General features: G+C 41.0%; 1 protein-coding gene across 1 annotated transcript; it reads right to left on the bottom strand.

Annotated features, from left to right (window-relative positions):
* Window positions 1–19,372: 19,372 nt before the first annotated feature.
* Window positions 19,373–62,002, bottom strand: gramd4b (GRAM domain containing 4b). The gene is made up of 19 exons (XM_030765974.1): window positions 61,820–62,002; window positions 54,854–55,061; window positions 51,966–52,086; window positions 40,133–40,253; window positions 38,875–38,933; window positions 37,615–37,750; window positions 25,211–25,236; window positions 24,816–24,907; window positions 24,421–24,512; window positions 23,826–23,874; window positions 23,626–23,697; window positions 23,443–23,486; window positions 23,137–23,246; window positions 22,740–22,894; window positions 20,541–20,688; window positions 20,160–20,253; window positions 19,914–20,004; window positions 19,741–19,809; window positions 19,373–19,553 (listed from the first exon to the last, which is right to left on the bottom strand). Exons 1-19 carry the CDS (start codon window positions 61,846–61,848, stop codon window positions 19,440–19,442), a joined length of 1,830 nt encoding a protein of 609 aa, XP_030621834.1. The 5' UTR covers window positions 61,849–62,002; the 3' UTR covers window positions 19,373–19,439.
* Window positions 62,003–62,261: the final 259 nt, after the last annotated feature.

Raw genomic sequence — 62,261 nt, 5'->3', positions numbered from 1 at the left:
CCTAGGCCTCAGGTCACTGAAAGACTGATGTGTTAAAAGGATAAGATTTTCACTAATTTGCGGTGTCAGTCATTGTGTGCACTTGCTAGTGAAATTAGTCTTGATTAATTTCTTAGACATTGATTCAGTCAAATTGCTACTAATCTACTCTGATAGACTTTTCCTGTTTACCCCGATTATTTCCTCTCCCATCAAACACAGGACAGTCTGAGTTTAACCAAGGGGATAGTGGACCTATAGAAAACAAGACTGATGTCACATGCAGAGTTTGTGAATCATGCTTATCTATGCTGTAGCTCATGTAACCTGACTCAATACAAATCCCATATACTGTATAATGAACAGAACACATATCGGATGACAAATGATTAAAAGAGTGAATCACCTCTATTATGATTAACAGAAACAAAAATACAGACCAAATTTCCATTTCATAAACTCTTTTCGATTTCCAGATGGAGGGTGTCATAAATTTTAATTTCCTCTAAGTTGAGTCAAGTCCCGTAGCGTTAGGTGTCAGTAGATTCAGATCCAGTAGAGTCAGGTGCAGTAGAGTCAGAACCAGTTGTGTCAGGTCACAGTAGTGTCAGGTCCAGTAGTGTCAGGACCAATAGAGTCAAGTCCAGTAGAGTCAGGTGTCGGTAGAGTCAAGACCAGTGGAGTCAGGTGTCAGTAGAGTCAAGTCCAGTAGAGTCAGGTCCAGTAGAATCAGGTCTATTCTCAAAATGAAGTCTTGCCTTAACTGTATGAGTGTTGTTTATGAGCAATGTTTTGCTCATAAACAACATTTTAAAAAGGGTAAACACTTCTCGAAAACTAAATTTGACCCAGAAATAGGGCAAATAGTCTTGGTTGAGTGCAGATATGGATAGTCATAGCCTACATGTGCCTATAAAAATGCACTCATACGCACACATATACACATAAAACAAAGATGACATCGTTGTTAGTCAACTGTAGTGTTTCTAGGTTGATGTAGTTTTTAAGGATAGGCATGAGGCTGTCAATGATCTGAGATCAACAGTGAACATAGAGAGAATAACTTTTTCACCTCTGTGGTCTTGTTCTAACCCTAACAGTGAAGTCTTTCCAAAAGACAACAATTAGCAATAGTAACCACTGATCAGTTCCAAGACTGATTAAAAGGTAACCGTTACAACTGAGGATAAGAGTTTTGTTTGGGCTGTGTAGGACCTGCTAGAGGCCAGGTCAAGTTCAGCTGGTGTCTTTTTCTGGTATGTTTTCTGAATGTGTGTGTGCACATTCAACTTTCCTTTACATTTTCTCTCTGTTGTCCTCTGCATTCTTGCAGTACTAGCTGTGTTAAGACCCAAATTTGCAAACCAGGGCTTGTTGAGTTAACCTTGCCTCTGACAGATCTTAAGAAAACAAACTGTTGAGCTGACAGCCACGCCAGCGTTAGCTCACTGTCACCTCTCACATCTCCTCAAAACTACTGCATGGCACCCACGTGATGCCCTGGACATACATCTTTTGCCCTGGGCTCCAGCCCCAGTGTAAATTTCCAAGTCCTGTGTCAGTGTCAGGACACTGATCGACCTCTGCTCATTTGTTAGCATACTGCATTCACGAAAAGACCCCATGGGTCACAGAGAGAGTCATTCTGGTCTTGTATCCCAGGAAACAGCAATAACAAATAAGAGTGACCATACAGTTCATTTCTGTGTGATTAATGAGTTAAAACAAAAAGAGTCCCAAGCATGTAAGTTGAATTCTCATTTTACAGAAGTGGATTGGTGTAAAGAATTTCCTGTTCATTTATTTCAGTCTTCAGTGTTTTCATTGGTCAGTAGTCATGTATAGCTATTATGAATTCCCAATTCTCTCCTCAAAATATTCCCCCGTCCAGTTACCCCAGTCCGACCCTCATTGTCTCACATAAAAACACTGCGAGCTGAAAGTTTCCTATTAGAGGCAATTCTTTGGTTTTATTGTTTTAGTCCTAATGCTCTAAGTATTAACTCAGAGCCAAATTGTTATTAAGACCAATTAGAATGGAGGCAGCAGTATAAGAGGAGGTGCAGGGGAGTGCTGGGCAGAGGTGTCTGGCCAGCAAGAGATTGCTTGGGATTCCCAGGAGAGTAGACTGCTGAGGTGGGGAATGTCCTGTCTTAACGAAGCACTGTGCGAGAGGGGAGCAGTCCAGCATGGAGACAGCCCAGCATGGAGACAGACCAGCATGTCACTCACACCCAGAACAGAAGCGTGGAGGTCCAGAATGTTCTACTGCTATCACACATTCCCGCTCATGAATTTGACATATCAAATGAACCTTTCTAAGCGATGCATGTCTTTATAGAATTAGCCCTGCGCTAGTCCTGTTAAGTTCACATATCTAAAGCAAACAGTCTGCTTCTGTGGCACTGTGAGGAGTCGAAAATTCTCTGGCGGTCCTTTCAGCTTACTGCCCATGAACAGTTGTGTGCGTGTTACAATACATGAATCTCTCTCTCTCTCTCTCTCTCTTTAAATATAGCATAGATAAGCTATCCTCTTTCCTTTCCCTTTTAGTTTATGAGCTCACAGCACAGATGTGTGGATAACTGACTGTCTCCTCTTTATTCTCACTGTCCTCAATGTACTCACAGTAAGAGTGTGTATGTGAGTGTGTGTATGTGAGTGTGTAAGTGCATGTTTGCGTGCTGGTGAAAGAGTTGAGGTGAAGTCATTTTTTGAATTTCATCTGTGAGGGTTTATGTGGATGAGAATGCGTGGTTGATGAAGGAATGCAGATCTCTTCCTGTGTGTGAGTGTTTGTGAGTTCACTAAATAATGAATGATTTTCAGCAGGTGTAAGTCCTAGCAGTCAACAGCTCGGGCTGATGGCTTCCAGAGCATCCAGGCCTATGTGCCAACCATGGTGTTGTATATAAAATCAGTCAGGGGTGACTTAGCCAGACGATTACATAGAGAGTGATGAAAGCTTAGGTGGAGGGAGTGGACACAAGACTGCTGAGAGAGACAGCTATCCTCTCACATCAACAACCATTAGCACCAATTACCGCACTTTTGATGGACACAAGGTATGCATTTTCACATATGAAACAGATATCTTTATATATTGTGTAAGGACAAGAAAAGATCATTTGTGAAATTAAGATTAAAACTAGTCCACTGCTAATTCACTACAAGCCTCAACACTTAATTTGATAAGCTGGCCCTGAATGCAAGAGATTTGCTATGCAATAGTCCCATGGGACTAATCTATTGGCACCTGTCAGAGGCTTTTGCTTGCTGCCCAGAGGGAGATCCGGCTGCAGGACTCTCCACCTAAAGGTGTCTGAGATCAAGGCACTCTCCAGTGAAAGAGGATACCATGGCCAGGCACCTCCCTGGTTTCTGGGGTTTGATTGCCCCCAGTTTTAGCAGACTGTCATTTAAGTTTGATGACCATGTTTTTGCTGATAGGTAACTAAGCATGGAGCAAGAGGCATGAAACTTGACCTTGGGGATCCGGAAGACTCCGGCCCTCAGAATATCTGCGACATACATGCTGGCTCTGCTGCTTTCCGGATTATGATTACACCTCTTGATTAAGCCTTGCCCATTTTTAGCAGGCCGCGCAGCCTGGCTCCGATAGCAGTACATGTCTGTCCAATGTGTAGCTCAAGTATGCAGAGAACACCCTGTCCAACATGGAGACACTCACTGTTGATCTGAGAGAGCATCAAAGGCTTTCCTCTGGTGTGGTCATTTTAATGGATCTCTTTACAGCCATGACTGATACACCACAAGTAGATGGTACTTCAATTATTTTTGGTTTCACATTTTTAGAGAAATAAATAACATCTACAGTTTTTGTGTAACAGTTTGTATAACTGTAGGACTAAAGTCTCAGTGTATGCGAAAGTAGATCTTGAATACCCATTTGCCCTTAACTATATGAATGTTGACCTTTTGGTCACCCCCTCCTTGGTGTTTTCTCAGTCAGCTCTGAGATCTCTGTTTACATGGAATATCCTGGCTCACAGAGCTACAGCTGCTGTGTTATAACAGTCAATGATCAAGTAAACACGAAATAGTGATTATTCCTGTGCTGTAAGTTTCTCATTTCCTGTTTATGGAGACTTTGGCAGGACTCTGCATTATAGCAGTCTAATTACAGTATTACTGCTTGATCTACCACAGTTTCATACTGAATTAGAGTAGCAAACTCTAATGTTTATGTAGAATAACACACTCTAATACTCCTGACATAGTGAAATATATTGTGATACTGGTACAGAATTATACTGTTAGTACTGACACAATTCACTCTAAAAGTGACAGAGTCACACATTCTAATGCTGACAAAGAGTAACACACTCTAACACTGACATAACACACTACAATACTGACAAAGAGTAACATACTTTAATACCAGTGTTAGGTAAAAAAGTATTCAGTTATAAGTTACCAATTACTTCTGTAAATTGTAATGGGATTACTTTACTCGTTACTCCTTTTGAAAAGTAATTACACTACTCTTTGAGTTACTCTCAAACTAGAAATCCCCCAATTTATCACATAAAAATACAAGGACAAACATCTTAGTCCTTGCATTACTTTATTTTCAATGCAATAGTTTTGCGGCGTGCTTAAGAACACCCCTTAGCTGCTGTAAAAATAACTGTAAAGTCTGGCTCATTCATGAGTTCACATTTTTGACCAGTGGCAAAAAAACAGAAACACAAGTTTATCCATCTAACGATAACTGCTGTGGCGTTGTTAGGCCTGGGCGTCCGGGGCTACAGCTCTGAATGTTTATGAATAGCCCTGGATCTCTCTCCTCTCTCTCTCTCTCTCTTCTCTCTTTATTTACAACAATAAAAATAATAAAAAATAGCCCCGGATCTATTCATTTGTCATTCCAATCATACATTAACCCTCAAAAATATGATATCGTTGATCAGAAACGCAAGTACGTTTTGGGTTCTCTGTGTGTCATTAAGCAGCAGATCTAGTTCACACTACTTGGCACGCGCACAGCTTGTGTGCGCATGAGTGAGAGAAAGAGAGAAAGAACATGCACCAGTTACAGGGCTTGTTGGCATTTGGTGGTAACTAAGCTGAGGCTATGGATATACGAAGTTTTTTCAAAACTAAAAGGGATGAAGGCAACGAGGCACAGTCAAGGTTACAGGAGGTGGAGGAAGACTCATCTCCTGTTTCTGAGTCAGGACGTGAGAGTACCACTGCCTCATCTATAAACTCAGGTTGGTGAAAAAGAGGGCTATTTGGCTAAAGTCTAGCCAGACGTCCCAGTTTGTCCGGGACTGTGTCAGTTTCAAGCTGGGTGTCCCAAGTCCCGACAAATATGTGTAAAAACTAAAATGCACCAGTTTTCAACATTCACTACCAAATTGTATCCGATTTCATCACCACAATAATAATAATTATTATGTACTTGTTTTCTGCGCTTACATACACGTTTATCATGTTCTGTCCCACTTACTATTACCTAACCCAATCAAAAAAACAAAAAACAATGCGGCACGCATCTGAATTCATTTGTCTGTTTGTTTGTCAATCAATCAATGTGTTGTTGTCAAGGCTGTTGCTATGACGCGTGTGGCTTTTTCTGACAGAATCTGTCAGTATGCTAACGGTTAGCATCTTGTCGAAGAGAAAGTCGGTCTTTTTTAAAGACCTCCAGAAGTCTTACCTGTTTTACTAGTGTTATTGTGCATCTTTCAAATAAAATTGTACATCTTTTCTCCCAAATTGTTAAGATGATTTTACCATTTGGAATGAAAATTTTGTATTACAAATGCAAAATAGAAGAGTCTTGACTTGTGGTCTCAGACTTTTGGACCCTGCTGTATGTAAACTAGGGAAAAACATAGAGCACATGAGACAGTTGATAGAGTTGCTATGAGTTGTGTTGTGGGTAGATGAAAGTAAAGGGCTAAAACTTGTCATTTACTGCTGCTTGACAGATGAGCCAGGGAGGAGAGATGAGGGAAAGACAGGAGAGTGCTCTAATGAGACAGATTTAGGAAGCCCAGACACAGGTCCAAAGCAAATAAAAGATAACCAATTTCCTTCCAAACATTTTGGACTTCAGAAGAGGTCCTTTCAGAGGAGCAGGTATGAGAGTTTTAACTGGCTAGAATATTCAGTCAGCCAAGATTCTGCCTTCTGCTTCTGCTGCAGACTGTTCAGCAAGCAGCAATGTAGGCACAACAAAGATGGTCTGGCCTCTACTGGCTACATCAACTGGAGGAGGGCTCTGGATTCATTTAGGGACCATGAGAAGACTTCATTGCACAAGGCTTCCATGGTGGCATGGATGAGCTATAAAGCAAGCAAGGTCCATGGTGACGTACCTGAGCAGCTACAAACTGCTAGTTTAGCTGAGATCAGGGAAAGAAGGGAGTATCTCTGCCGCATTGTATCGGTTACTGCCTTTCTGGCCAAACAGGGCATTTCTTTTCGTGGCCACAGTGAAACAGATGACAGCCCCAACCAAGGGAACTTCCTTGAGTGTATGCAGCTGCTGCAAAAGTTTGACCCCTTCCTGCAGAGATACAAATCTCCTGCCAATACTACGTACCTCTCGCCTTCTTCTCAAAATGAATTAATCGGATGTTGCTCCACAGAGGTCACAGCGCAGATAATTGAAGAAGTAAAGGAATCAAAGATGTATGCAGTAATGGCAGATGAAGCCAAGGATGGGCACACAGAGCAACTCGCTGTATGTGTGCGTTATGTTCTACCAGAAGGTAACATCAAGGAAAGATTCCTTTGCTTGAAGAAACTGGATGGTTATGACGCAGAAGCGATCACAAATGCAGTTGAGCCGGCTCTTGTGTCCAAAGACATTGCTGACCTGAAAGTTGTGGCCCAAACATATGATGGTGCAGCAGTGATGAGTGGATCTGTTCGAGGGGTGTAAGCTCGTTTCTGGGAAAAACATCCAGAGGCTGTCTATGTGTACTGCTATGCACATGACCTAAACCTGGTCCTCTGCCACACCTGCAAGGCCATTCCTGAAGCTAGTGATTTTTTTGATTGACAACCTCTACTCATTTTTCAGTGTGTCTGTAGTCAACCACGACCAGTTTGCTGCTGTTCAGAAAGAGCTCCACATTGAGCAGGGAGAGCTTGTACAAATATCAAACACCCGATGGTCATGTCAGTTGCGCTCGGTTAATGCACTCCTGAAGAATTTTCCTGCTGTCATGAAATCCCTTCAGACAATCAAAACACCAACAGCACTAGGTCTGCATTCAAAATTATCAAAATTTCCTGTGGTCTCCCTGTTGGTTGTGTTCAAAAAGTTGCTTGGCATCACTGAAGGGTTTCACAAGGTTCTTCAGAAAGAAACTGTCGACTTGGCACAGGCAGTGCATTACGAAAGTGCTGTCCATGACACCTTGGTGAGCCAGCGAACTGCACAGGTGGCTGAAGACATCTATGCCATGACAAAGAAAACATGTGAGGAGAACAACATCCAGGAGCCCTCTCTTGGTCCGAGAAGGAAACAGAAGAGGATGGAACACTTTGTTGTGGAGGTGTCCTGTGGGTCCAGCTCAGACCTGCTCAATGATTCAGAGCATCTCAAGCAGAAGCGTTTCTACCCCTGCATTGATCGAATGATCAATGAGCTGGAGAATCGTTTTTCCAGCGTTGGGAGAGAGATGATGATTGGCATCCAAGCATGTCACCTGGCCTTTGAAACCTTCCTGTGCATGCAGTCACTAGAGAAACTAGCCTCGCATTACAACATCCAACTACTCCCAGAAGAGGTCTTACTGGCGAAAAGCTTTTTGAGCAGGAAGGGACCAGAAGCCATCCCAGACATTGTGAGTGTGTTCAAGCTCCTTGAGCCCATGATGTTCCCATCATTGAAAGCAATCTTACAGGTGGCCCTTACCATCCCAGTCAGTAGCTGCAGCTGTGAAAGATCATTTAGTGCTCTTCGCCGATTACATACTTGGCTCAGGCACACCATGGGCCAAGAGAGGCTCAATGATCTGGCAGTGCTGTCAAATGAGAGAGAGTTGGTTGGAGGCCTTGATGATGACAAAGTGAGTGATGGATTCGCCCAACTGAAATCAAGACGCCACACCCTGATGCTTCCTCCCCAGAAAAAATAGAATGTATTTGCACACACTTTTGCACGTTGGAATAGTTTTTTAAAGTAAAAGCAATTAAAATGGTTAACTTGTTTACAGTAAATGCATTGTCTGCTGGTTTATTTCATTACTTTTCAGTACACCACGTTCAGTATGCCACTTAGTACTTTGGCTTTCATGAATATTTATTTTAGTCAACACCGTCCACGTTATGCCAAAAAAGGGGAGAGAAGTTAACCATTGCAGCAGTAACCTAATGTACAGTCTAGTTGATTTGTGCAGGCAGATATATTTCTATGTTGGGGGCGGGTCTCTGCCTTTCTTTGGCTGATCCATATAAGCTCCGGACAAGAATAAGCAGAAACATGTTCTTGCTCGTGAGCAAGGGAGCTCATAGCTAGCCCAATCCACATTATTTTAGGATTAATGTTTGACTCCTGGTTATGATGTCACTTTGTACCACCAACCAATCTTATGTTAGATCGCAAGGTACGTGATGTGATAATATTCAAGAAGCACAAAGCTTACAATGGCTGTGCAATGTATTTTGTTGATTTGGGAAATCACATGTCAGCAACTGCACTTGGATACCTGGCATAACAAACAGTCAAGAGTTATTATAACCTATGTCTGCATATATTCTGTAACATTTGTTTATCTATACAAACCTACCTAACCATCCCATCACTTTGTTTGCTAAACTCAACAAGTTGCGATGTAGCATACGTTGTGATATCCTGGCAACGCCACTGCCTTTAGGCTTTCTCTCTGTCTCTGTCTCAAACTGTGGGAAAATGGTACATTTATAGCTTTTTTCCACTAAGACGGTGCTGGTGCCCATGCCCGTGCCGGTGCAGAGCCAGTGCTGCCTTGGTGCCTTTTGAGAACCGGCCTGCATTTCCACTGGGTTGGGAACCGAACGCTACATAGCAAAAGTTTGGGTAATTTCCATGGGGAAAAAATAATGTCAGACAGAACGCATCTGCTTGCTTTTTATAAATTTACTTTTACGCTAGGCTTCCACACAGAGAAGCACCTCACGAACTTTGTCCTATAATTTTCGCTCTGGTGGCAAAATTCATGAAAATAGTAAGTCTGTCACCAAGCTCAAAAGTTAAAACGAGTGTTTAAATGAAGGTCTGCAGTGGTTTATTTGCACCAGCCAGAGCCGAGAGAGAGTGTCTTTTCTACCACTCTGGGTCTGACTACGTTCATGTAACATATAAACAACAGCCCGTATTGATGTAGACACGAATTGTTGCTCATACATCTTTTAATCATATACATATTTTCATGCTACAAATATCCTTTAGCCTACCGCTACTTGGTCAGACGTTTCTTGTTACTCCTGCCTCTCTAGAGAACATCACGTACCAAACACATCAAACGCTGAACTGATTGGTTCTTGCGTGGTTTTTATTTGCATAGCCTCTGACATCAGCGGTTCCAACTTCTGGGACCAGCAATTCTGTGGTGCCGTGCCGGTGCCAGCTTTTCGGCTCCGGCACCAGTATTTTGTCAGTGGAAAAGCGCGGCCCTGGTGCTCGATTAGGCACCGGTACCGGCACTGCGGCAGTGGAAAAAGGGGTATTAGCTGCCAGAATTAAGAAAATTTTCCCTGGGGGAGGACCCCCCTACAGCAATATAAGTCAATATCATGCCAAACATTTACATTAATGTTTTACAAATGATTAAATTCAACAAAAGAGCAAACTTATACTGAACACCATCAGTCTCTTATAATGACTCTTAAAGTATAACTTTGAATATTAAAGTGCAAATTAACACCAGACCACTCTTGCAAGTTAACTACTTTTTAAGATTAAAAACTGTAGAAGGGTAAAAACATGCCAGGCAGACACTGGTATAATGTAAGCGACACAGCTACAACTAATAAAATTGATAATGGGTGTGTTAGATTTACAGTAGGTATGTGACTGGTCAAGCATTGACAATGGTCAATAGTATTGGTGGCGCCAAGGCGGTGAGTGGCCCCCAAATCAATTTCTGCTTAGGGCCCCATAAATGCTTGGGCTGGCCCTGGGGCTAAACCCCCAATGTTTCAAGATCCTAGCAACGCCTCTGGATAACTGTAGTGTAGCTACATTGATCGAAATGTTGTCATTTAGCTTCAACGGTTAACTACCGGTAGTTTCTGAGGTAGCTAGTATTATGTTTTGGTATCATCAGCCAACAGCTGCGTTATCTGTATTTTGTGATTAAAAGTAACATTAAAGCTCTCAATATTATTGTTCTGGTTGGCTACACCGTATTTTCAGGTTTTCTCAAATATAGCAGACCTTGTTAGCTAGCTAACTAACCACTTGTTGGTCTTGTCTCATTTAACGGGAGCTACTGTCAAGTACCCAGTCTCTCCTTAGTGACAGTGGGTAGTCATTTTATAGTTACACAATTAAGATGAACAGGTGTGTGTTGTGTCATAGCTGCTTCTCTAATCATGTATTTTAACATCACTGGAACACTGTGGCTGTGTCCAAAATGGCATGCTAGTGTACTGCATACTGGCCCAGTATACACTGTTTACTGCACACCACTCCCCACCCTTGTATACAGTGCGGTATGCAAATATGAGAACTTTTGTGTAGTGTACTGCACGATTGCTATCGGTTGGGCTATTGGTTCTGTTAAAAACAAACAACACCTCAATCTAGCCCTTTTACTGCAAACGATTTTGTTGAAATTCTCTTGCAAAAAATAGACTTAATTTGTTGTAATATTCAAATTAATTTATCAAATCAGACTGCCTACACGCTCTCCGTTACTGCGCCTAAGATTAGTCAGGATGTGCACCCTTTAACTCAATTTAACCCTATCTCTCTAGACGCGCTGTCCAAATTGGTGCACTCTGCTAAACCAGCTTCTTGCCTCCTTGATCCCCTACCTGCTAAACTTTACATAGAGCTTTTCTCGGTTCTCGGCCCAACAATCTTAAACACTCTAAATATGCCACATAAGTCTGGTGTTTTACCCTCCGCTTTTAAAACAGCCATGATCAGGCCTTTAGTTAAAAAACCGAACCTTGACCCTGAAGCTTTAAATAATTATAGGCCGATCTCTAATCTCCCGTCTCTTTCAAAAATACTTGCAAACTGGAAAACCAAATTGGCATTCGTGGCCTGGCGCTCTCTTGGTTTAAAATCTTATCTCTCTGAGAGAAAGCAACATGTCCACTATAATAATGTGACCTCTGAATACCGTGAGCTTAACTATGGTGTTCCTCAGGGATCAGTCCTTGGCCCTCTTCTATTCTCTATTTTCTTGCTCCCTTTATTCGTAGTTACAACATTAACTTCCATTGCTATGCTGACGATACTCAGATTTTCTTACCTATCCAGCACAATGACAGCTCTGAATTGGCTAACCTTGAGGCATGTCTCTGTGCTATTAAGGGTCTTCAAATTTCCTGATGCTTAATGCAGGCAAGACTGAAATGCTGGTCATTGGTCCCCCTACGCATAAGCATCTTTTTAGTGATCTTACCCTAAATTTTGACAGCTGCATCATCTCTCAAAACTCTTCAGCTAAAAACCTTGTGTATGATTTTTGACTCTAGTCTCTCGCTAGTCACTCATATCAAGAACACAACCAAAACTGCCTTATATCACCTCTGTAACATTGCAAAATTAGGCCCTTTCTAAGTATGGCTGATGCAGAAACCATTGTTCACGCATTCGTCACATCTCGCCTCGATTACTGCAATGTTCTTTACTCTGGTCTGCCTGCCTCTAGTACCTATAGTCTTCAGCTGGTCCAGAATGCTGCTGCTAGAATTCTGACCAGAACGAGGAAGTTTGATCACATTACCCCTGTCCTGGCTTCCCTTCATTGGCTCCCAATTCATGCAAGGGCAGATTTTAAGGTCCTCTTATTAACATGTAAAATTTTACATGGGCTTGCGCCTTCCTACCTGTCTAACTTAATTACACCCTATAACCCACCTTGCACCCTGCGCTCTCAAGATTCTGGACTATTAGTCATTCCAAGAGTTAAAAAGAAATCCGCTGGCGACCGAGCCTTTTCCTACCGCCCTCCCTTCCTCTGGAATGGTTTACCTACAGATGTTAGGGAGGCAAACTCTCTTCATACCTTTTAATCGAGACTAAAGACTTATCTATGTTCTCGAACTTATGCATAATACAATTTTGATTTGACTTTGTTATAGACATGTAAAGCCCTTTGAGACTATAAATAGTGATATTGGGCTCTAAATACACGTATTATTATTTTTATTACTATTATTATAACACATGACTGCAACGGAAATATATCAAAAGTAGCCCTTTAAGAAAGCATAAGAAGATTTATTACACCAAAATATGCAACTGATACATTTATATTCGGAACTGCAGCTGGAATTGAAGTTGAAGCCGCTTCTGTCGCTGTCCGCCGTGTTTTTTGAAATTTTTGGCAGTTGGAAATCATCAAGTTGCGTTATGGGATGCAGTACCCGACGAAGTGAACTCTGGTTGTATTTTTGCCAGAGTACTACAACATCCAGGGAACTGTTGTGTACTGCATACTACTTACTACTTCTACGTCAAGATCAGTATAGGAGTAGTATAGTATGCCATTTCAAATACAGCCTGTATTGACCAATTAGCACCCTGGAGCGGAACTATCTGTTTTATAAGCTAAATTTATATATTCAGCATGAAAAACATGATCTGTGTCCGAAATGGCATACTACATACTACTCGTATACTGATCTTGATGTAAAAGTAGTAAGTAGCATGCAGTACATGAAAAATGATAATTTTGCAGTACAGGACAGTTACCCGGATGTTGTACTACTCTGGCAAAAATTTGCAGTATACAACCAGAGCTCACTTCGTTGGGTACTGCATCCCATGATGCAACACGGTGATTTCCCACGATCAAATTTAAAAAAAACCCCACGGCGGACAGCGACAGAAGCGGCTTCAACTCCAGCTGCAGTTCCAAATATAAATGTATCAGTTGCATATTTTGGTGTAATAAGTCTTCATATGCTTTTTTATAGGGCTACTTTTGATAGATATTTGTTGTAGTTGTGTGTTGTTTGTTTTTAACAGAACAAATAGCCCAACCAATAGCAAATGTGTAGTACACTACACGAAAGTTCTCACAATTGCATACTATACTGTATACAAGGGTGGGGAGTAGTGTGCAGTACACAGTGCATACTGGGCCAGTATGAAGTACACTAGTATGCCATTTCGGACATAGCCATTCCATTGAAAAGGCATGTGTAACGCAGGAAGGGACATTTTAATAATCCTGTAACTGTAAATGTGATTACTAGAATTTGAACTTTAATGCTTTACTTCGTTATAGAGGAAAGTTATATAATTAGCCTACAGTAACACGTTCCTTTGTAACTTGTTACCTCCAACACTGTTTGATACTAACAAAGAGTAACACATTATTATGCTGACATAGAGTAACACACTGTTATACTGACGTGGGGTAATACACTCTAACACTGACAAAACACAATACAATACTGATGTGGAGTAATACACTATAATACTGACACAGAGTAACACAGTCTTACAAACCATCATGAAATACCACTTTTGGCCAAACTGGAACCATCCTCAGATATAACTGAGTGAAAGAATTTGACTGAACTGTTGGGTCCAAAAATGGAGAGAGTAATTGAAATAAACTTGAACTTTTAAGCACACACATCAATTACTGATTATCTGATAAAGGCAATGAGAGGATAAACATTTAAGTACTACTCAAATGTGGCCTCATTATTTCTGATCATGATGTTTTTTATATTCATTTATCCAGTTCTTCCTTATCTACTCATATTTTACATTCATAAAAACTGTGGCCAGACACTCTGAGCTCTAGCTTTAGTTGAGTTGGAGTGGTTGACTTTGTGCACAGATGTTGGACCCTCAGTTGACTCTGTTGCACTGCTGTAATTGTATACAGGTCGTGGAGTCTGGCTATGGACTGCTGGGAACCACAGGCACACTATTAATAACCTAGGCAGAGTCCACGCCAGACCATGGATATACCAGCATGGGAGAGAAAACACAGCCTGTTCCCTCTGGCTCTCTCACTTCCTACCACACATCCTGACCAGACTAATGTTCTCACACTGAAACTTACTTTAACCAGCAGCCAACTGTTACATATGTTTATTCTTATTTTTGTTTGTTTGTTTCTTCCTTTTCCTCTTTAATGTAAAGATGGAATGACAGAAGGAACTTATGTAGACCTTACTCAGAGCTGTCAATCAGACGACACTGAAAAGGAACTTAACCCCTTGTAGATATTTATGTTCCACAGCTCTGAGTGTTTTCTGCTTTGAGAGGGAAAAAATAATAAAATAAATAAATAAAGGCTGACCTTACTGCACACAGGTTCTCATGGTGGGAACAGCAGTTTATATTTCACACTCTGCTGCCCTCTAGCGCTCATGCAATGGGAAGAAAAAGGACAATTTTCTGTCTGTTTCAAAGAAAAGCCTGTGCATGAAAAATGCAAACCCACAAGTCTTAACCACATCTCAACGTCAGAAAAATTTCCAGAAAGATAACATGGAGGAGGCATGTCAGTTTCTGCATCAGAAACACAGCTGAGGACTGTGAAACCTGTCAGCTCCCACAAGTCCTGATTCTTGTTGTATCATCTTGATGATAGAAGCAGGACTTGGCATGCGCAGAGCGAGTCCATGGACCCATCCTGCCTGTTGTCAGTGGTATAGGCTGGTGGTGGCTGAGGAATGATGGGCTGGGTGTATGTTTGGTCATTTGTTAATGCTACAGAATATCTGAACGCTGTTGGCGACCAGGTGCATCTTTTCATTAGCACACCTTTTGTAAGAGACAGACTTCCCCTGGGATAATGCACCAGATCACAAGGCACAGACTGTCTCTGAATGGTTCCAAGGACATGAAGGTGAGTTCACTTTACCTGAGTATCCTGGACAACCTCCAGATGTCAGAGCAGTGGAACATGCAGTGATGGAACAGACCATTATCACAAAGTGAATGCATTGCTAACTGCTCAATCTGCAGAGCTATGAAATCCCATCAGCTCAGCATGGACCTACATCCCTGTGCTATGTCTCAGACAGCTTGTTCTGCAGGCAAATAGGGGATGTTATGGGTATGCCGTGGTCCAAAGGGTAGAGAAAGGCAGCCGTGGTCCAAAGGGTAGAGAACCGGGCTTGGGACTGGAGGGTTGCCGGTTCGATTCCCAGGCCCAACATCTATGGCTGTGTGCCCTTGAGCAAGGCTGTGTGCCCTTAACCCCAGTGCTCCCCGGGCGCTCACCAAGGAAGCGTCTGGTGTGTGTGTTCACTACTGGTGTATTGGATGGGTTAAATGCAGAGGACAAATTCACTGCATGTGTGTGCAATCACTGAAACTTAAACTGGCCATTGAGTCTGTGACAAAAGTTCTGTCCTATAAACAAGTATACCTCCACATACTGAGCCTGAGTCAGTAACATTAGCGTCATTTACATTAATACATTTAGCAGATGCTTTCATCCAAAGCAGCTTCCAAGACAGGCAGAATACAAACCAAACATACAGCCATTCAGGTGCTGTCTGTTGTATATGTGCTATGGCTAAGTTCAGTATTAGATCAGAGTGTTAAAGGAAAATATGCGAGTGGACTGCGAGTGCGTCAGAAGCCTGCATTACATAAACTATCAGCAAAAAGCATCACAAATAAGTGCTGGTTATTACCAGTCATAGAGGCATCAGACAGCCGCTGAGGCTGCTGAGAGTTGATTGGTCAGTTTGGCAGGACAGTTGTTAGCCTCACTTTATCTGTAAACACTAAATTTAGCAATGAGCAGGACAAAACTCATATGTAACTTTAAATTCGTTTACTTAAATTAAAAAAAATGTGACAGCATCATCATTATAAAATGTACATGGATTTTACAATACAGGATGTGTAATTGAGCTTTGTTTCAGCACAGCGTACTACTGAGTATAGACTGCTCTGAGAACCTAAACTTGTCACACTGGGACATGGCTAGCAGACACAACAGACTAAGGTCAGACAAGTATTTTATGAATAGACGATAAACGGCTGATTGTGCAGAAGTGTTTTCTGGATGAGGATCTGAGTGGTTTTGATGGCTTTTCTCTGTGGCTGTGTCAGGTGCCTGCTTGTTTATTTGTTTGTTTGTTTTAAAACATGTTAGTGACATTGGATGTGTGCTTCCAGGCACGATGCATGATGCATACAGAGGAACACAAGAACGCACACACATACACACAAATCACTTTCAGCAAAAACATTTTACGTCTTTCTCCATCCACTTCTACAACAGATAAACAAAAATATTCAGATAAGCCTGCTTGTATGAAAGGAATGATCTTGGAAAAAATCACTTTAAACCCAGTTTCCATATTTGGCTAGCTGTATCGACATCAAAATTGTCTGCTACAGACAGCCAAATGTGAATACTCAATAGATTCTTAAAAATGACTCCACAAGAAGAGAGAAGAGAATTGATTAAAGGCTTAAATTTCTTTTGATAAAAAGGGAAACACTACACTGACCTCTCATCAAGGAAAAATGTAAGACTTAAAAAAAAAGGTTTCAGAGTATACATTGAAAGACTGACCACCAGTAAAACCACTCAGGACAGTCCACTCACGGTACTGGGAGCATTCATCCAAAATGGGCACAAAACCAGTCTTCATGGCTCCAAACTGCTGTGGGGCTCAGACTGGGCCAAAACAGTACATTAAGACCCAAAGCTCTGTAAACATTACACCATAAGGGCACAGTAAAGGAAACTGTACTATAGCAGACACACTATTTGGCAAATGGTCACCATAGATGCTTAATACATTCTGTGCTTATTCCAAATAGATGACCATTTTGAAGTTGCAGTATTAAGTGTAATTAACTGGAGAAAATATAATACTATACATGTGGTCTTTAATCAGTGCTACATTGTGCTTAGTGTATTGTGAGTACCACAGACCACACCTACTGCCTGCCCTCTGCAGAGCATCATTACAGGCTTATGTGGAGCCCTGACTGTCGTGGAGCACTGAGGACTGATTTTCACATACATACATCCACAAGAATCAAGCACTCACTAAATGGCCTTGGTCTTATCCTTAGCATAGTAAAGACTCCAAAGGCAATACTAAATGAAGTTATTCACATCTAATGGACCTTGATTAGCTAATTAGCTTCAGTAGTCACAGTAAAGTCGCTGATATCCAGAAAGTTCAGTTAGATGGTGCACTGTATATTTGCACTTTCAAATGTACCTGCCAAACACAAACACATTAAAAAAAATGAACAAATAAAAATCAAACAACAACAACAACAACAACAACAAAAGATTAGTTGGGTGGTATTCCAACAGGGTGAAGGATACAGCATCTCTGCTTTGACAGCAGACAGGTCACTGGCCTAACAGATTGCCACCAGCTCAAGCCAGCTCTGTTACCAGCTCAAGTCAGCTCTGTAACCTGCTCAAGTCAGCTCCTCAAGCAGAGTCTCTCAGTGCTTCTCCAAGTTTAACTGCTGATCTCTTTTAAAACCTCAGATGGATTCAAAACAAACCTGATCACAGCCACGCAGTGATGTTATAGCACCTCCACAAACAGATGAATCTCTAAAATCTGCATTTCCTGCTTTAGTGAACAAGGCTAGCTTTTATTTTTAAAAAAAAAATGCTAAATGAAGGTTGAAAAGACTAATCACAATAATCAGTTCCAGCTGTCCTCATAATAACTGTATTGAGCAGGAGTGCACTTATACATGTTGGAAGGCAAAATAATCACGCCCAGTTTTCCCTCGCCTTCGCAGGTCACATGGTGCAGAGGATCTAATGAATCTCGCTCAGGACATGAAGATAGAGGGCAGTAAAGCCAAAGTGACAGCTTACAGACAAGACAGGACATGAAGACAGGGCAGTAAAGCTAAAGTGACGGCTTACAAACGAGACTGCATGGACTGAGTGGGTTTACATGGCACTCTTCTGGCTTAGGTAAGTCATACACAGTCAAGTCAAACACACAGCACATGACTCACGCAGTGATACAAGACAAAGTAAATGCAATGTGTGAGACATTGGAATTGAGAGAAAAACAAAAGGACAAGTTGAGAATAAAAGGTTACAGAAATGAGAGTGCATGGCCTTTTGTCGTTTACCGTCACTCTTAACTACTCTTACAGGGCAGTACTATTTATGGACGGGTTAGAATTCCCTCACATGTTACTTAAAATCTGTCAAGATGATCAAATAAAGCATAACCTTAATCTGATTATATTTTACTAAAGTAGTAGAGCTAATGTAACACACATGGCTGGCGTCATATTCAGTGGCTAGAATTGAATGCCGTCCTGTTTCTGTCCACATTAGAGAAATTAAATTAGAATACCTGCGACAAAAGGCCATGGCTACCACACATTTTTGAGGCAAAGCTTCTTCCAAATATCGGCCAGTACATAATTTTTTTTCCTAAAAGGGATATCTCCATCACTCCCAAATTCCCTATAATTCACATCTAAAAGCAATCTGCATCACAAAGTGCAGTGTGTATCTTTGAGCAAGGCCCGTGGTGAAATTGGCATTACATTTAAAAAAAAGAAAAAAAAAGATGAGTGGTTCACAGAGACAGACCACAGCTGAACTCATGTGAATGAAGCACATCAGCAATACCAGACCAAGGGTCAGAACAGAGAGGAAAGGAGGAACCAGCCCCTATTTCATTATGGCATTTCAGAGTTAGTTACAATAACCCCAACTTTAACACAGTATACCCCTCTCCATATAAAATTACCCTGCCCCCACGCCCAAAGAGTCTTATCCAGCTCATTACAATTCTGTAGAGGAAAAAGAGAGAAAGAGAGAGACAGTTACATGTCCACACACTCTCACAGTCTGGGAGAGGATATGATGGATGGTTGCGGTTTTCTTCTCTCTCCCTTCTGTTGGTTTGTAAGAGAAGGGTGGAGGTGTGGATGGGGTTGGTAGTCATCTTCAGAAATCTCTGACGTAAAAGCCTTTAGTTAATCTTAACCAAAAAGCACAAAACTAGCCTTACCAGTGGCTTGTGCCATAAAAAGAATGTGTACCAGTGGCTGGCTGTGTTAGTGCTTTTCAATCAAGATCAGATCTTGAGAATAAGTCAAAGGCTGTGGTTCAGGCCAAGGACTCATTAATGACCAGCATGTTGTCAGCTTCGGTCCCGGGCTTCAATCCTGTGTGACTGATGAGGGGTTGTCCTGGACTCTCTGTGTGTGTGTGTGTGTGTTTGTGTGTGTGTGTGTGTGCACGTGCGCACGCACGCATGTGTGAGAATGTGTGTGAGCGTGAGTCTGAGAGCGTGTATGTATAGAAGGGGTGGTCCTAGGTGTCAGGGTTACTGAGTTGAGGAGTTGCAGTGGCTGTTATCTTTATATACTGTGTGTATATGGCATCAAAAGCCTCATCTCGATGCATCATAGCACCAAACACCAGAGGCTAAGGGCAAAAGAAGAACAGAGAAAGAGTGCGTGGTTAAGAGAAGAGGCAGGGAAAAAAAAGTCTCTTTATCTCTTTTAATGAATGGTAAGACGCGAAGACTGATTTTATCTTCACTCTTTGGAGAGAATGTCTCAGTGTTTGTTCAGGACTTTACACACAAGCTCACATGTCACTCTTTTCATACCTTTTGTGTGGAGGGAGTAGCTATTGAGATTCCCATGCCAGACCCAGGCAAGACTGACAGGACTTTGTACTGTAGAGAAGAGTGGGAATATGACATTAGCACACTGAACCAGAGAACAAATGCTAAGCCACCCAGCAAAGACACAGAGTGCAGAATGTTGTACACGTTCACACCTTCTGAATATCTGTGATGTCCACCAGTTTGATGACTTTATTCTTCTTCGAGGAGCTTGATCTGGAGCTGGAGCTCTCAAAGCAAATGTAACTGTAAGGGATAAAAAAGTGACAATAAGCCTCACCTTAAAACAACAGAGCAAGGAAAGACAAAGGCAGTACAACACAAAACGTGAACGTGAAAAAGAGCTTTAAAAGTATGAGCAGAAAGAGCAGATACACACAACCCAACACAGCCTCACTCACTTTTCTGTCACGTACAGTACACCATTACGAATGTAGTCCGTGGGCATCTTTCTGTCTCTGTTTATCAGACAGCACCTCCAGCCGTTTTCACAAACTGCAAAAAAGAAATAAAAAATCTCAGAGCTTACTGCTTACTGCCACACTTCACACAAGGTATATCTTCTGCACTTAATAAGATTCACAACAATTTCCACTCAAACACACTGCGTGTGTAAATGCACATTGACCTGTGAGAGCCCTCTGTGTATGTAAGCCGCAGTTCCTTCCATGTTCACACAGCCCTATTCTGCACCAAATTCAGCATATACTGACTAGAACATCCTCACAATGCTGTGTGCAGGAACATGAAGGGTTTCCCATGCTGAGTACAAGGGGCATTACCTGGGAGAGGGCGCTCGCTCTCGGCCAGGCCGAAGACCTCATGGAAAGCCCCTTTCTTGGTGCTGTAGATGCGACCCGTCTCCTCATCGCGGCTCAGGCCGCAGGGCACGCTGTTGCCTGGGTTACCGCGCATCACAGCGGGCTGGATCTGTGGAGAGGAAATACAGCATGTTATGAGGGAAAACACACAGGACAGGGAAGGATCCAGATGATCAACATGCTAACTTTGAGCCAAAACTGACTCCAGATCAGCAGTTATGGGCTATAGGAGCAAGAGATATCTGTGAACAGCTTGTGTAAGGATCTCGTGCTCCAGCAGATGCCTGTGTGCTACGGGATCAGCTCCACTCGCCAGCAGCAGTAACCTGAGGCAGTGCTGTGTTCAGAGCTGGGAGGAGGAGGGCACCGAATGCTTTGTGAAAATAAAAAAGTGCCCGACACTTGTCGGTGTGTGGCTCAGTGTTAGCAGCATGTCCTTGGAGATGAGGGCTCGTGCAAAGCCAATAGCCATGGAGTCATACAGCCAGAGATCACTACGCTCACTCAGATATTACACACAGACCAAGGGGTTCGCTCCTGCCTCTGTAATACACTGGAAAAAAAACAGCACTTCAAAAATCACTCGCCTGTTTTAGAGAGATGGCTCATGTTCGTGTGTGTTAGTCCAGTCAGCAGACAAAACCAAAACTCCCCACGGATTTCCATACACAACACAGTCATCGTCCAGGAACAAAGTCTAAGCATTTCTACAAAACATCTAACTTCTCACAAACACTGCCCACAATACTCATATACATAAACGTGTGCGCACAATCACACGCGCGCACACAAACACTCCCCACAATACTCATGTGCACACACACGCACACAAACGCAGCAGCTCACTGAAATTATTCAAGTGTGTCTAAACACAAATTTTTTTCTAATTCTAATTTTTCATCTACCGCAGACAAAAGTAGGATTCAAACAGGCTCTAGCTATTTCACTAGTCAGTGCCGTCACTCGCCTCCAGGCTTCACATAGGTATATGAATATTAGGTTGTAACAAACAGAACAGTCAAGTTTAACAACAATTAATACTATTTATTTACATTTTATGCAGTCTTTCTGATAGACAGCACTAAGATAATAACAATAAGGAATGTGAATGTGGGTCAGTGTTGTTCACTTTACAAACAGCTGTTCATATACTTTTACTGTCTGGGTTTTCTGTACAACTTGACTGCTCTGATGCTAGAACAATATTATTCACATCAAAGCTAGTCTATTAGGGCAGCAACTCTTAAATAATTATTCATTCCCCAGTATCTTTCTCTCTCTCATACACACACAGGCACACACATATACACACACACACACACACACACACACACACACACACACACACACACTATTTCTACAGTAGAACAGTCGGAGCCTGATCTGTGGCAGTGGATCTAAATCATACTACTTTTGGTCTGGACTGTGTGTTTGAAGAAATGAAACAGGGATCTGTCAACTAATTAAACCAAACAGTCTGAACTTCTCTTGAACAAACATTCATTTTTAGTGTGATTTCGATCCAGCTGGCACCATGTACACACACACACACACACACACACACACACACAGACATAGACACAGACACAGACACACACACACACACAGACGCACGCACGCACACACACACATAAAGACTAGCCAGTGGTGGCAAACACAGGCACTGTCATCAAACCAAAGTCCAAGCCATTTCCCTACCTTTTCATAGCCAGATAGCTGAGAGAGAGAAATGATAAAAAACACATAGAGCAGACAATCACTGGGAAAAAATAGCAAAATCCAAACCACTTCTTTTTTCTTTTCAGCACCAACCCAAACACCTACACATGCAAATGTTTATGCCCACAGGCCGAAATCAGTGCAGTGCTGGGTTTTCCATATCCAAACAGGTGTGTCTTTACAGGTCTTCAGACTGGTTTTAAGTACGCATCACATATGTGTCTAGTCACAAATTTAAATAAGGACATCTACACCTGCACTGCTGGCCGACAGGAACCACGGTACTTTTCCTTTATCACACATACTGACTCTCCATAACACACACACACACACACACACACACAGAAACGCATACATGCACACACACACACGCACACACACACACACGCACACACACACGCAGACACACACTCACACATGTAAACGCACACGCAGCCTTACCCGTCGGTTGAGGGTGACACTGCTACGCTCTTTCAGCTGTGGGTCAGTAGGGAGGTTCATCCAGATGATGTACGGAGTGTCATATTTGTCTCTCAGCTTAGGGCAGCTCTTAAATATGAAGTCGATAATGAAGAACTTAATTCCAGCATAAAGACCTGTGACAAAGACCGACAGCCACCCGATGAGTGACAGCACACAGCAGGTTCCACTCACGCTTACACCAGTTCACATTTACACCAGTTCACATTTAAGTCCTATTCATGAAACTCCAGACTCTGTGGTGGGGTAAGGTGATGGCTTAGCATCCTGCAGTGTTCACTAACTAAGTGTGTGTGTGAGAAGGATGAAGATCTGTTTTACATGGTTGCAGGGTGTCACTGGGGTTGTGAAGTCTTACCGATGATGAAGCCCAGGAGTTTGTATGGCAGAGAGCAGGAGGACAGGAGGGCCAGCCAAAGCCCCACATACAGCTTCCGTGTGATCTCTGGTTCTACCCACATGAAAAGGCTAATGCGTGCACACATGCGCACACGCACACATACAGACAGACAGATATACACACATATATGTGCACGCGCGCACACACATACACACACACACACACACACACATGCGCACATATACACATGAACATTGAAACTTTTGACATTTGAACACAGGTGAATGGCCACACACAGAAATAGATTTTCCCCCTAATACTCACTTTTTAATTTTCTCTAGGACATCTGCCATTTTCCCAAAGAGGTTCTGTGGTAGTAGCGAAAAACAAAAAAAAAAAACTACTAAAAACTCAACTTACAGAAATGAGCGGTGGCACAGTAGTGTGAGCTTTAATCAGCTCAATCATTTTTTCCTGAAATAAGAAAAAAGGAACTGGATCATTTACCTGTGCCTTTTGTGCAACATCTAGAACCAGCTGAAATTTTTCTGAGACTGTAAGGTCTTCTTTTGGAGGCTCCTAATAGGAGAAATTTTGCATGTTAAATGAACGCTGGTAAACATTTGTAAGTGAAAAATGAAAAGAAATATTACAACATGTATCACATTTAAACAGAAACAGAGCAGTGTGACAGTGACAAATCCTACCACAGATTCAGATACTTCAGGCACAATACTCCACTGAATCCTCCAACCTCTGGAACAGACAGACAGAGGTTAAATGTTTGTATGCCGAAGCCTGGAATATCTTCACCACACTCAACAAAAGTACAATGCAGACTATTCAGTAGAGCTAGTGCCTATTTCAATCAATCCTCAACACCAAAGCTATTCATGGTAGCAATAAGTAGCTAAAGTTGCTGTCAAAGCCCTTTTTCTCTTGCAAAGTACTAACTAACCCAAGTAATACATCAACTTTGACCTTTCTTGTCTCCACTAACTAGTGATTTGCCAGGCTGAGGGAAGTTTCTGGTTCTGCAGCTGACTGAAAAGGAGATTCCATAGCCATCTACTCAGTCCTTGGTCACTGGAAAGTGCATCAACTCAATGCCTGATAGTCAAACCACTGCACTCATCCAGACATAATTTACACTCATTTATTTCTCTCCAACTACTTACCCACTGTCTACATGCAAGTAAATTCAGTACCACCCCACAGTGAGGCAGGAAACAGTGTTTGACACAGTACATCATGTTCGACACTGGAAATAGTGTGCGACACAGGAAGCAGTGTTTGACTTACTTTGCTATGAGGTAATTCAAGGACAGCCTCAGGATGGCTAAAAACAGAAACATGGGAATGGCCCAGCCATGCCACGCAGCATACATATAGATCTATGAAAAAACAGAGGGGAGGGAGAGAGAAAGAGAGCAGAGACGGGACAGGGGTGGGGGTGACATAGCAAACATACAAAGTCTAATTCATGAAGAGACTGATTCCTGTTACACCCTCTTCCCATCAGTGCCTCTTCACAAACACTACACAATGCTGTCATTACAGTGCTTATAACAATGTCCATCAACCATTAATCTAATTTATTAATGAATGATGATTGTGTCCCAAAGGGCACAATCCTTATCTTTGTGTGTGTGTGTGTGTGTGAATGTGCGTATGCATGTCTATGTGTGTGTGCTCACTATGAAGGCGATAGCAGATGTATAGACAGAGTGCCAGCTGGATAAGGCAGACAGGTTCCTCATGAAGTTAGTCACAGGCCTGGCCCCTCGCTCTGACAACAACCATCAGAAACATGCATTAAAATACACTTGCAGCTAAATCACACACACACACACACACACACACACACACACACACACACACACACACACACACAGCAACCAACAGAGACATGCATTAAAACACAATCGCAGCTAAATCACACACACTCACACACAACAACCAACAGAGACATGCATTAAAACACACTCACAGCTAAATCACACAGACACACCTTGTTCTGACAACAACAGACAGAAACATCCATCACAACACACTCACAGTCTGACAATCTGAATGATGGAATCATACTCACTGAGTCGCCTCATGTTCTCAGTCAATCTGAGAGAGAGAGGGAGAGAGAGAGATGAATGAGTTTTGGCATTATTGCCACTAGAAGCCAGTGTCGGGCGTTTTCTCTAGGCTTTCAGTACCTGTGACCCGCTATGACTCCACAAAGACCATACACTCCCAGTCCAATACAGAGGTGTAATTTTTCCAGTTCCCACATGGAGCAGGAGAGCCACTCAACCTAATGTCTATTACACTTACTCACTGCCATAAACATCCAGTAAGTATGAGGCTGGATATAAAACATCAAGAGTTTTGAAAGCTTCATGTCTTTAATATCAGAGAGATAAAGAAATGATTCGATGTCACACTGTAACCAACCTCAGGAGGGGAATGTGTGAGATTTGGTGGTGTTGTTAGGAATAAAATTTGAACATGTGTTTCACAATTTTAAGACGAAATTTTACACCTGGAGTAAAACATCACGTCGATGTAGCATTTGCAGCCTCTGACTTCTCTCTTCATTCTCCATCAGTGTTCTACTGAAATATGGTAGACTGCATTTAGCATGACCAGGAAAAAGGTTGTTCATCTGATGGGGCTGGGCGATAAAACGATAACAATTATTATCGCGATACAGTTTTCCTTGATAGAAATATAACAAATGTTCGATAAATGATCAATATAATTAATTTCCATGCTTAGCTAATATGCACAGAAATGAATCACAAACTGCCAATCATGTCGCAGGAATAGAGGTATGCATTGCCCAAGTTAGGTTGCATGGTGACAGGTGAAACTTAGGCCAGTAGTCGTGGGAAGTTCAGATCTTTTTACTGACTTGGATCTTTGAATCCTATTCAGTAAAATCAACTAATCTTTTTTCAAGTCATTCGTTCACTGGAACTCGTATGGTGCTGTAGCTGTCATCTGTGTGATGACAGAAAGAGTATAATTCTCAGTCACTAAGAGCAACATGGTTTGCTTCACTTGGTAAAGTATAATACACAAGTTCACTTTTGTTAAGCTCTTAAGCAACCTTTAGGACAATACCCTATTGACTTATTCAGCTGAAATGACTGATTACCTCAATTCAAAAGTCAAAGTGTTTATTGTTAAAACAAGTTTCCCCGTACAATGAAACTGTTATAGTACGCTTCAACTGCAGCGAATTTCGCTTTGCTCTCATGCAGGTTCAGTGGGGGCAAAATTCGCTCTGATTGGCGAAACTGGTGTAGAATTAAAAACCTTTCTCAACGGCTCTGGTCGGGGCAAATAGACCACTGCAGACCTTAATTTAAGCACTCAAACTTCTGAGCCAGGTGACTTGCTTGCTGTTTTTGTGACCATGCTCCCCAAGCGAAATTTCGCAGGGCAAAATTCGCAAGTTGTTTCGCTGTGTGGAAGCCTGCGGTTACTTTGCTTTCTGCTCTGAACACAGTTTATCAAATAAACACAAGGTATAAGAAAGCAGATGTAACAGCTACCTCAGAGCTGTATGAATATTATATGTTTATTAAGTACAAATAAATAAGTAAATAAATAAATAAATACAACTTATCAATTATATTTACAATACAATCAATTATCAACACTAAAGGGATTCAATCAAATATATAAATAACAAGGCTATGGGTGCACCCTTCATTACATCATACAGCGTTAAAGATTAATAACAATTATACACAAAATTCATCACACGGAAACGGTATTCTCAATTCAAATTATGATTTCAATATCCAGTTCAAATAGTTCAATATATATATATATATATATAATTCAATATATGCTACTCAGTTCAAAAAGTCCAGCACATCCGCTCTTCTGGTTGAGTGTAGTATCCAAGGGGAGAGGAGGAAGAAATAGCAAAGTCCAAATGGAAGGAAAAAATATCCAATTGTCCAACGAAGTCAAAAGTGACCTATCAAATAAGGGAAAATACTCTCCAAGCTTGGAAAAGGAATCGGAAAAGAGATCCTACCGCACTTTCTCACTGTCTCCAAGTTCACTTCTGTCAGTGGCTCGCCATCTAATTTTGGTGTCCATCGCGTATGCGCAGGGAAACTCTGCCAAGCTCCTTTGAGATCCACTTACAATTCTTTTATGAATAAAACAAAAACTGGCCAATTATCATGGAAGAAACAAATACAATTCTTAACAGATTGATTTTCTGAGCGCTGTCATTTCAATTTGTATCTCTCATATCCGCTCTCTCTCTCTTTCTCATTGATCTATATTTGAAAAAATACCCGTAAATTTTCGAATAGAAACATATAGCTCGAGGAGCATGAACTTTTGAATACATACAGCAAGAGAGCGTGAAAGGGACTTCTGGTTATGAATTATTAAATATTATTTATTAATTAGTTTACAAACTTTCAATATTTATCAGTCTAAATATAATAATTATAATAATTATTAAAACAGTTAAATTTCACTGGGTTACATAGAGATAAAGGAAAACTAATATATATACATATATATATATATATACACACACACACACACACACACACACACATATATATATATATATATATATATATATATATGTGTGTGTGTGTGTGTGTGTGTGTGTGTGTATACATACAAAGATACATACATACATACAGCTATGGAAAAGACCACTGCAAAATCAATTTGTTTGGTTTTACTATTTATAGATAAATGTTTGAATAAAGTTAACATTTTTGTTTTATTCTATGAACTGCTGACAACATTTCTCCCAAATTCCGAATAAAAATATTGTGATTTAGAGCACTCATTTGCAGAAAATGGACAACTGGTCAAAATAACAAAAAAATATGTTTTCAGTGTTTGCAGACCTCGAATAATGCAAAGAAAACAAGTTCATATTTTAAACAACATAGTATTAATGTTTTAACTTAGGACGAGTTCAGAAATCAGTATTTGGTGGAATAACCATGATTTTCAATCACAGCTTTCACGCGTCTAGTCATGCTCTCCACCAGTCTTTCACATTGCTGTTGGGTGACTTTATGCCACTCCTGCCGCAAAAATTCAAGCAGCTCGGCTTTGTTTGATGGCTTGTGACCATCCATCTTCCTCTTGATCACATTCCAGAGGTTTTCAATGGGGTTCAGGTCTGGAGATTAGGCTGGCCATGACAGGGTCTTGATCCGGTGGTCCTCTATCAACACCTTGATTGACCTGGCTGTGTGGCATGGAGCATTAGAAAAACCAATCCTCAGAGTTGGGGAACATTGTACGAGCAGAAGGAAGCAAGTTTTCTTCCAGCATAACCTTATACTTGGCTTGATTCATGCACCCTTCGTAAAGACAAATCTGCCCAATTCCAGTCTTGCTGAAGCACCCCAAGATCATCACTGATCCTTCACCAAATTTCACAGTGGGTGCAAGACACTGTGGCTTGTAGGCCTCTCCAGATCTCCGTCTAACCATTAGATGACCAGGTGTTGGGTAGAGCTGAAAATTGGACTCATCAGAGAAGATGACTTTACTCCAGTCCTCTACAGTCCAATCCTTATGGTCTTTTGGCCTGGATCTTCTTTGCTTCTCATCGATTAAGAGCTTTTTTCTAGCTTTGCACGACTTCAACCCTGCCCCTAGGAGCCTGTTTCGAACCATTCTTGCTGTGCACTGCACCCCAGCTGTCATTTGCCATTCTTTTTGTAGGTCACTTGATGTCATCCATCGGTTGTTGAGTAACATTTGAATGAGGTGGCAGTCATCCTGTTCAATGGAGAGTCGTTTCAGCCCTCTGCCGGTCTGTAGCTTTGTTGTCCCCAATGTCTGCTGCTTGACCTTGTTCTTATGAACCGCCATCTTTGAAATTTTAAGGATTGAAGCAACCTTACGCTCACTGTATCCCTCTGCCAGTAAAGCCAGAATGGAATCCTTCTTTTCCTCACTCAAAACTTTTTTTTTCAACTCTTTTGGCATGGTCAATAGTTATTTTTTTTATTCCAGTTACTTTTGAGCGAGTACCAGCACTGTTTTTGCCATCCGGCTCGTCCTATTGCAAAAGGACAGTGATGACCACAAGAGTGGTTTTTATACTTTTCCTCGTTAAATTAAATTTGGTTCAGGTGATCACCTAATCAGTGTCTCATTAAGTAGAATCAGGTGTGCTTGTGTTGGAATTCAACAGACACTGGAATGGAATGGCTGCCATACATGTAGAGATGCTGATTTAAGAGAAATTTGGAGTGGTCTCTTAATTTTTCCAGGGCTGTGTGTATATATATATATATATATATATATATATATATATACACATACACACACACACACACACACACATACAGTGTTCTTTGGAGATATATATGTATGTATGTGTGTATATATATATATATATATATATATATATATACACACACATACACACACACACACAAACACACACACACACACGCACACACGCACACACGCACACATACACATATCTCCAAAGAACACTGTGTACAATATGTTCAATTGCCCGTATGAGAGCGCTGCGCTTATCAATAAAAAATATCATTCTATTCATTCTATGATAGCTTTTCACTTTATCCTACCTGGTCATTTAGGACCCGTAGTGTATAAACTCGTTCCAACGGAAAAGCCAATTAAGCATCCACTCAGCATACCTTACACACAGCTAGCTAGCTAAGGAAATGGTCCATGTACTTGGCAGCCAACGGATTTTCCTTTTGAAATGAAAAGCCAAAATCCGGAAACGCTGTTGTTTCCCGGACTACCATTTTTTGTGACCCGGAAGTGGCTTTCCGAAATGTAGTATGGTACGGAAGACTCAGGCTGCGTCCAAAACCACATACTAACGTACTAAATAGTACGTCAAAACAGTACGCCATCATTAGTAGTACGTCCAAATACATGGTATGCATAGAATAGTATCAGAATAGTACCCGGATGACATACTACTTCTGTTGGAAAAACGAAGTATGCGAGCACTGGACACTTTTCAATCCCATAAGGCCACATGGAAAAAAGGGGCGTTTCTGACACGGTCATTTGTGACTGAGAAGATGGCGGACAACTCTATATTCAAATGTAAGGGACAGCCACTGTACAGATCTTAAGAAGCTGTTTTAAAATTACTAAAAATATTTATATGTGTAAATAAATAGTTGTCAGGAATCTTTTAAATGATCTGTAAACGTTATTTAAATGTTAGAAGTCTTAGTATAAATAAAAGAGAGGACAATTTCCGTAAGCAACATGCTGGCGCAGTCAGGGTTTTTAAATGTACCACTGTGTCTGTTTACACGTAGTCATCATTGCGATTATAAAGCTCACGTGCAAAAATGTGGCGCAATTTGTTTGTTTGGCGCATTAGTGCGTCCAAATTCTAGTGTACTTTCTGTCTACAATCTTTTAGTGCGTACTCCTGCAGTATGTACTTCAATGCAACTGTAGTGTGCAGTATGTAGTATGCGGTTTTGGATGCAGCTTCAGATATTCATAAAAGAAGCGCTACCTGATTGACAGGTAGATCGGAAATGTTCTGATTGATCAGCTAACGTTAGCAAGCTCTCCTCATCCGTAATAACTGCACTGGTCAGGGGATCTACGATGGCGTCAATGTAGGCAGTTGTGTTTTTGTGAGCTTTTCAAAAGCTTCAAGTGAAGTGGTAGTACAACCTATAGTAACTTAATTACTTAGACAATATACACGTTTGATATGTTTATTAACTACGTAAAGTTACTTAGTGTTGAGTGTATACGTAAACAGAAGAGAACTGGAAAGAAAACGTCAACAGTGAAGATGCCTAATATGGAAGATACGCTGTCTGCTAGTGCTAATTTTAGCACTATCCACTCCCCGTTGGACTGTGGTGAAGAAGAGGTGCGAATGTGACATGATGAAAGCTCAACATTTCAAAGTAACATCAGTGTTGCTCCTGCTGTTTCTGACACTCCTGAGAAACCTCCGTGCAAAAAAACGAAGCATGAGGGAGTTGGCGGCAGTAGACACGATGATAGGCATCTTGATTTTTTAAAATTACAAGAGAAGAGAGGAAGGGGGGGGGGGAGAGTGTGTGATAGATGTCCTGGCGCGAATGGCACCTGGTATCTGTGACATCCCGCATGCTGCCATTGACAGCACACATCGTCTCCGTCCCGAAGTAGCCAGGAAAGACAGGCTGATGATCATTCTCTTTGCACTACGACACGTTCGGGATGAGGCTTGGCACGCTGCCTTGAAATGTCGATTCTTGCTTGAGAATAATCTACGCATCACAGAGCCCTTAGCTCCAGAGGACAGAACCATCAGGAATAAACTTTAGCCTTTGATCAAGAAAGCAAAAGAGGATGGTAAGAAGGTTTCCTTCAGGAGTTCGTTTGCCCTAATTGATGAGAAGAAACACCACTTCTCAAATGTCAAGTAAACTTAAACTGTCAGTATGGGGCTTTTAGCCACACCTCTCAGTTAATAACACCCTGCTCAGCCTTTGTGTCAAGTACGAAATGGAAGCTCTTCCTATTTCATTATTGTTATTATTATTATTATTATTACTATTATTATTATTATTATTATTATTTCTTTTCCCTCTAATCCAGATGAGGTTCACTTTGGTTAAATATAACATATCTCTTCAATATTAACAGATAAGTATATGCCACCTTTCTCTCAATACACTCTGAATTGTGCTCAGTCCAATATTTTGATTTAGGCCTACTCTTTCATTACCTTTTAACTATTTTGTTTAAAATGGACATTTACTTACTCAGCGGGATAATATTCTGATTTGTATCTTTTTAGTTGATCTATGGATTATTTAGGTCAATTTTTACCAACATTTCAGGTGTAAATTGCTGGGAAATTTCTGTTAGAACTTCTTTCTCTTCTCATCAAAAGTTTAGGAGACTGAGCATTGAATTTTTCATTTCATTTAGTCCCTTTCACACTGTGTCATAATTTCTAATGGTTGCTGTCCACCTCTCCTTTGGTAGGTGAGTTCTTAAGTTCTCCAAAGTTCCTGTCTGTATTGGATGTTAATTCCAGTCCATTATTGTTATTGAGTATGTTTTCAGGTCATTGTCTCTCCTGTCTTTGAATGTGAGAGGAATGCATGATGTTGTGAAGAGGAAAGCCATATTCTTGTTTTGTAAGAGTGATGCAGATATAGTACTGCTCCAAGAGACACACCTGGGTGAACTGGATGCTAAATTTTGAAAGACTCAGTGGGGGAGTTCAATACATTGTAGTCATGGAAGTAATCACTCAGCTGGGGTAGCCATTCTTTTACACAGATTTAAAGGGGAAATGCTAGAGGTGGTTGGGTCAAGTGAGGGTAGGTGGATGAATATTGTCTTAAAACAAGACAGCAATGTTTATGGACATAATTCTCATTCCTGGAGCAAGACTTTGTTTGCTCAGATGTCCAATAATCTCAATTTGTTGCAGGACAAGTATACTGATTCTCATATTATTTTAGGTTGTGACTTCAATGAATGCATTGATGTTAACTTAGATAGATTACCACCTACGACCACTCAAGGTACAATTTCAAATAATTTGATTTTTTCCTTATGCTCTGATCTTTGTTTGGTAGATACTTGGCAGTTTTTCACTCTGATTTAATAGACCTCACCCAGTCAAACAGAAGCTTAACTCTCAAATCAAGAATTGATTTGTTCCTAATCTCTCAGTCTGCTCTCCCATTTGTTAAAGATACTTAACACTCATTTGCCCCACTGTCTGATCATAAGCAGATAATGAATAGGCTGGGTGGCCACTGGGATGTTTCAACGCTATTGGAAGATGAACAATGCTTTATTAAGGGACTTTAACAATAGCGTCAAAAATCTTATTGGTGAAATATTTACTGATCTAAGTGAGGGATGTAAGCAAAAGTGGGAATTCTTCAAATATAAGACCATACATATTGCCATTAAGAGAAGTAAAATGATTAAAGCAGTCACAAATCAAACAGAGACAAAGCCAGGAAAGAGAATAGATGAGTTAACTACAGAAGGGAATATCACAGAAAAAGAAAAGCTAGAGATAAAAGACATTCATTTACAGCTTGATGAGCACTATTTGGTTATGGCTAAAGGAGCCTTTATAAGATCAAGGGCAAAATAATTAGACGAACGTGAAAGGAATTCAAGTTATTTTTTCGCATTACAAAAACAAAATGGTCAAAAAGCTTTGACTACTCTTAATATCGATGGTGTTAATAGTAGTGAGCCTATTTTAATTTCCAAATTTGTCACAAGGTTTTTTGGAAATCTTTACTCCTCCAAATTTAACTCTAATAGTTGTATAACCTTCATTGATAAAATTGAAAAATGGACCCATTACTCCTGATTACAAAGCAATATGTGACTCTAGTATATTCACAGGATTTCAGCAGAATTCTATGTTCATTTCTGGGAATATATTAAGGTTCCTTTGCTCTGTATGTATAAAGAATGTGTAAGTCAGAAAGAGATGACAAACAATGATGAAACAGGGAATTATCTCTCTCATCCCTAAAACTAACGAAGACACACTCTTAACTGACAACTGGCACTATCACACTTTTGACCACTGATTATAAGATTTTGGCTTTGTCTTACGCAAACAGATTAAAAACTGGCCTTGATAGTATCATCTCAGAGACACAAACAGGTTTTATTAAAAATTGACATATAACTAATAACGTAAGATTGGTGCTTGATCTTTTAGATTATGTTGATTTAGTGCAATCTCAGGCTCTTATCCTCTTCCTCGATTTCTATAAGGCCTTTGACACCACTGAACATGCATTTCTCTTGCAAGCCCTTATTTGGTTTTGGTGATCCCTTTATTGGTATAATTGAAATGTTCTTCATAGGTATAAACAGCTCTGTTCTAATTAACTGTAATAGATCACAAAGATTTGAGATATAGTGTGGTGTTAGGAAGGGCTGTCCAATTTCTTCCTTTTTGTTTTAATTGGTCACAGAACTGCTATCCTTAAGTGTTGTGCAAGATCTGGAATTAAGGGGCATATCAATTTTTGAGAGAGAAGTTAAGATTGCACAACTGGCACATGACACTACTCTTTTTTTTTGCAAGACAAAAACCAGTTGTCTCATGCTTGAGATATTATCACTCCTTGAGTGTAATGATACCTCATTTGACAATATCCCAGTCAAAAACACGGTTAAGTATCTGGGTATTCACATAACTAAAAACTTGTTGGACAACAATTAAATTTCTTAAGAAAGACTACTAAATCCAAAAATATTCTTAATTCTTGGCTTCTAAGAGATTTAAGTATGCTTGGTAGAGTCCTCTTATCAAAAGCGGATGGACAGTCTCATTTTGTATACCCTCCCCTCTCATTATTTATTAAAGACAAAGCAGTAAAGGGGACTGATCAAATATTCTTGGATTTTATTTGGAAAAACAAACCACATAAGCTTAAAAAGGAATCACTCTCCAGCTGTAAAGCCCATGGGGGTCTGGACTTTTTGGATTTCGCTGACACTATTAATACTTTAAGTCAACTGGATTAAGAGATGTCTTATACTGTGTAGCTCATTTTGGTTTTTCATCCCAAATCATATATTTAACAAGATAGGTGGTCTCTCTTTTGTTTTAAAATGCAGTTATTCTCCTGTTAAATTACCTGTTACTTTATCTAAATTCCATTAACAGTGTCTTCTTGCTTGGAAGCTATGTTTCATTCACAACTTCTCCCCTCACAAAATACTTATATGGAACAACGCAGAAATTACAGTCAAGAATGAAACACTTTTTTCCCCTAGATGGTTTGACAATGACATAAATAACATTCTTTCTTTATTTGAAAAATCTGGCAATATGCTGACATATGAGCAATTTTTGACACATTATGGCCTCCTGGTCCCTTTCAAAGACTTTAACTTATTAATGAAAGCTATTCCTCCAGGATTAGTCCAACTTATTAAAAGTCACCTATTTTTTGGTTTGGACAATATAGTGCAATCTAAATTACTTCTGGAAGGTGACATAGTAGACAAAACTATGTCATAGTAACTGACATAGTAGACAAAAAATGTAATAACAAACATATTCGCCAGATACTTCAAATTAAAAGAAGAATTACACCTAAAGGGAAATTTTATTGGAGATCTTATACCTTAGATGTTGACTGGCAGAAAACTTGGCTTCTGCCCAGTAGATACTGCATTTCAAATAAAGCCAAGGAGGTTTACTTTAAGATTCTCCAAAAGATATATCCTGTGAATGCTGTCTTATCCAAATATATGGACACTGATAACAAATGTTTTTTTTGTGGTCATGTGGAGGAAATGCTGGTACATTTATTTTTTGAATGCGAGAAGACAAAAGCATTTCTAACATATAGCCATAAGCGGCAATGACGGGCCCTCGCCCCTCTGGCGATCCATGACCCCTACATTTCATCATCCAGTATCAGATGTACTCACATCTGATTTGTGTGTCAGATTACATAGCCACAGCAACGGCTAAAAGAATTCAGGCTGAAAACCATTGTACCACACAATATACCCAACCCACTTACTGGGGTATTGGCAAACAAACACAAATATTAAGGTCTAAAGGCTTTTCTGACCAAATTTGAAGTGAGTCAGGTCAACCTGCTAGGAGGGGTACATGAAAATAAAAATAACATGTCATTTCCTGTTGCAAGTAGGAGGTGCTATGTCTAAGACTGAATGTTTGCATGTAGATGTCTTTAGACCAGGATTTTTATCAATCATGTGAAGTTTGGGGCAGATTGGACGATGTATACTTGAGTTAAGGCAACCTAATGTTCTATGGCGAATCATCAAAATTCGTCGTGCTACCATGGCAACCCCGTTTGATGAAAACTCACTATCACAATAATGAATCATTGAGGTCTTAAGGCTTTTCTGACAAATTTGATGTGGATCTGGTCAACCTGCAGGGAGCAGTGCATCAAAGTATAAAACATGATATTTCTTTTTGCCAGTAGGTGGCGCTGTAACTTTATCTGAATATTGGCCTGTAGATGCCTTCAGGCCGGGACCTTTGTCAATCCTGGGAAGTTTGGGGCAGATATGACAATGTATGCCCGAGTTAAATCGAAATTTGCCATGCCCCCCACAGACGAGCTGAGCAACAAAACCTCAGAGTTCCTTGAAGTACACGGCCTGGAAATGGCAAAAACCGTGGCAAAATTGCACGGTAAATTCAAAATGTCGGATTTCCTGTTGGGTTTGTAAGTCTTGGTATGTTACATGTGCCTACCGAATTTAATAGGTGTAGGTGAAAATAAAGCCAATGGCAAGCCTTCGTTGAAATTTTGTAGGGGGCGCTGTTGAGCCATTTTGCCACAACCTGGCACGAGACCCATATAATACGTAAATTTTCACCAGGTCTGACACACGTGCAAAGTTTTGTGATTTTCGGGCACTTTACGCCCCTCAAAAATGTGATTCATTTGGACTAAAAAGAGGAAGAAGAATAAACACTACAGTTTCAATAGGGTCTTCGCACCACTTGGGGCTTGGGCCCTAATAATAAACACTTCAAGTTTCACTTGCACTCTCCTTGTGTGAGTGTGTTTGTGCTCTCGTATGTATCTGTGCTTTCGTGTACATGTATGTTTTACTATTAAACTGTATTACTGTACCTATGTTGTAATACCTTGTTAAAGTTGTTGTACTCCTTTGAAGAATTAATTTAAAAAAAAACAGTATTGGTCATGTTACTGCTGTAACCATGTGATTAATGAATGAGAGACTCAATCCCGAAGACCCGTGGTTATGAGTCGTGAACCAATCAGTCGTTCCTACACTGAGAATATGCAGCGGTCATAAAACACTTACAAAGTGTTTCAAACTGTCTGTACAAAGGGTTTGGCATGCTGACCAGAATTAAGATTTCTTTGTCTATTTATTGTTTTATTTATTGACATTATCCTTTAAAACACTTTTAAAATTTTGCAGCCTGAGCCACCTTACATGTGTGCTGTATCACACTGCAGCACATACTTTTTCTATTAAGATATTTATTTTGTTGAGGAGAAAAGGACTGAAAGGGATTTTACTTAATTTTACTCATGCATATTTTGATGCTGGAAAAAAATGATCATAATTGTTTTGAATGTTCTACCTCAGATTTATGAAATGTTCTGCTGTTTGGCAAGTGTTTGTCATATTCTGACCATAAAGAATAGTTCAAAACCATAATTAATCATCTGGTTTCTTCAACCTTAACTAAGGAGCAAAATCAGCCTTTAAATTTTGAAAGAAACAATGATTTGACACTTATCATGATGATTATCGATATTGACTGATATGGACATTTTTATCATGATAAAATATTTGGCCAAATAGCCCAGTTGTAGTTCATCATAACAATAACTGCCCAAACACAAGTTATCTATTTGAGCAAAGCACCAATAAACAAGTCAAATGACACAGGACTGTTAAGGAAAGGAAAAGTTTCCACTGGGGAACGTGTTGTTTTTGGTGAATTACCTTTTAGCACTTAGCGGTTCCTCTGTCTCCACAGTGTTTTCCTCAGGCTGGAAACGGAAGTCCTCAATGTAAATGCCAAATCGATCATAGACCCACTTCCACAGTCTGGACGAAACAGTCTCCCTCTGCCTGTCTCCTGTCATATAACAGACATGAACTTTACTCCAATCAGTAACCCCCCCATCAGAGTGCATGTTTGAGACCCACCATTTGCAATGTTTAACCAAAAGGACTGCCCCTCTCCAAATTTCTGAGGATTAAAAATGCTTGAAGAGGTCTTTACAGAGTACAGAAAATGCGATTCATTTGTTGAAGGCTAGAGGAGAGTGGTTTCCAGGCAGTATGTTGAGCTGTGTCCAGAGTATGACTAGATTCAACACAGCTCCCACTCATCTGAAAAGCATGACTACTGCAGAGTCAGGCTCCAAACCTTCAGCATGATTGCTGATCTGAGAACAAAGCTAACCCCAAATAACTCCCTTCTTCCACACTTCTCAATTCAAAAATAGCAACCAAAAAAAAAAGAATTTACAGCAGGAAGTTAAGAGCAAGCGTGCACTCTCAGCAGAACTTTCTCTCTGCTACAGTCTTCACATAGCATTCACACCGAGATGGCAAAACTGGAGGTCTGAGAAGCGAGTTATCCAAAACATACTCAACAGAGAATATATATTTTCCATTAAAGAAAATGTAGTGTAATGTAATGTGATAACACTATACAGGTCACCCAAATGAATCACAATGGAGTATGGAGTATGGAGTAATATTTGTGTCTGTACCACACTGGAGAGGACAGAAATGAATCAGTTTTCCTCTCCCTTTTTCCCCATCTCATCGACCTTTTTCTAGCATGCCACTTACACCCATACTTCCTCCTGCTGTTCAACCACATGCGCACACACTCACACACACGCACACACTCAGGCACACATGCACGTACACACACTCAGGCACACATACATGCACCCACACACACACAGCAGACTTGTGCTGAGACGAGGAGGCGGTGGGTTTGATAGAGTTGTGCCTGGTAACTAAATGATTTCAAACTCCCACAAGTTTCCTGTCCTGACAGTCCTTCAGGTAAAATGCACAGATGCCTGGTTTCCTTTTTCTGTCACATTCACTGAGTAACTACACTCTGGTTTACAGTATAAAGCCTGGAGCAGCAGAGTGGAAAAGCATTTCATTCAGACTTGTGGACTGTTGACTAGACCTTGCATTGGGAGTCTGGCAGCCAGGGTGACATGCTTAACTCACCTGTTCCATTGGGGGCAGTGCTCTGTGATTTAGGGGCTTGTGGAGGAGAGTCTTCTAGTCTACAGAAAACACAAACAAGAAAACAGACGTCAACCAAAATGTTCAGCACTCGGCTCTGATTGGCAAATGTCATGTTCGATTACAAAAAATTACAACAGCTATCAAAAATCCTCACAATGCAGCTATCAAAGGTATTCACCCTCTTTTGATTTGGACACGTCAGTGCAGGGTCAGTGTAGTTGCAGAGAAACCAACAGTCACAGCTATGAGTTATTTTCTGCTTTAGAATTAGAGGAGGCCTGAACACTCTGATAGTCACCGTTCTAGGGGAGTGCGATATATATCATCTACGATAATGTCTTATTTGTTGTTTTAATGATGTGCGAGCTGACACTGTCACTCACTGTGTCATGTAGCCTAGTATGATAGACTACTCCGCGTGCGCATTGAAAGTACGTACACTGTGCTAGTACAGGCGTACATGGTCACCACACCACAAATTAAGCTAGCGTGGCTGCCTAAAATGCATAACTGAATTTAAAAACGAGTGGACAAACAATGCCAGGAGACAAAATACAGATACCACCAGCCTCGCAATCTACGTCATTAGATTTAATTGCTAGACATGGATCATCCTCACTTGCATGGAGGTGGTTTGGCTTTGAAAAGACGAATGTTGCTCAAAGGATGGCAATCTGCAGACTATGTCTGAAATTAAGGGGAAGTTTCTGTTTAAAATGCTCTCGTTCATAATAATTTCTGTTGTCTTTGTGCAAATTTTTACAGAGTTAATCCTGTAGGCCACTTTGAAATGGTTTACTCATACTTGCACTGTTTGATCTCAATAATATTTGCACTAGTGATTTCAATGTTTTGTATTGTTTTTACTTAAATGCTTCAGTTTTAAGTAAATAAATAAGACCAGTTTTCCTCAAATATGTTGTTTGCATTAATATCATTAGTAAGCAACAATTAATATACTATTAACAAGAGTGAGCTAGTACAATGTAAGACTTTTACAAACAGTTTTTTGAAGGATGCAAAGTATCGTCTACTTATTGTTATCGTCAAAATCCCAGAAAATATCGAGATATCGTTTTTTTTGTCAATATCACACACCCCTACTCTGTTCACTATTTGCATTTACAGGGAACTCAAAGCACAGAGTTAAAGGACAGAGGATGCTACACTGTGGAGCACTTAATCACCAATGACAGTGTGTCATTTTTAAATATACATAACCTCAACTGGACTTTACCTTGATTTAAGAACTTCATTCATTTTCTGCTCAAGGTCGAGTCTTCTGGTTTTCTCTTTCTCCAGCTCCTGTTTCAAAGACTCAATATTCGTTTCTTCTCTGAGCTTCCTCAACTCCTCTTCTGAAACAAAAACAAAGGGGAGATGACAATTTACAAACCAAGCACAACACACACAAACACACACACCAGTAACTCTAGTAACTGGACCATTAACTACCCTAACTTAAGTGTGCAGGAATGGGACTGAATTGTCCCAGTGACTTGATTTCCACTCTTCCTAGTTGGTGTTGATATCCTGTGAATCATTTTCCAGGTGAAGGAATGTTTCTGACCTTTTGCCTGTTCTTCAGATAGAACACAATGCCACCACACTCCTCCTCCTTCTGTCCATTTCAGTCCCCCACACAAACACTACTCACATCAGTCACACAGATCCCTTTGCCAGATGGGAACTCTTTAATACCACTCTGTGACTCAGTTAAGCCATTTCTCTCACTCTCATTTCAGAAACAGCACAGACACACACAGCCATGCTCTGTGCAGTGAAGCAGGTGAAGTGGCGTCTGGCCGTGGGGGGGTAATTTAAGAGTGAGCTGGACCCTCTTGGCGGTCACACGTCTACACTGCTCACTGACGGATCATTTTTCAGGGGGCTGAACCAGTGCACTTGCATACACCCACTCACACACACACACCCACACTCAAATGCACACGCATGCACCTACACACTCACACACTTGCACGCACATACATACATCCACACACCCTAAAGGAAAAGAGGCTGGGTGTACTGCTGCCAGGTCTGCAAACAAGACTGAGGAGAACTAATGGAATTGGCCATTGACCATATTCAATATTCAATACTATCATGTCAGTAAGAGCGCATCCAAACACAATGCCTCCAGGACACACACACACAACCTGGGGATCCCACAGAATGGACAGAATGAGGAAACCTTCTCTCTTTTTTTGACCACAGGACAAACTACTGTAAAGATGTTCTAAAGCCGCACACCATCTGGTGCATCATATAAAATATTAATATTCTGAGCAGTCACCCTCTCGCTATAATTACATAACCTTCAAAGAGAGAAAACTTTTTGCCTTTTATGAACTCAGACACAGATGAGGCGAGGAACAGACCACCAAAAACAGGGTCAAAGCCTCAGTTTCTCTCCTTCTCTCTGTCCTCCTTAAAGAGCCAAAGAGTCTCTTTAGTGCTGATGTGAATACAGAAGTGACAAACAACTGGGTTACAGACCAGTAGGATTCACATCTATCCAGGGTCCTGATATTCATTGTGAAATACTGACCCTGACATTTCTCTGAGATTTCTCCAAACCTTTATTATCGTTGTTACGACCCTCGGTCGTTAGTTCTTGTTCTTGTGTCTGTTTCTGTTGTTTTGTTGTGTGTGTGTGTGTGTGTGTGTGTCTTGCTGCTGTTGGTTCGTTGTGTGGGTGTGTGTCTCCCTACAGATGAGTGGCGACGGGATTGGCTCCACGAAGCCTTGTGGGATCCCGTCGATTTTCCTGTAGGCTGCGGGGAAGGTTTTAAAAGACGATCAGACCAGCAGAGAGGGAGGAACAAATAGAGACAGATTTATTTTTGAGCGATTAGTTGTGTTATACTGTGTTTGTTAAGTGTTCCTCTGTTGTCTACCAAAAAGAAACCAGTTGTTGTTTGTGTGGGTTGTTGTGAGTGTAGTATTCGTTTTCTGTTGTAGTTGTACATAAGAGTGTTTGTAGTTATATGTGTGCGGTTAACATCTGTTCTGTTTCCGCCCTGGGAGCTGTAGGGGTGAGCTGCAATTTTTTTTGTGGCTTTATCGTTTTCTCCTGTTTTTGGTTAGATAGGGAGCCAGCGTAGTGTTTGTCTTTATTTTGTTGTTTCTTTTCTGGTAGAATAGGTAAATTTTCCAAAATAGTTAATTTTCGTTTTGTTTATTATTTTGGCCTTGGCAAACCCCGATGCTATTCTTCTTTTTTCTTTCTTTATTTTGGTGTAATTAAAAATTGTAAATATCTCCGTCACTTTTGTGTTGTGCCCCAGAACCCCTAGAGCTGGGACATAACACCGTCCACACTGGTCCAAATTTGCAAGGTTGACCTGGAATAGACAGGTGTCATTAATGACTGTTCAGAGCAGTACCAGCCTTCTGTGAGACCAGAATCACTGGGCTAATGACCCCCCTAATGCTGACTGAATGACCCCCCTAATGCTGACTGAATGACGGGTGGGACAAAGACCAAGGACATAGGAGAGCACTACTCGCTGCCAACAGCACACACACACACACACACTACACTCACTGCCCCACATACACCATACATGCTACACTCACTACCCCTCACACACACAAAGACACACCCACGCTACACTCACTACCCCACATACACCTGTAAGATTATAGTAACACCTGAACAGACATGGTTCAGGATAAGAGAACTGTTTAACCTGATGGTCTTATTACCATAGATACAAAGAAAGCTTCACACCTTTGGTGCCACGTTACAGTTGTAGGTACAATTGCAATCCTAACACCGGGACACCAAAAGATGTAGGTGTAACAGGATTAATAAATCAGTCTCATAAATCAGTCTCATATAATTTATTAACCATTAATTTTGGTGTTCAATATTTTATTAATTAAACAACTAAGATTAATGGGATAAGCTAGCTGTAACACTGTGCTACGGTCTTAGAGAGTATTGCAGTACTAATGTATTACAATTACACTACTAAATCCATAACACTCATGAACAACCAGTTAGATGAAGGTAATTGGGAGTGCTTTGATGGCAGAGGTTGGCATTCAGTGAATACTGTGGCAGAAACAGACAGGACAACAGTTTATTTCAATGATACTATTTATTAACATAATCAATACTACTTGGCAAACTAATACTGATATGGTACAATCAATAATCAGCAGCAAATAGAATGATCAAAGAGTAAATGGTAACAAGATGGTGATGAGTCTATGTACAGGCATTCAGTGTAGGACTGAATGAGTGTTAGACCAGAGATGAGTGAGGGTGTGTGTGTGTGTGTGTGTGTGTGTGTGTGCGTGTGTGTGAGAGAGAGAGAGAGAGAGAGCGCGTGCGTGTATGTGGGCGTGTGCCCAGCTGCGCACTGAAGAGAGAAGGAGGAGTTCTTTGGAGAGAGGCTGTGCGCAGGCGCACAGAGAAGAGGAGGAGGAGCGAGGGAGAGAGGCTGTGCGTATGTGCACAGGCAAGAGGTATGCGTGGTATGTGGATGTAGTAATCCCAATGTTGGTGTGCAATCAGAGAAAGGGAGTTAGAAAGAGAGAGAATGCATGCCAGATCTATCCTTCATAAGAAAATAATAAATGGCTAAAAACCGCAGCGTACATGAAATAGTGTGTACATTAAAATCATAAAGAATTCAAATGATAACACTTTCTTCATGTAAACCGCATATAATCTTAATACTAAAGTGTGCCCAGATGCCAGCCTTACTTTAAATAGCTCGTTGCGTGGCGACCAAAGATGCGTCTTTGATGGCTTGATGAGCAGGGCGATTCGCAAGTCCAGGAAGAAGTTCCGTTCCTTGTCACTTGAAGACCTTCAGGGCTCGGTGGCCCGTATGATGATCTTGAAGGGTTCTTGATTTAGTTAATCGACGTTTAAAGAAGTAAAAAGGGATCTGGTCGTCTTTTCTTCGGTCGAATACTGTGTGCGTTACAGTATAACTAGCCAGTAGAAGTTAAAGTTGCAACTGCGCGAGAGAAAGTACATTAAACTTTGGCTGTACAAATATCTCACTTCGTTGTTACTTTGTCCTTTTCTTCAGCAGAGAAAAGAGACACCCGCTGCTAGCGAGCTGCTGCTACAGCGAGCCGCTGCTAGGGAGTTGCAGAATTGCGGAGCTGGAAAGAGAAAGAGTTTGGAATTTTCCGCGGTTTTATGGCGAAAATTGCGTCATCACTGCATCTGGTATTTGGCTCCATTGCTGTATCCAATACCGTTACAGTGAAATCTGAGAAGATGGGTACAGATTACCCATGCGGTCAAGCAGGGAATTATGGGTAATAGGTCTGCGGACCTGACAACCCCTACACAGTTGGAGCCAAGAGCAATTGATTACGGCAAAATACAACTGGTAATGGGCAAATGGCAGCCGACTTTAGCCGATAATGTTAACAGTTCTCTGAGTTAAGCTTCAGCACAGGCAGATGTGCTGCCGGATTCCACCACCATCAAATAAAGCTTTTCTCCAAGCGCTTTTGGTCCAGTTCGTTTACTTGTAAAATCACAAGAAAATCCAACACACCACACAGCCTTTCCACTGATTAATCCCGACCACACACTCTCAAGACTACTGACATATGGGCATTTCCATTGGGCAAACACACACAAAGACACACACACATCCCTGCTCTGAGGACTGCACACAAATCAGTTACTGATTCAGAGTTTGGACCAGAGAGCTGGTCTCCACTGACCTGCCGCATACATTCACCTCAACATCACCCAAACCAGGCTAGCTCTCCTCACATCACCAGATCCAGTTCTTCTCAACAGATTCAGCTCTCTTCACATCACCAGATCCAGCTCCCCTCACATCACCATAACCAGCTTCTCTCACTAGAACCAGCTCTCCTCACATCACCAGATCCATCTCTGTCCTGTGATGCTGGACTGATCACCATTGAACCCTCTGAGCACCTATCATCAATGTAACCTTAGCTCAGCTCCAAATGACATCAGTGTGTGTGAGACAGACAGAGAGAGAGAGAGAGAGAGAGAGAGAGTGTGTGTGTGTGTGCGTGTGCCTGTATACTCAGCTCTGGGACATTAATACTAGTGTGTGAGTGAAGTTGTGTGAGGTTCACAGGGCAGCAATGTGGTATGATGTGTCTCATGTTAATGAGAAAATTCTCTCCACTCTCTCAGATGTCTTCAACACCAGTTTGCCGGTTTCCGGTTTGTTCCTGTGCAAAACTACTGCTGCTCTACGAGTAGGGTGGCCCTATGTCCAGCTTATGGACAGACCGGTTTTTCAGCTCTCTGTCCAGCGCAACATCTGGACGGATGCCTATTTGTCCTCCTTTCGACGGTACTGAATTTAAATCTTTTGAAAAAAATAAAAATAAATTATTTATCCTTTCCGTGCGGCCCGGCAGCGAATGTGCCATGGCCCGGTTCCGGTCCACGGCCCGGTGGTTGAGGACCTCTGCTCTAACCTCTAGACCATGGCTGCTTATGTGTTCAGTGACGACAAAGCAATTTTTAGCCAATACTTCAATACTCATGAAAAGCATCCCTGGAGGCATTGTAAGGGTCAGTAATGTTTAACGTACCAAGTTTTGCACTGTTTTGCATTATAGTGTTCAATGTTCTTGGAATTACAGTGTGCAGTGAACTCTGACAGCATGAAATCTATCCTGGCCCATTCATTTTTGCTCTTGCTTTTCCTGCCAACATGGCGGTGGAAACAAAACGAGTCACGTGACATGACAGAGCTCTATTGGCGGATGTACCTGTCACATCAATGATCTTGTATTTCTTTGATTTAATGTGTAAATGCTCACCAATCACCAAACATGTAGTGTAGTAACAGTGTTGTTAGCGGTGATACCAGCTGATTGTTGAACTTGTCCAGTTTACCTAAAGTTAGTTGAGTCAGTTTGAAGAGGTTAGGTGCATGGTCTAGAGGTTAGAGAACCGTACTCGTGACCGACTGGTTGCTGGTTTGATTCCCAGGACTGACATTGATGGCTGTGTGCCCTTGGGCATGGCATTCAACCCCAATGCCCCCTGGGTGCAAGGAATGCTGCCCACTGCGCCTGCATCTGGTGTGTGCACTATGGGTGTGTTGGATAGGTTAAGTACAGAGGACGAATTCAGTGCACAGTGTGTGTGTAATCACAGAGATTTACATTTACACTATACAGACATAACATATGTAAAAAAAAAAAAAAAAAGAAGTCTATGCAGTCTATAACACTAATTATTATTTATAGACCTCACAGACCGTACTCTGAACTCCTTTGTGAATTTGCAGATTTCATCTCAAACCTCGTTGTTTCTTTAAACAAATCTCTAATTGTTGGAGACTTAAATATTAATTTTGATAACCCAGAAGATCCTCTGAGAACAGCGTTTGTGTCCATTCTAGATTCAGTAGGGATTAATCAGAAGGTCATAGGGCCCACTCATAATGGTGGTCACACCCTCAATCTTATGCTAACACTCGAATCAAATATAGAAAGTATAGTCACATTTCCACAATTTGAAGCTATCATTATCTTATCTCATTCAAAATGTTTCTTAGTAATAATATATGCACCTCGCCATGTTACTGAAATAAACATATGTTTACGTCAGCTACTACGCTACTCAATAGCTACTCAATAATCTTCCAGATTTATCAACTTTCATTGGATCACTGTCACATCCCACAGAACTTGATCAGGCAACTGAATCCTTGGAGTCAACGTTCCACAACACTTTAGATAATGTGGCCCCACTTAAAAAGAAAATAATTAGAGAGAAAAAACTAGCTCCCTGGTATAGTGAGCACACACCACCTTAAAACTTACCACTCAAAAATTAGAACATAAATGGCGCCAAACTAAATTGGTAGTATTCCAGTTAGCATGGAAGGAGAGCCTCCTGAGCTAAAAAAAAAAGCTCTTAGTGCCACTAGATCAATGTATCTTTCCACCCTAATAGAAGACAACAAAAATAATCCTAGGTTCTTATTTAATATTGTATTAAGACTAACTAGGAATAAGAGCACCTTGGAAACATGTACACTGTCAATATACAGTGGTGACGATTTTATGGTGATTTTTTCAGTAGCAAAATTGAAAATATCAGGCAAACAATTCAGACTATAAATTTAAAACCAGATAATGTGATAACTAACACTGTAGATAACAATATAACTATATCAGATCAGTGATTAGAATGTTTTACTCCCCTTCAAGCGACCGAATTAACCTCGCTAATTTTTTTCATCAAAATCACCAACTTGTGTATTAGATCCCTTACCTACACGTTTCCTCAAACAGGTACTACCAGTAGACATCGAACCTCTTCTAAAAATAATCAGTTCCTCCCTTAGCATTGGCTATGTACCTAAATCCATTTAACTAGCAGTTATCAAACCCCCAATTAAAAAAAACTGACCTTGACCCCTGTTCGCTGTCCAACTATAGGCCAAGACTAGGAAATGTTGTTGGAGTTAAGGGAATGGCCCTCTTAGTTCCTACTTGCCTGATCGTTATCAATTTGCTGATGTAAATGGTGACTTCTCTACACATACTGAGGTAAAGTCTGGTGTTCCGCAAGGTTCTGTTTTAGGCCCACTGCTTTATTTCTTTATATATGCTACCTCTAGGTAATATTATTCGTAAACAGGGTATTAGCTTTCAGAGTGCCAGAGTGCCCTAATGTCCGTATTACCTTCCAGCTCTCTCTTTTAGCTATGCTGTAATAGCTAGTCTTGCCTACACTCGACATATGATGTACATTGTCTCTTAACCATTATGTGGAAATGAACATTTCTAACAATGTCTCTCTCTCTCTCTCTCTCTCTCTCTCTCTCTCTGTCTAGCCACACATGCTACTCCTGAGATACCAGTGATCCTGACCTCTCCTGCCCTCCGGACCGATCCATCCTGGTGTTCTCATCTGTCATCCCCCTGTCAGCCTCCAGTCAGCATCGTCATCCCCTTTGTTTGTATTCTGATTGTATTTACTTGAAATTGTAATTGCCTGCTAGGTCGGCACCTATTGCACACCTGTCTGTCTGTGGTCCTTCTCAAGATTTCTCCCATTTCCCCCCCTGTTATTCCTGTTACACCTGGATTTTTGGGGAGTTATTTCTTGCCCACCATGAGGATTAAGTCAGGGGGTGCCATCCTGTTTTGTTTGTTGTGGCATGTAAAGCCCTTTGAGACTGTAAAGTGATACTGGGCTCTAAATAAACTTGAGTATACTTGAGTATTTATAACTTAAGTATAATCAGTTAACGAGAATGAGGGGTATGTCTGAATAAGGTGTGCATTCATTCGTTTTATCTAAAAGAAACACACACACAGTCCGTGGTGTTAATCTCTCTGTGAAAACAGCAGCGTGTCACCATGGGCATTAACTTTGTCTTACATGGCATTCCTTAAGAAGCAAGAACCAAACAATCACCAAATAATCCAGCTTTTCTCAAACGTGCAATAACTATCTCTGCCTATATAGGCCTCATTACAGACACAGTATTCATATAAAATGCTTACAGGATGGCCATTTAGGGGGACCTGGGTCACAACATTATATTCCTTTATAATTACTTAGTTATTGTGGACAGGCTGTACGTGTTGTCATGTCTGTGATTTGTATGTCGTGCTGTGTATAAACACATTTGACCTTTTGGGGGTTTGTTTCAATGAGGACAGGAAGCAGAAACCTGCCAGCACAGCGAAATGAGCACTAGCCTGGCAGTGGGATGCTAATGACTCATAAATATTCATAAGCCCTGTTGTCTGAGAACACACGTGACTGGAATCAAAGATGAGGGGCTTTGCTGCCACGGACCACTGTCTGACCGGCCTGCCAGTCAGTATGGCCACAACAGTTGAGAATTATGGGATGGCTGGCAACAGGCTGTGTTTGGATCCCTCACCAGGACAGTGTGGTGGAAATAATGAGTGCTTCATCAGTTTCCCTACTGATGTGTTTGTGTAATTTCACCATTGATGGTTTCCACCACTGCACCAAATGACTGCCATAGTGAGAAAACAGATCAGATGCCCATGCAGTAGTCACTGCAGTGAATGTAGACCAAAAACTTTGCAGGCTCACGCAACACACAAAATAAGAATCAGAAGCAAGCCCAGAACAAATATGTCTCCAGACACCCTCACATGGACAAATAATAGATTATTACATACTATACACTTGCCCTACCTCTCAGCCAAGTCAGGACTTGTCTCACAGACCCCCCCACTACCACACATCTCTCAGTCATGCAACATCTCCAGCTTACACCGAGCTTCAATGACATGACAAACCACAAGCCACAGGATGGTGCACGCACCCGTATGTCTGCCCGGCCTGAGAGACTGACATACATACAGTAAATCAGAGCCTGGCAACCTGTGGGTGAAGGAGAGCGGAAACAAACTGGAATGAATGACCCAAATGCTTATTCAGTCAAACCATTTGCATGAAATTTTTCCCAGCAGTGTGTCAGTGAGTCCACTCCCACTGTGTAAATGGTCATAGCTGCCTTAGCCCAAACGAACACAGTATAAGCCTTTTCCTTTTTTTTTTTTCCACTGCGACAGAAACTACACAAACCAAGGCCAGTATTCTTGCTCTCACACAGTCCCTGGAATCTCTGAGCGGTGCCCCATGCATAATTTACATTTCAGTGCCAGCGTTGTGCCTGTGTACTCACATCATTGTTCAGACACAGTGGATCTGCATGAATGTAAACAGGCTTTCACCCATCCTGCATTGCAGACATATAAACACGCACAAACCTCCAGTGACAGCACTGAAATTTGCTGTGACAATATGACACCCCTAAAGCAACTAAAGCCAAACACTATAATAGTCAAGAGCAGTGTCAGATATGACAGAGCTGACACAGGTTAACAGAGTATGGCAACATGTTTGGTCTTTTAACGCACTGAATGGACTGAGGAGCAGGGCTTATCACATAACTCTGGCATTTCACACGAGACCTCAGATCGTCATATGACCGTCAGTTCTACCACTGCAAACTCTTTGCCAGGATGAAAGACTAAAAACCGAGCTTGGCACGGAAAGTCATTTAAAAACATAATTTTTTACTGTCCATGAAAACTTACTAACGAGCTATTCTCAACTTATTTAAGATTCTGACCATCTCAGAGACACCATACCCACAACGTATATAAGGACCATTGGGAATCCTGCAAACAGTGTCAACTACGCAAAGTGTCATTTCTATTTTGACACATTAATTAAGTCAAACATCAAAAAAGTACAGTGTTTAATTTAGGTATATTTAAAACACGCAGTCTGAACAAAAGCCAAAGAGTTTGAGTGACAGGTGAAATGTGTGGGCGGGGCTCTGTAGAATTTGATGTCGCTGCCATGGACAGTTTGTTTGGTGTCTCAGGTTTTTTTCCATTGGCTCCCCAGCAGTTTATGAGTGCATGTCTGTGGGAGGGGCCGATGATGTAACAGTGCATTAGTATGCATGGTCCTGTGGGAGGGGCCTGTGATGTAACAGTTCATTAGTATGCATGGACCTGTGCTTGTGGGTGCAGTATGATGGTCCCGGCCTGACCTTTCCTGTACTCCAGCACCACAGCTTTAAATATAGAACAGATACACAGATACCCCCTCACCCCCTGCAAAGAGGACCAGCGCCTGTTTGTGTGAACACACTGCATTTAGTTTAAATATAGAACAGATACACAGATACCCCCTCACCCCCTGCAAAGAGGACCAGCGCCTGTTTGTGTGAACACACTGCATTTAGTTTAAATATAGAACAGATACACAGATACCCCCTCACCCCCTGCAAAGAGGACCAGCGCCTGTTTGTGTGAGCACACTGCATTGTGTCTGGATCGCAGGGCAACACTGGCTGATTCTCATTCTTACCAAAGAAAAAAAAGGAAAGACAGAAAAAGGCATGTAGAGTTCAGTAGAGACAGCTGTGTGTGTGTGTGTGTGTGTGTGTGTGTGAGAGACAGAGAGAAAGAGAGGGATAATCTCTGAGTTTGGAGAGATTCACTTATTGAAATGAGACAGGGGTCAGTAAGATTAACTGGGTTAGACTACACACTCTGCAACTCAACTCCCTAAGACCCCCACACACAGCTTCAACAGGTCACACTAAGTGTAATTAAATCCAAATCCCAGTCAGAGGGTCCTAAAAATCCCTTCACTTATTTAAACAGTGATCTACGTCAGAGGGCCAACGCCAAAACTGGGATAATGGAGGGAGCCATGTAACTGTATTTAATCAGTTGACAAAGTCACTGATTACAGCCCCAGTGGAGAACAATGGGAGAAAGGCAAAAGTTACAGCTCCTGTGAACCAAGACACTACTCTCTCTCTGAGAGTGAGAAAAGATGACCACAGTAGCATGAATCTTAAGATTCAGATAAAATGTGAGTACAGCGAAATCTGGTCATTTCACAGGAGACAGACACACAGGTGATCAGCTATCAACAGAGACAATGAACAATCCTTCAGGTCATACTCTGGCACTGCTACACAATCCCACGCCCACTCCACCAGACACTACTACAGCCCCACCACACACACACACACACCTGTAGCCCTGCCCACACACACACCTGTAGCTCTATCCACCACACACACACACACACACACACACACACACACACACACACACCTGTAGCCCCCCCCCCCCCCCTTACACACACACAAACACAGCTGCAGCCCTGCTCACTCTACACACAAACACACTACTGCAGCCACACCCACTCCACAAACATACACACACACTACTGTAGGTCTGCCCACTCTACACACCACTGTAGCCCCGCCCATTCCACACGCACACACACACACACACACACACACTCTCTCTCTCTACTGCAGCTCCTCATACGTCGACTCTGCAGCCAGACATCAGATCACTGATAAAGCATGCACATTTCCTCTGACGTGGATTCCTAATACTGTAATATACACTGATCTTGCATTTAACAGGACAAGGAAACATTCAGAGAGGCAATTTTATGAATATGTTTATTTCAGAATCTTTGAAGGCAGTGAACCTTTGCTATGAATGCCATAAACAGCACTTAAAGCAGGGAGTTTGCATGAAATACTTACGGAGGAAGTGCTTTTCCAGTAAGGCAATCTCCAGGTGCCCTTTGACCTCACTAAGTCGCTCTGACTCAGTTCTCTGGTAATCCTGAATGGCAGCAGCCATGATGACAGATCCTGAACCAGCCTGGGCAGATAGATGCACACACACACACACGCACACGCACACACACACGCACACGCACACGCACACAGAGAGAGAGAGAGAGAGAGACTGTAATTAGACACACACATATTGATCACACACAACAACATGCCTGTGAAGAGGAAACATCAAACATATAATAAATTATGATATTAAAGATATTTGATAAAAAATTGATGAAAAAATAAGAAAGTTTCAGTTAACCAGAATATGTTTTTTCCCCTTTCTGTGTTTCAGTTTGCAGGATTAAGGGCCTTGCTGAGGCGCACATCAGCAGAGAGAAGTCATGACCAAGAACCAGACTCATTACCCTTTGGCTACTGGGTCATTTCCCCAGTCTGTCAGTTTGTACAGCTCATTGTCAGCTCAATACAGCACCCACAGACACAGAACACAGGACACAGACACACAGAGATAAAGAGGGAGACAGAGAGATAAAGAGAGAGAGAAGAAGGTTATTTCAGCAGTGAAAACCACATACCTAGGAAACAGATACTGGTACACACACACATGCATATAGTGCTTTTTAATGTTTTTATGCAAGCTGCTCCATGTGCTGGGGAGACTAATGGAGAAGAGGGGTGCAGGAGTGAAGTAGTGAGGGAGAAAACTGATCCAGTACACAGGCCAGTTCTCTGGGTGAGGATCATAAGGACTAATAGAAGAGTCTTTCTCATGTCGTATCATTCACCAGACCACTAGGCACAGCACACAGCTACACTGCCCCACTGATGATCAGGTCTACACATACCCTGCAGACTCTGCGTTGTTCCTCAAGCAACTAAATCAACTGCCATTCTACAGTAACCAAAATATTAATGAGTACTTGCTCTGATCTAATCAACAGACTGTCATGCTATGCATGCCCTGGTCATCCCACAGACCGTAAACTAATCAACCAGTGGCTGCTCAAACACACTACTGACTCCACAACCAGTGGCTGCTCAAACACACCACTGACTCAACAACCAATGACTGCTCAAGTAACTCAAGTACACAAACATCACAACACCATGTTCCTGGAAGTACCAGATTACCAGTGTTCCAGAAAACAATACTGAGATCACCACTCTGGGGCAACTAGAGGAGTCGTTTCTATGGACACCAGCACCATGGCAACTATTCTACTGAGGACGAAGTCATCGACTCAATCAGCTGACCCTTTAAGGTCTCGCCCAGAAAAGCAACAATGAAAATAAACCCAAGAAAAACAAATAAAAGGCACACATTCTCTTTTCAGGAAGTGCTGGTGCGCATTTCCTTTTTAGCTGACTGTGAGTAGAAAAACAAACTGAGCCTTCTTTGATTTCATATAAACACACACTAGGTCTCCTTAGTTTCCCTTCATTCTTACCAAACTCTCTCAAACCACATTACACCAACATAAGCATGATCCACTACAACATTAAATGCATACAGACCCACCATATCCTTCAGAAATACAGAGCAACAGTGTCACCAAACAAAATTCTAGAATAGAGGTCCAGTTAATATTTTGGTACACCTTCCAACATGTTTTATAAAAGCATTACACCTGCAAAGCCTGTAAGATTATGGAAAGATCATCCATTATGAGATTTTAAATAAATTGATTAAGAGGTTATTGAATAGTCCTGTAATGGAGCCAGCTCTGAGGTGAAAGCTGTGAGATGAAGTAATCCAGAGTTTGATGCAAACCTTAATGCCTGATCTCATATCAGCCCTGTCCGCACAGAGATTACACAGGAAGTCAGACATACACAGGACCAACGAACACAGCTCTGTGCTTGATGTGCGCTCTCAGCGTCTCTGAGGTTTGCTCACCAACTGACACCAAGCCATTTTACTCTTTCAACAAGTCATATCTCAGCTCCTCAATTAACTTACTTGACAAATGTTTGATGTAAACATTTTTTTTTACATGAATCGTGTAATATCTGGCGACACCCAAAAATCACAGATATCTGTGAAAGTTGGAATCAGTTAATGTAGGATTAATTATTATGGAGAATGTGGAGCAATGACCTGGATATTCCTTCTTCCAAAAAATAGCAGCAATACAAAGCAGCATACTGCAGACTTTAGTTACCTGGCTTTGCTGTGCAGACTACTTATGAGAAAAGCGACTACTGATGGAGAGATGTTGAAAAAGGAATTCAGCACAGCCATTTCATGTAACCATACTAATATGCTGAGCGAAGTCAAGTGCAACAAGCAAACAAACAAAACCAATCTGGCACCTCCCTGCACTGAGATCTGATATGCAACACAGACCAAGGGTTGCTCCACATTATCCTGTCTGCTACAGGTGTTTGGTCAGTGAAATGGACATGAGTGATAGATATTTGAAGATTCATTGGTCAATGAAATGGACATGAGTCATTGAGATTTGAACACTCATTTAAATAAAGCTGTAAAGGACTGTTGAGAATAATTCTAACACTGCCTATAAAACTGATGTGATCGTGAATAAACATGGAAAGAAAACATGGAAATCTGAAATTGAACTAAGGCCAATCCAGCAGGCAAAGTTCAATATCTCTACTGCAGTGAGAAACTTCCAGAAGAGAAAAAGATGCTTTGCATTAAAAAAAAAGTACAAAGGAAAATACAATGCAAAACAAAAACCCCCCAAAAAAACACCCTGTCAACAAGTCATACAGTTAATCCAATTTAAGAGGATACCACCTTAAAGCCTTTTAACAATGCCAGTGCAAAAATCACAAAACAAAACAAAAAAACACTGCAGTGAAGGGGCACGAGCACTCACAGGATCTCGTAGCTCCTCTGTGTCTTTGGAGGACGATCTTGGTTTTATCACGACTTCATCATTACATTCACTGTCCGAGGCATTGGGGGACTCCGCAAGGTCCAGAAACTCATCTCTCCTGGTACCTCTGAACCGGATTTTGTCCAGTCGCTTTAGCATGTTCAACACAGAGCTCCTGGTCTTTATCTTAACATGGCGGATGGTAACCCTGCGGGAAAGACAAGAATACACTTTTATTAAACACTAATATGTCATCAACCTGCATGTCCACTCGGTCACCTGACACTCCACAGTACTCTAACAAAAATTACTCCCATTCTCTAGAGAACTTTCCTCACTAGAATCACAGTGCCCTGGCTAATGCTTCCCTGTTCAAAGCATAGACTGAAATTGCACTTCTCAAGGGAAGGGCTCAACACATTCAGAGATAAAAACCAAGGCAGTACAGTATTTTTAGAAATGATGTCATTTCCTGCTTTGCAATCAAACAAACATAGAGCAGTCACTAGTCATCAAGAAAATCACAACTAACTGACAGGATAAGCATGTAAAAGAAGAGCTTTTCTGGCAACAGGCCCTCACACTGAATAAAACCCCCTAGACACTGTTAGAGAGGATGACATCCTAACACAGTGTTTTGACATTTACATACATACACATATAGGCCTATTCAGGAAAGGTCTGGAATACAGAGATTGAAGTTCATGTCTTATGGACCTAAAGTATGGTCTTCATTATGGCCAGATGTTTTGTCAGTGGAAATGAAAGAGTGTTTGCACTAAGAATATACTGATCCATTTGATATAGCCACCCTTCCACAGGGTCAGAAAAAAGGCTCACATAGGGGGATTTATGGCTTTTAGTCTCCTCCTAATGGAGGATTTCTCTGTTTCCCACGGTATTTAGGCCTGTGAACTGGAGTGGCCGGGCTGAGCGAGGCGGTGGTAATTTGGAGACTGAACCACGCAGGGCCTGGTCCAGTGCCCTACCCTCTTCACTATGTAGGTCAGAGGCAAGCCTAGGCCCCACAATCTGAACATGCCTGTACACCCACACTGCCTCAAACTGCCCCGCACTGCCTCACAATGTCATGCACCATCATACACTGCCTCAGACACACTCTGAATGAGAAACCTCCGAAGTCCTGCATCTCCTTTAGGTCTCAGAGGGACCGGGCACAGTTTATTACGATTATACAGTCAAGTCTGAACAGGTTTTCCATTACTCTTTACTATGTTATTGCAAACTTCTGTCTAATGTTTACACATGATTCATATCTTAAAAATGAGACTGACATGGGAGGTAACTGACAATAGTTGAGAATAAATTTAGACTTGCTGCACACCCTGGTCATAGGTGTGAATAGACAGACAGCCAGCCAGTGGATTAAGTGAACAACTCTTTTTCTAATTAATCACTCTATATTCAGAAGTGTTGTGTGGCTGCCTTGCAAACTAAAAGACCCTGAGAACAAGGTGTTTGTGTGTGTGCTCAAGCAGATTTCTCATTCTTTACCTCTAGAGTACAGACAACTGACTCTACACAACAATAACAGGCCTGAGGCTTTCCAGTCAGTTGCATCCACAGGTGGACTACCCTCACACTGGTGTAAATGGGGAAGCCAGCTCTGTGCTTATGAGCAATCGTTCTACTCATTGTCAAACACACACAAACACTCACACACACACACACACATACACACACACATAACCCCTCTACAGATAATCAAAGGAGTTAGAGAGGAAAAGACTGGAGAGAGACATGGGATTGGATCTGCCATAAGAAACAAGGTAAATGAAAACAACGGACCTGTTTAGAAGTTTTGTTAAATTCATAAGTTTTCAGCTTCTAACACAATCATTCAGGCAGCCGGAGAGAGGCATTAGACTTTTTGGATGTTGGCTTGGAAACTGGTTCTGGAAGACCTTAATTAATTAATCATTTAATTACTCTTTATTACTCAGCATATCAAACAGAAGACATGAATTTCATCAGTATTGAAAAAAGTGACAAAAAACAGACACTGAACACAGACAGACAGATACTGGACAACAGACACTGAACACAGACAGACAGATACTGGACAACAGACACTGAACACAGTTCAGTGAGGTCACAACTAAGAGATGAGATATGAGAGATAAAAACAGTTTTAGTAGTACTGGCCCATGTTATGCTCTGATTGAAAAAAATATAAACAACACAAAGCTTACCTAGGGGGTATTTCAGAAAGCAGGTTTAGTGAAAACTCAGAGTTAGTTAACTCAGAGAAAGTAGTAAACCTCCTAATAGAACAGCCCTATGGCTTTGTTTTGCTAGGAGAATGAAGCCATGGGGCTCTTCTATTAGGAGGTTTACTACTTCATCTGAAAGAACTAACTCTGAGTTTTCACTAAACCCGCTTTCTGAAATACCCCCCTGATTTCTGTAGCTAGATCAAAACTTTCACACTGCAAATATCAGATGTAAGACAACAGAAATTACTCACTCAGACTGTCACTGGAATAAGTATGCGTGTAGCTGAATTCAAGAGCCAGCAAAGCACCTCTTAACAAAGTCCAAGCAAAGTCTTTGTGAGAGATTTCACATAGAATTCCTTTCACTTAAATACAGTTGTGCAACAGCGTGGAGTTCACTTCAGACAAGCTGTTAGGCCAGTTTGATTTGTCAGGGGTGTGGCTGGCTCTTTTCTCTGCCACTGAGGAGTCTCACAGTTTAAACATCCTCCCAACAAGGTGATTAGATGTTAACCAGCTGGCATATTTGGTACATTCCAACGCAATGACAACTGAGTGAGGAAAAGTAAATATAATACTAAAAACTTTTTTTTTTCTTAATGAACAAAATGAAACAATAAAAAAATTGCCTGCTAAAGGTGCACCTATAATATCTCATGTTGCCAGGTTGTCCATGGAATTAAATTCTGCTGTTTTATTAATGAATACCATTCATTCTATCGCGACCTGACCTGCCTAGAGAGCCCAACAGCTGGGCGAGTAGCAAAAACGTTACCTTGTAAAGCCGATACAAAATCTACTCTCAGAATCAGCCAATGCCAAAATCTATTCCGGCTACTCACAATAAGGGGAATGGTTTTAATCGGTGTGAAGTCGCGTGGAGCATGGAATGGATCAAACCAGAACTCTCTGATATGAGAAACAGGCCGACAAGTTCAGAAACAGTCTGCGCGAGCGGACCAACACACGAGTTCAAGAAATTATGTTTCAGAAATGGCACGTGATTTGTAAGAAACCTGCGTCTTTATCTGTTCAGTTTCGTGGAAATCAAACATTCAGTTTTTTAATCTACTCGTATTCCAATAAAAGATGCTAATCAAGCTTCTGAGCTCTACGAGGCATGTGAAATTAAAGCTTTTCGTACAGTGTTAAGCGGTACAGTCATGAGGCGCTGGTACAAACATGACAGCTTGGTGAAGTTGGTTTTAGATTGGGATATTCGGTTTTAAACTTCCCTAAATTCGGATACGACAAAGCACTCCCGCTTAATTATATGTTCGAGGGCATGGAAGTACACTATAATATGGTGTGTCACAAGAAAATAACGATATTTGTTGTCGCTATCGATTTTCATCCAAAAACAGCTTCACGACACTTTCATTATTCCTTCAGTCGCCTACGTCTGTGTAAGGGACCGTCTGCAAATTACACATTTCATGAATGTTCGCCGTCTGAAATGACAGTTGATATTAAAATCACCTTTGCACCTCTTCAGCGTTCTACTACTTCAAAAACGAAATAATTTACTTCCCACGACGCATATTTAGAAGAAACGTCCAGTTTTAGAAGCTTTCTTACTGAAATATTTACCATAAAATCCATAAAATGACCTGAAATGCTAAATATCTCAATATGATGGGTGTAGTAGCATTAGAGTATGTCACTTAGGTGAGAATTTCCTGAAAAGTCAAATTACATGGAACATGGGATTCTTTTCCTCCCAGAAAAATATTCACTAAAATCAACTAAGTGACCAACAGACTTTCTCATTCTGATTGCTGAAGTAGTTCCCACTTACAGTGCATAACTTACTAAAAGTGAAATTATTGAGAGAGGTCAATTTATATGGAAGCAGAAGCCATTTATTTCTGAAAAATGTTCACTAAAAATCAGCAACATGACTTTCTCATTCTGATGGCTGTAGTACTCCCCAGTTACAGTGTCTGGCTTACTACAGGTGAGGTTTTAGTGAAAAGTCAACTTATATGGAAACAGGGGTCAATTATTTCTAAAAAATATTCACTAAAAATAAACTAAACAACCTTTTCTCATTCTGATTGCTGTAGTAGTTTCCAATTACAGTGTCTTGCTTACTACAGGTGAGGTTTTAGTAAGAAGTCAACTTATATGGAAGCAGGGGTCGTTTATTTCTGAAAAATATTCACTAAAAATCAACAACATGACTTTTTCTCATTCTGATTGCTGTAGTACTCCCCAGTTACAGTGTCTTGCTTACTACAGGTGAGGTTTTTGAGACAGGTCAATTTATATGGAAGCAGGAGTCATTTATTTCTGAAAAATATTCACTAAAAATCAACAACATGACTTTTTCTCATTCTGATTGCTGTAGTACTTCCCAAATACAGTGCAGACCTTACTACAAGTGACATTTTTATGAAATGTCAAATTATATGAAAGCAAGGGTCAATTATTTCTGAAAATTATTCACTAAAAATCAACTAAATGACCTTTTCTCATTCTGATGGCTGTAGTAGATCCACTTTAGAGTGTCTTGCTTACTACATGTGAAAATTTTGTGAAATGAGAGATGAACAGGGAGATGAAGTCAAAGACTTGAGTTTTTTTTTCACCCTGCAACCTGCACAGGCATCCACCTCAAGCATAGGCTCAAGAAGTGACTGTCTGTTTCCAAGAATACGGCAAAGCACTTCTGTTTCACAGGTGGCCTTGACAGGAAAAAAACAGTAGTTCGGTTACATCGGCAGAAACAGGAGTGAATTACTTCTTTCAAACAAATGAAAAAAATCAAGTAAATGACATTCTGCATTCCAAAGGCTGTAGTAGTCCCTAGTTAGAGTGTGTTACTTACTGTAGGTGCGTTCAATTATATGTAAAACAGGTGTGAATTTATTCTGTTCATATATACACACACACACACACACACACACACACACACATACACACTCTCTCTCTCTCTAAATATATATATATATATATATAGAGAGAGAGAGAGAGAGAGAGAATTTTTTTTTCAAATCCCACTTGTGCTACACTGTAATTGGAAAATACTTCAGCCATCAGAATGACAAAATGTTGACCTTTCTCAAAAACGTCACCTGTGGTCACTTACACACTGTAATTGGGAAGTACTACAGCCATCAGAATGAGAAAAAAATCATGTCGTTGATTTTTAGTGAATATTTTACAGAAATAATTGACCCCTGCTTCCATACAAGATGACATTTCACAAAAATTTCACTTGTAGTAAGTTATGCACTGTAGTTGGGAATTACTACAGCAATCAGGATGAGAAAAGGCCATTTAGTTGATTTTTAGCAAATATTTTTTAGAAATAATTGTCCCCCCTTTCCATAAAAGTTGATATTTTACAAAAAAGTCACTTCTAGTAAGTTATGCACTGTAGTTGGGGATTACTACAGCAATTAGAATGAGAAAAGGCCGTTTGGTTGACTTTTAGTGAATATTTTTCAGAAATAATTGACCCCTGCTTCCATATAAGTTGACCTTTCTCAAAAACCTCACCTGTAGTAAGCAAGACACTGTAATTGGAAACTACTACAGCTGTCATAATGAGCAAAAGTCTTTTAGTTTATTTTCAGTGAATATTTTTCAAGAATAAATGACTCCTGTTTCCATATAAGTTGACCTTTCTCAAAAACCTCACCTGTAGTAAGCAAGACACTGTAATTGGGCAGTACTACAGCAATCAGAATGAGAAAAAGTCATGTCGTTGAATTTTAGTGAATATTTTTCAGAAATAAATTCTCTTTAGTTCCTTGTAATGTCACTTTTCGACAAATGCTTACCTGTATTAAGTGATACACTGTAATGTCGAGCTGCTACAGCCATTAGAATGAGAAAAGTCATCTTACATATCTTTAGTGAGTATTTCTCTAAGAAAGCTCCTGAAACAGGGAGTTTCTTCTAAATGTGCGTCGTGGAAAGTTAGTTACTTCATTTGGGAATCACTAGAACGTTGAAGATGTGTAAACGAACATGTGAAAAAGGAAACATCCATGAAATGTATAATTTGCACACGGTCCCTTACACGGCCGCCGAATATCCAGCGAATATGCGAATATAAAACCAACTTTACCACGCTAAACAAGCGAGGGGCATAGGTCCCAGACTCCACTTCCAACTGCAGTCGCCTACATGAGACAATGAGCCCAACATCATTCAATAAGAGCTGTTCATTCTTGACGTAAATTTATGTTGATTTGACACTTTATATAACGCTAACAGTTTAACAATAAACAAGTAACAACGACTGCAGACAGGTTGGAGCAATCTGTAGGCCTAAATCATTTGTTGGTTAAACCCCAAAAAATCTAGCATGTTAACTGCGGTACGGGCGCAAAAGTGGGTGTCTGCTCCAAGAAAAACATACATCTTTATCCAAGATAAATATACTACTACTATAGTGCGCTGTTGACATTAGCCTTGTAGCCTTCAACAGACTGCAAACGGTAAACCACTGTAAACCTAATGACGAACGAAAACAGTAATGAAGTTAAATGATGAAACAACGTGGAATCACGTTATTACAGTGGAGAACACCTAAAAGCATTATCCAAACGCAAATAGTTTGACAGTTATAGCAACGCTGTAGCAAAAAACGCACCGGAAAATCTTACGTTGAGACATCTAAACAAGAAAGTCAACAAAGACCCTTGCACACAATGTATCATGTAAGGCAAGTGATCTGTTAAGGTTAAAGAATAACTAGATGAAGCATACTGCTTACCCAGTCCGAAATTCGTAACAAAGTTTCATTAACAAGAATGCTTGTAAATCCGATGTGCACCTCCTTCACACCTGCTAAGACAACGCGAAGAAATCCTCTATTATTCCGCCCTCCCCACGCCCAAATACAAATATGAACGCCAGTTAAATTTCTCTAAAAGCACAAGCTTTTGTCTCCCGTTAAATCTCCCTTGGTTTAATATTCACGCGTAGCCCGTGAACGGAGGGTTTCATTCTGTTGATGGGTTTCAGATAGGCACACAAGCTCGGAACCAGGAAATTTCGTCAATGTCAATGACAGGCACTCTTAAAGGGACAGTTAATTGATAGTCTTTCTGTAAGTCAGTACGATGAATGTGTCGTCTCTTTATGTGTGGTAATGTATCCTTGTGGAATTGCTTCAATGCTTGCTAGACACTTCAGATCCTCGTGTTTTATGACTG

This window comes from Chanos chanos, chromosome 2 (genome assembly GCF_902362185.1).
Source record: "Chanos chanos chromosome 2, fChaCha1.1, whole genome shotgun sequence".
In the NCBI taxonomy this organism is placed as follows: Eukaryota; Metazoa; Chordata; class Actinopteri; order Gonorynchiformes; family Chanidae; genus Chanos; species Chanos chanos.
This window is presented reverse-complemented; position numbering and strand designations above follow the sequence as displayed.

What these genes read in the sequence shown, in the direction of transcription:
- gramd4b (XM_030765974.1), bottom strand. Translation starts at nt 61,848, where the DNA reads ATGAAACTTTGTTACGAATTTCGGACTGG. An exon ending in CTGAAGTATCTGAATCTGTG is followed by an intron (nt 23,698 to 23,825) that starts GTAGGATTTGTC and finishes TTCTCCTATTAG; the next exon opens with GAGCCTCCAAAAGAAGACCT. An exon ending in ACATCACAGATATTCAGAAG is followed by an intron (nt 19,810 to 19,913) that starts GTGTGAACGTGT and finishes TCTTCTCTACAG; the next exon opens with TACAAAGTCCTGTCAGTCTT.